This window comes from Marmota monax, unplaced genomic scaffold, assembly GCF_021218885.2.
Source record: "Marmota monax isolate L192 unplaced genomic scaffold, Marmota_monax_Labrador192_F-V1.1 WCK01_AAM20220418_F8-fsc00025, whole genome shotgun sequence".
In the NCBI taxonomy this organism is placed as follows: domain Eukaryota; kingdom Metazoa; phylum Chordata; class Mammalia; order Rodentia; family Sciuridae; genus Marmota; species Marmota monax.
This window is the reverse complement of record NW_026691950.1, coordinates 13,822,770-13,894,858: the sequence shown is the minus strand read 5'-3', so window position 1 is coordinate 13,894,858 and position 72,089 is coordinate 13,822,770. Positions and strand designations below refer to the sequence as shown.

Sequence of the window (72,089 nt, the reverse complement as noted above, 5' to 3'; positions counted from 1 at the left end):
GAGAGAGAGAGAGAGAATTTTTTAATATTTATTTTTTAGTTTTTGGTGGACACAACATCTTTTATTTTTTATTTTTATATGGCGCTGAGGATTGAACCCAGCGCCCCGCGCATGCCAGGCAAGCATGTTATTGCTTGAGCCACATCCCCAACCCTGAGTTCTATTTTTAATATCAATTTTTGATGAAACTACTTGTGATCCTCTTGCTGCCTCAGTCTCCTGAGATTGCAGGCTTGAGTCACCGGTATTCAACTTCTTCAAAGAACCAGTGTTAGAGCTGAGCATGGTGATGCTGCACACCTGTAATGCCAGCAGTTTGAGAGGCTGAAGCAGGAGGGTCATGAGTTCAAAGCCAGCCTCAGCAACTTAGCAACACCCTAATCAAGACCCTCTCTCCAAACAAAATAAAAAGGGCTGGGGATATGGCTCAGTGGTTGAGAGCCCCTGGGTCCAATCCCCAGTACCAAAACAAACCAAAACAACAGTATTGTCACCTCATATTGCTTGGGTGCTACTTCCAGCATTGTTTCTAGAATTTTGGCCTAAAAGTGGAATGCTTTGATGATGGAGAAATACAGAATGATTAACTAATTGTGAGGAAAATTGGGATTTACATATGTGTACCTTTCCCAAATTGGGCTTCCTCAGAAAAGACTGCTCACCAGGAATCCATGCCCATGTTCTCTCTGAGTTCCATAGGAGAGGCACAAAGGTCCTTTAGTGCTCAAGACTGTAAGATCCTTGAAGCTCAGGCTATGTCCTATTTATTCCTGAAGCTGCCACACAGCACTCAACAAACACAATTGTACATTTAGTAGAAAAGTTGCCACTCACATTTTCTGGAATGATTTCTTCCTCATGCCCTTTCCTTTCCTGGTAAATCCATGAACTCTAGGCTCACCCCTGCAAAACCAAACCAAACCAAACCAAACCAGCATCCCTGGAAGCCATCCCCCTCCCTACTCACTTCCTCCCCCTTGACCTTGCCATCAACCTTTGAAATTCCCGACTATTCTTTTTCTTTCCGGAATAAAAATGAAAGTGATTAGGTCCACTTTCATATTCATTCCCTCCTTCCCTGCTTCCAGCTTCCATAGTTATTATTATTTGGTACTGGGGATTGAATGCACCCCCCAGTACCAAATAATAATAACTATGGAGAGATAAGCACCTGAACAGAGAATGTTGGTAAGTTGCTGGAGTCTGTTGCAGTGCTGGGGGGCATAGCTCATCACTGAGAGCTACAGCATAGCTGTGTTAGTGAGAAGAATCAGGCTCTGCTGGCTGTGACCCTCAGAGGTGACCATGGTAGGCATTTCCCTGATGTGATTAGCTGCTAACACTAAAACAGGCTTTTTTGGGGGGTCAGCGGCGGAGGGGGGCTGCAGAGGTCTGTAACTTATGCAAACCCCACCTGCCCACCAGGAATGGAGAATCTGGTTTCCTCTCAAACTCTGGTTTCACTGGTTCTCCAAGGATGTTTTCAGGCCACTTTCCCTCCCTCCCTTAAGTTCCTTCAGAGTCTCGTCTTATTCCCTTCCCCACAATAAGCACAGGCATTGCCAAGGGTCCTGTCCCCCCATCCACCCCTATAGGGGATTGATTGAACCCAGGAGTGCTCTACTACTGACCTGTATCCCTAGCCCTTTTTATGTATTTATTTGTGAGACAGGGTCTCCTTAAGTGGCTGAGGCTGGCCTTAAATTTGTGATTCTTTTGCCACACCCTCCTGAGTCACTGGGATTATAGGCATGAGCCACCCCACCCAGCTAGGGTCATGTTAACCTAAATTTGTCCAGAGTGTTCCATACCTTGACTGTCTACATAATGAACTGCAACCTAACTTGTATATAAACTAATGGAAAGCCTAATTTAGGACTGAACTTTCATAACAAATATATGGGTCTTAGCCAATCACAGCAGCAAAGTTTCAGTCCACCTCAGACCATGTCCAAAAAAGACAAATGCTGAGTTGTAACCAATAAGCCCTTTCTGTAACTCACGTCCACTTCCTGTCTGTAAATGCTCCCTGGTTGGGCTTTTGCGGAGTGAATCTCTCTGAAACTGGCTCTGACAGCTGCCTGATTGGTGAATCATTCTTTGCTCAATTAAACTCTTGTTACATTTAATTGTCTAGAGCTTTGTTTGTTTGTAGTGCTGGGGATGGAACCCAGAGTCTCACAGATGCTAAGCAAGTACTCTACCACTTCCTACTGCCCAGACCCCAGCTCTCTTGAAAAATAGTTCTAAAGTTGATCCCCCCACCCCCATTCGAAAACCTTCCTTCTCAAAGTGTGGTCTACTTTGGTTTGAGCACTGTCATCACTGAAAGCTTGTCAGAAATGCTGAATTTTTGGCACTATCCAGGTTTTCTGCATCAGAACTCACATTTTTAAAAAATCAGGATCCAGTACTGACTCATTTGCAAGTCAAAGTTTTTTTTTTTTTTTTTTTTTTTTATGATACTGGGATTGAACCCAGAAGTGCTCTACCACTGATCTACATGCCCAGCCCTTTTTAGTTTTATTTTTTAGGTACTAGGAATTTAATTCAGGGGCAATTTACCCTTGATCTACATCCCTAGCCCCTTTTATTTTTTATTTCGAGACATAGTCTCACTAATTGCTTAGGGCCTCACTAAGTTGCTGAGTCTGGCCTTGAACTTGAAATGAGGCTGGCCCTGGGTTCAATCCCAGTTCCCACCCCCACACCCCTGCACCCCACACCCCCACCTCTGCAAAAAAAAAATAGAATTATGGTTTGGAGTAAGCATATCAAATATGAATTTGTGGCCATGTTTGAGAGATGAAATTTTTAATAATTTTTCTTCTTTCTGCCTTTCTGAATATGCATCTTCTTCTTTTTTTTTTTTTTTTGTACCAGAGATTAAACCCAGGGATACTTTACCACTGGGCACATTGCCAGCCCTTTCCATTTTTCATTTTGAGACAGGGTCTCACTAAGTTGCTTAGGGCCTTGCTGAGGATGGCTTTGAACTCCTGAATCTCTTGCCTCAGCCTTTCTAGCCACTGGGATTTACAGGCTTGTGCCACCACACCCAACCTGCATTCACTTTCTGTTAAGGACAAGCAAGCCAGACATGGTGGCATAGGCCTATAATCCCAGCGACTTGTAAGGCTGAGACAGGAGGATCACAAGTTCAAGACCCACTTGAGCAATTTACTGACGCCCTCAGCAACTTACTGAGACACTGTCTCAGAATAAAAAAAAATTTCAAAAAGGGCTGGGGGGTGTGGCTCAGTGGTTAAACATACCTGGGTTCAATTCCTAGTACCCAAAACAAAAAAAGGACAACCAAATTAACTCCCCTTCCAGGACCTTGTTCATGCTAAGCACGTGCTCTACCACTGGGCTATATTTCCAGCCTTCAAACTAACTTTAGAAAATTGCTTACTGGTTGGGCATGTGGACTCTGGGATAAAAGATTGAAGTTCCAAATCTGGCTATGCTTTTCATTAGTTGGTGACCTTGGGTAACTTGCTTAACTCCTATGTACCTTGGTTTCCTCATCTATAAAATAGGGATCATAATTATACTTCATAAAGATTTTGTGAGGATTAAATTGATACCTGCACAGTAAAATGCTTAGAAAAATGTCAGACTCAGGTTAAGTGTGGTGTCGAAGATATTTCAGCGACACATACCTCATCCTAGCCCTGAGTTTGAATCCTGATGCTCCCACTTACTAGCTGTTGAAGTTTGGGCATGTTTCTTTAGTTCTCTAGTTTTCTTTTCCATAAGTGGGAATAATAACATAGGTAATACTAGTTGATTTGGGGAATAAATTAAATCATTCACATTTAGCACCTGGTTCATAGTAAGTACTCAACAATATTAAAGTTTTTCTTCTTAATTAAAATGAACTGGAATAACAATGTCTACTTCATAGGTTACTATGGAGATAAAACAAGAGTGCTTTGAAAGCTAGCTGGGTACATATGCCTGTATTCCTAGTGACTTGGAAGGCTAAGGCAGGAGGATCACAAGTTCAAAGCCAGCATCAGCAACTTAGCTAGACCCTATCTCAAATTAAAAGATAAAAAGGACTAGGGATGTGGCTCAGTGGTTAATGGCTTCTTGGTTCAATCGCTGCTACCAAAACAAAAACATAAAAAACAAGCAGTAATATTAGAGAAAAGATAGCCTCTTCAACAAATGGTGCTGGGAAAACTGGAACTCCATATGCAACAAAATAAAATTAAACCCCTCTCTCTCACCATGCACAAAACTCAACTCAAAGTGGATCTAAGACCTAGGAATTAGACCAGAGACCTTGCACCTAATAGAAGAAAAAGTAGGCCCTTAATCTTCATCATGCCGGGTCAGGCCCATATTTCCCTAGCAAGACTCCCAAAACACAAGAAATAAAATCAAGAATCAATAAATAGGATGGTTTCGGACTGAAAAGTTTCTTTTTAGCAAAAGAAACAACCAGTAAGATGAATAGAGAGCCTATAGAATGGGAGAAAATTTTTACCACACGCACATCAGACAGAGCACTAATCTCCAGGATATAAAGAATTCAAAAAACTTAACACTAAAAAAACAAATAATCCAATTAATAAATGGGCTAAGGAACTGAACAGACACTTCTCAGGAGATGATGTTCAATCGATAAACAAATATATGAAAAAATGTTCAACATCTCTAGCAATTAAAGAAATGCAAAACAAAACTACTCTTAAGATTTCATCTCACTCCAGTCAGAATGGCAGTTATTAAGAATGCAAGCAATAATAAGTTTGGCGAGGATGTGGGAAAAAAGGTACACTCATACACTGATGGTGGGACTGCAAATTGGTGCAGCCAATCTGGAAAGCAGTATGGAGATTCCTTGGAAAAGTTGGGATGGAACCACATTTGACCCAGCTATCCCTCTCCTCAGTTTATACCCAAAGCACTTAAAAACAGCATACTATAGGGACACAGCCATATCAATGTTTACAGAAGCACAATTCACAATAGCTAAATTGTGGAACCAACCCAGATGCCCTTCAGTAGATGAATGGATAGGAAAACTTTGGTATATATATACACAATGTAACATTACTCAGCTTTAAAAGAGAATAAAATCATGACATTTGCAGGTAAATGGATGGAGTTGGAGAATATAATGCTAAGTGAAGTAAGCCAATCCCCAAAACACAAAGGCCAAATGTTTTCTTTGGTATGAGGGTGCTGACTCATAATGGTAATGGGGAGGGGAGCCTGGGAGGAATGGAGGAACTTTAGATAGGGCAAAGGGGAGGGAGGGGAAGGGAGGGGGCAAGCAGGTAGGAATGATGGTGGAATGAGTTAGACATCATTACCCTAAGTACACATAAGAAGACACAAATGGTGTGAAAAATAGTTTGTGTACAATCAGTGACTTGAAAAATTGTGCTCTATATGTGTAATATGAAATGAACTGCATTTTGCCATCGTCTATAAGAATTAGAATAAATAAATAAATAATTTAATAATAAAAAGCATACTACTGTGATGTAGCCATATCAATGTTTATAGAAGCACAATTTACAATAGGTAATTTGTGGAAGCAATCTAGATGCCCTTCAATAGATGAATAAATAAAAAAACTGTGGTATATATACACAATGGAATATTACTCAGCATTAAAACAGAATAAAATCCATGGCAGGGGCTGGGGATGTGGCTCAAGCGGTAGCGTGCTCGCCTGGCATGCGTGCTGCCCGGGTTCGATCCTCAGCACCACGTACAAACAAAGATGTTGTGTCTGCCGAGAACTAAAAAATAAATATTGAAAAATTCTCTCTCTCTCTCCCACTCTCTCTTAAAAAAAAAAAAAAACAAAATCCATGGCATTTGCAGGTAAATGGTTAGAGTTGGAGAATATCATACTAAATGAAGTAAGCCAATCCCCAAAATCCAAAGGCCAGACGTTTTCTCTGATAAGTGTATGCTGATCCACAATGGGTGGGGGCATTGGAGGAATGGAGAAACTTTGGGTAGGGCAAACGGGAGGAAGGGGGAATGATGGGGGTAGGAAAGATGGTGGAATGAGATGGACATCATTACCCTAGGTACATGTATGATGACTTGAATGGTGTGACTCTACTTTGTGTTCAACCAGAAACATGAAAAATTGTGCTCCATTTGTGTACGATGAACTGAAATGCATTCTGCTGGCATGTATAACAAATTAGACCTAATTAATTAATTAATTAATTAATTAATTAAAAGAAACCAAAAACCCCAAGCACTATTGTATATAAATGAGCACTAGCTATATCAATCTATTTCCACTAGAGGGCAGTAGACATCATCAAATAAGGCTTTGCTCAACTGATATTGGAGAAGTTTTCAAGAAGGGATTCACTAGTCTTCTGTGATTATACTGGTTGGAATTCATATATTATTTCACACGAGTTCAAGCTTGTTTGATGTGGACTGTGAAAAAAAAAAGATCATTCTTATTATAAAGCCTGTTGCACTTCCACCCTCCTCTCCCCAGTTTCCATTTTTGTCTCTAGACAATGGCACAGGCACCTATGCTCTAGCCTCACCTCTTGTTACTCAAAGCCTGGTCCACAGAACAGCAGTATCCCCTTCACCTGGGAGCTCATTGTCATGCAGAATCTTGGGTCTCACCCAAGAGCCACAGAGTAATAAAATGATAATCTTTGGAGTTATCTTTTCTGTATGACAAACCAGTTGCAGTTTATCTTCTGTAAGTTAACATCTAATCTTACAGACTCCAGGCCCTATCAATAGTAAATAAATGAAATAACATCCTTTAGGATTATGTGACCTCCATGCTGACTTCCTAGACAATATTCTAATATGACTAGAATACTAGAAATATTTTGTCTGATATCATTTTTTTCTTTCTTTTTTTTGGGGGGGTGGGGTGGGGATGGGTGAGTACTGGGTATTTAAGCTAGGAGTGCTTAACCACTGAGCCATGAAGCAGATCCCCAACCCTGAGCTGAATGGAAAACCTCATTACACTAGTTTTTTTTTTTTTTTTAACAGTGCTGGCTGGGCATTGAGCCCAAGGCCTTGTGCTAGGTAAGCACTCTACAGTTACATCTCAGTCCTTTTTTTCTGGCAAATTTTATTTTGAGACAGGGTCTCACTAAATTACCCAGGCTGGGTGCCAACTTGAGATCCTCTTTACCTTTTCAACTTTTCCTCTCTGTAACTTCCAAATTATAACCCTGTATTGTACCAATGTTATTTCAAAGGAGCTTTAAGAATGCTTTTGTAGGGCTGGGGTTGTGGCCTAGTGGTAGAGCGCTTGCCTAGCATGTGTGAGGCACTGGGCTCGGTTCTCAACACCGCATATGAATAAATGAATAAAATAAAGGTCAATCAACAATTTAAAAAAATTGTTTTAAAAAGAATGCTTTTGTAGCTAGATGTGATGGCACATATCTGTAATTCCAGTGGCTTGGGAGGCTGAGATAGGAGGATCATGAGTTCAAAGCCAACCTCAGCAACAGTGAGGCGGTAAGCAACTCAGTGAGACCCTGTCTCTAAATAAAATATAAAATAGGGCTGGGTGTGTGACTCAGTGGTCGAGTGCCCCTGAGTTCAATCCCTAGTACAGAAAAACAAACAAAAAAGAATACTTTTGTAAATTGGGTATGGTGCCTATAATCACAGTGACTTGGGAGGCTGAGGCAGTGGGATTGCTAGTAAAGAGGCCAGCCTGGATAGCTTAGTGAGACCCTGCCTCAAAGTAAAATTTAAAAATGGCTGGGGATGCAGCTTAGTGATGGAGTGCCTGCCTAACATTTAGGTTCAATCCTGTTACACACACACACACACAGTCTTTGAACCATAGGTAATAAGCTAGCAAAACTATTTTTGATAAATTGTTTGGCCACTGTATTTCACTAGCTTTTTTTTTTCAGCTTATTGGAAGTACATAGAAATCCCAAACACCCAGAACCCATTGTAATTTTACAATATTCTGTAAAGTAGGGCAACAGAGTTAGGTTATATTAAACATGGCTCTTCAGGTGTTGTGGTGCAGCACTAGGAAGGCTGAGGCAGGAGGATAGCCTGAGCCCAGGAGCTGGAGACCTGCCTGGGTCACATTGTAAGACCCCTCCCCAACAAAAACACAAAACCCATTATTCTAAGTCATACAGTCATTTTATGATGATCATATTTTGTAATCAAGATATCTACTTTGATAAAAGATTATCTTATTTTTTTTCATATGAATTTGTGAATATTTTGGTTGAAAGCCTTACAAAAGCCTAAACATTAGATTATATTACTTCATGTTTAAATTACCCTTTCTTATAGATAGTAATACAATTACATATCCTCAACACACAAATTTAAGGGCATTACAATTTGCTAGATCAATATTAATTATTCAGGTTCATTTAGCCTAGGGATAATGTTAATTAAAGTAAAGAGAATATATATGCTCAGAATATTTAGAATTATCTTCCTTAACACTTCTGGTTCCTCAAGTAATTTCTAGGCCTTTACTTTATAATGTTTTTAGTTTATAATTTATTAATTTTTTAAATAGTTTTTAAAATTAATTTTTAGTTGTAGATGGACACAATACCTTTATTTTATTTATTTATGTGGTGCAGAGGAGCGAACCTAGTGCCCCATGTATTCAAGGCAAGCACTCTACCACTGAACTACAACCCCAGCCCAGACATTTACTTTAAAAAAAAAAACACTTTAGATTTTGAGATAATATAGATTTTTGCATTTGCAAAAAACACAGTCATGTATCACTTAAGGTTGGGGATACATTCTAAGAAATGTGGTGCTAGGTTTTTTCATCATTTTACAAATATCATAGAGTGTATTTATATAGAGACGGCCAGGACATTACTAGGTGATGTGATCCTATGGGACTACTTCATAGATGCTGTCCATCATTGACCAAAACACTGTTATGTGGTGCTTGATTAATACAGAAAAATCCCATATACTTTCCCACCAATTTCCCCCAGTGGAAACATCTGCCACACTATAGTGCAATATCAAAAACATAAACAGAAAACTGACATTAATACAACACATCAACATTATTCAGATTTCACCCATGTTACCTATTCTCATTTGAGTGTGCTTGTGTATTTAATTGTATATGATCATATCAAATCTGTAGATTCCTGTGTCCATCAATCCAGGCAGGATACAGAACAGCAGCCAGGCTTGGTGGTGCACACCTGAAATCACAGCCACTCTGAAGGTTGATGCAGGAGAATCACAAGTTCAAGGTAAGACTGTGAGACTTATTGGGGATTGAACCCAGGGCACTTTACCACTGAGCTTTTTTTTTTTTTTTAATTTTGAGACAGGGTCTTGCAAATTTGCTGAGGGTCTTGCAAAGTTGTTGAGGCTGGCCTCAAACTTGTGGTTTTCTTCCTTGGCATCCTGAATTTCTGGGATTTTAGGCATGCACCATCGTGCTCAGCTATTTTTATTATTATTTCACAGTGCTGGGGATTGAACCTGGAGCCTCGCACATGTTAAGCAAGTACTGTACCTCTGAGCTACATCCCAGTTCAAGAAAATCTTTATATATGTAAACATATAATATTTATATATATAATCACAACATATATACATATATATATATATGTATATATGTGTGTGTGTGTGTATATATATATATATATATATATATATATATATATATATATAAAATCAATCTTTGATAAAAATCTTGAGCAAAATAGAGCATCTCCATTTTATGACCTTTGTTCAAAGAACTTAACATTATATGACTCAGGTAAATATTAACCTTCGTTCCAAACATGTCCCTGGTCTCAAAAAAACCTGCTAGCTAGAACTTAGTCTTGCATGATGCTTGATAGAGCTTGAAACTGCACATTGTCTTCTTGTTCCAGTACTTTATAGTTTCTAAGGTCAAGAGGTTGGGTATAGAACTATGCCAGTCATTAGGTTATTCCACCTGAGGACTAAAATGCTCCCACACTCTGCTTTGTGATATCTGGACTCTGCAGTTTTGCTTTGCCAGCTGGTTTCCTGAAGTTTCTGTTACAGGATGTGTGACAGGGTGTAGATAGCAGGCTGTTCCCTGCTCTGAGTTACTCCATGATATACAGAACAGTAGGCCTCAGGCTGTGCCTAGCACTGAGCTACTCCATTTTATAAAGCAGAATTTTGCCATGAGTTACTGAGGTGGAATGGCTCTATACCTTGTTTGAACAGGAAAACAACTACCATCTGAATAGCACATCCATAAGGCACAAACTGATAATCATGCTAATAAAAATGACCACCATGAACTTATCAAATTATTCAGAAGCACCCCCATATCAGAAAAACCAGGCCTATGAGTTTATCAAACATACAAGACCACTGAATGGAGCAACCTCCTCGTTTGAGACCCATAAAAGGAGGAGTACCCTAAGACTGAATATGGTGGCACCATGATCCTGTCACCTGGTCACTTGTGACGACCATACATGAGCACTTTCAGCAGTTACAATTCACCAAATATTCTTGAGTCACCTGAAGTCATAAGCCGGGGCAATCACAAATTCTTTTATTCTAGTCTTAACTGCTAATATCTAACACTCAAGTCATATATAACACCTTACACACACACACACACACACTTCTGTATATAAATTATATAGAAAGGCTAAGGAAGAATTAATACATCATAGGGGGCTGAGAAGGCTAAACTGAGAGCAAAGGCAGATACAATGCAGTCACTCTAGGTGGTAAGATTAAGAATCAGCCTTGGACTAGGGATATAGCTCAGTTGGTAGAGTGCTTGCCTCACATGCCCAAGATCCTGGGCTCAATCCTCAGCACCAAAGGAAAAAAAATCAGCCTCACCCTAAGCAACTTAGCAAGACCCTATCTCAAAATAAAAAATAGATCTGGGCGCAGTGGTGCGTGCCTATAATCCCAGTGGCTTGGGAGTCTGAGGCAGGAGGATCACCAGTTCAAAGCCAGCCTCAGTAATTTAGCAAAGCCCTAAGCAACTTAGAGAGACCCTATCTCCATATAAAATATAAAAAAAGGGTTGGGTGTGTGGCTCAGTTGTTAAGTGCCCTGGGTGCAATCTCCAGTACTGAGGAGGAGGAGAAGAAAGGAGAAGAATAAGAATCAGCCTGAGCTGAAGAACTTGTTGAGGGCACAGAGCTGTCAAAGCACAGAAGCTTACTTTTTTTGGTTCTGGGGATTGAACCCAGCCCTTTTTATTCTTTATTTTGAAACAGGGTCTTGCTAAGTTGCTTAGGGCCCCACTAAATTGCTGAGGCTGGTTTTGGATTTCTGATCCTTTTTCCTCAGCCTTCCAAGTCACTGGGACTACAGGTATACATCACCACACCTGATGCACAGGAACTTATTTTAGACCAGGCAGCTTCAGAGCGTCATCTTGGAGAGTCACCTTTAGATGTCAGCTTGGAGTGGGCTGTGTGCGGTTGTCACGGGCAGGTGAAATCGTGCTCTACTGAAGACCGTGGACAGAGTCTTGGAGGTTTTTCCCTATAGTGATTTTCCTGGACAAGACTCGTGACGAGTGTCTAGATGATGGGGTCCGGGTGTCACCATGTCCAGTCTTCTTTTTTGTGTCTCAGATGAGAGAGTTGCTTCTTTGGGTGGTCTGATGTGTTTGATAAGCTTATGGGCCTCATATTTCTGATATGAGTTTAATATGCTTGTATATTCATGTGCTTCTGATTAATTTGATAAATTCATAGATTATATATGTTGGTACTAGGGATTGAACTCAGGAGCACTAAACCACTGAACTACATTCCCAGCCCTTTTTTGTATTTTATTTAGAGACAGGGTCTCACTGAGTTGTGAAGCGCCTTGCTTTTTGCTGAGGCTGGCTTAGAACTCATGATCCTCCTGCCTCAGCCTCCTGAGCCACTGGACTTACAGGTGTGCACCACCGCACCCAGCTTGGTGATCATTTTTATTGGCATAATTATTTATCAGCTTGTACCTTGTGGTGGTGCTAGTAAGATGGTGTCTGTTTATTTGTAGAAACAAGGTATAGGGTTATTCTACCTCAGTACTTGTTCTCAAAATGGAGTAACTCATGGCAAACTTCTGCTTTATAAAATGGAGTAGCCCAGGGCTAGGCACGGCCTGAAGACTTCTGTCTACACCTCGCGGAGTAACTCAGAGCAGGCAGAGCTTTCTGCAGAGGCACATTGGAAGGCAGGAAGAAGAAGGGGCGTGTTGCTACATGCCTGCTGTTTCTTTCAGTGCATGCAGGAGCCCTAGTAATGGCCCATCACCCTGGCAGAAGGAACTGGCTCCAGTCTCCAACTTTTCATACACTCCCAGAACCATCAGCACCAGCCATGCAGCTGCACCTTCTCAGAGGTCCCAGTTTTCCAGGGCCTCACCTCCAAGTTTTTAGATTCTGTAATCCCAATCTATTCCCTGTGTTTCCTCAGACTTTGGGTGATACCAGTCTCCTGGAGCTACTATCTCTGTAAGCTGCTTTGTTCTCCCTTTCTGCTTTTTCCAGTTCTCCAACACTGGGATAGCCAATTCCTTTTATTAAATTCTCTCTGGTGAAATACCTAGTGAACCTTGTATTTTCCAGACTAGATTCTGACTGAGAAGGGAGTAGGTCATGGGATCAATATTTGATATATAGATTTAGGAATCACAAAATAAATGGTTCTGTTGGTGCATGAACTGGCTCAAAATTTTCCTCTCCTCTAAATGTCTCACAAAATGATCAGTAAATATGCCAAAGGAAACATCTCAAGGAAGAAGAAAGTGCAAATATTATTCTCAAATACCATATGAATTACTTTTGGAGGGCTTTGATATATGTGTTCCTCTCAGAATAAGCTTTCTTTCTTCATTAAATTTTTTAAAGTTTATTTTTTTCCACACTGGGGATTGAACCCAGGAGCTCTTTACCACTGAGCTATACACCACAGCCCCCAGCTTTTTAAATTTAGAGGCAGGATTTTGCCTTGAATTTGTGAACCTCCTGCCTCTCCTTCTTGAGTCACTGAGACTGTAGGTGTGTATCACTGTGCCTGGCCAGACTGAGTGGTTTAAACAACAGAAACTTATTTTCTAACAGTTCTGGAGGTTGGAAATCCAAAGTCAAGGTACTTGCAGGGTTGGTTTCTCTTGAGGCTTCTGTTCTTGGCTTATAGATGGTCATTTTTTTTTCTGTGTCTTCACATGGTCTTCTCTCTGCGCCTGCCCATGTCCTAATCTCCTGTTATTATTAGGACATCAGTCATGTTGGATTAGGCTTCATGCAACACTCCCATTTTAACTTACTTTTTAAAAAATTTCTTTAGTTGTAGATGACACAACACTTTTATTTTTTTATGTGGTGCTGAGGATCGAACCCAGTGCCCCACACATGCTAGGCGAGCGCTCTACCACTGAGCCACAACCCCAGCCCCTTAACTTACTTTTTTAAAGACCCTATCTCTCTGGGTGTGGTGGCACACACCTGTAATCCCAGTGAACCCAGAGGCTGAGGCAGGAGGATCACAAGTTCAAAGCCAGCCACAGCAAATTAGTGAGGCCCTAGCAATTTAGTGAGACCCTGTCTCAGAATAAAAAATAAAAAAGGCTGGGGACCCTGTCTCTAAATACAGTCACATTCTGAGGTGCCAGAGTGTAGTACTTCAGATAAGATTTTGTTTTGGGAGAGGACACAATTCAGCCTCTAACACCTGCCCTCAGTCGGCTGTTTGAACAGCAGCAGTCAGGGTCTCCTAAGCTCAACCTGCCTCATTTTCCAATTAAAAAAAAATTTTTTTTGAATTCTTATTTGGGTATTTACCTTCACATCTCTAAATGATATAAATGCCTCTTCTTGATTTTTTTTCTGGTTTATTTTTCAATTCTTGGTTAAGCTGGGAGAGATGGCACATGCCTGTAATCCCAGAGACTTCAGGAGAATTACACATTCCAGACCAACCTCAGCAATGTAGAGAGACCTGGTCTCAAAATAAAATAAAAAGAACTGGGGATGCAACTCAGTGATAGAGGGCCTCTGGGTTCCATATTTAATTCCACAAAATAAATTAGTTAATTAAAAAATAAAAGTAAAAAGAGCAAGAGGTAGCTTGTGGTAGAGTGGTAGAGTGCCCTGGGTCATCAATCCCCGGACAGAGGGAGGGGGTGGAGGAGGCAAGGACCACATTCCCTTGCTTATAAACTTCCACAAATTCCTAACAAATTCCACCTCCCTTACCGCGGCCTCCAGCACCATACCTGATCTTGGCCTTCTGACTCTGTCTCCCTCCCGTGCCCACTGCACCCATGAGGCTTCACCATGGTCCAGCCACAGTGGACCTCTTCCAGTCCCCTGAGCACCCTGAACTGGCTCCTGCCTTGTTGGCACTTGCTTTTCCTTGAACCTAGAATTCTTTTCCCAACGTTTTCACCCGGCTTCCTTTTTCTCATCTCTCAGCGCTCAGCTCAAAAATGATCTCTGAGTTGCCTTTCCTGACCTCCCTGAGGGAAGCCTTGGGGGCCCTCCCAGTTTTAAAAATTATGTTATGGATTCCTCTGTTTTGGAATTTCCCGGGCCCAACACGTGCACACTGCCTGGGACACAGGGGAAGCTTAACAAAGAGAAGCAGGTTGATAAGAGCCCACTCGGGCTCCAGAGGACTCCCCGGGATCCGACCAGGTTCTTGTTTGCTGGAGGTGGGTCTCCTCCCTCCTTACTTCCATCCTGGCGGGAGAGAAGGGAGAGAAGTTCTTTCTAGCCCACCCACTCCTCCCTCTTTCTCCTTCCCTTCGCTAAGTCGTTTTCCCCATATCCTTCCTCTCTCTGGCCCCTGCCACCGCGCCCTCTCTACCTCTGCGTGTCCAGCTGGCCGCCCACTCCTCTCCCCTCCCGGCTCCGCCCCTCCCCTCCCGCCGTGTCGCGCGCCCGCCCCCGATGTCCCCTAGCCAGCAGCGCCCTCGGAGCTGGCGCAGGAGCAGATCAGGAGAACAGCTGCGCAGGGAGGATGGCTTTCGTGGCGCTGCGCTTGGTACTGTTGCTCCTTGCGGGGGACTTCGCAGGTAATGAGGACCATCGAAAAAGCGATGGAGAGAGAATCCGCCGGTGGCTGCTCCCTTCCCAGGTCTAGGTGGCGTTAGCGGTGTCCCCAGCACCCGTTACTGACGGTTCCCGCAGGGGTCGAGGAACGCCAACTGGGGCTTGTGGGGTGGCTTTGTAGAGCCATCGACCCTCTGTTCGTTGTTGTTTGGGCTTCGCTCCCAGCTGCTCTTTCTCTCTTTAAGTAGATCTATTGCTGTCCAAGATCAGGCTTTGGTGTTTATGTGCCCGGGGATCCTGCTGAGCCGTCGCTGGAGATGAGCGGGCCCTGGGAACGCCTTGAGAAAGGGACTTTCACCTGCCCAGACGTGGCACATGGAGTTAAAGTGCTAATCTCTAACATTAAATTTTGTGTTTATTACCCCAACCCACAGAGGAAAGACTATCACCTACTGTTCTGACTTTTGTAACTTCAAAGAACTTTTCCAACCAAACCTAATAGGAACAGAACAAAATGTTCGTTCTGTGTGCCCGTTATAAGTGCCAAGGGCTGAAAATTGTCTTTCTTCTTTAGAGGGTACGGAGCAGGGTGGTTCCAAGATGCTTTAGACATCAGAGGCAATGGAAGAAAGTGTGAATAAGTCACAAGATGGGTTAAAAAAAAACCTTTATGAACTTTAATCATACATGGTAAATTATGTTTTCTTCTTGCAGCCTCTTCGGATGCTGAGCCTTCAGAGTATAAAACAGTAAGTACACATTGTTTCCACGTGTACAGGGAAACCCTCAAAGCCATTTTCAGAAACTGTTGGAAAAAAAACAAACTTTTTTTTTTTGTGGTGCTGGGGATTGAACCCAGGGTCTTGTCCATTTGAGGCAAGCACTCTACCAACTGAGCTATATCCCCCACTCCCCTTCCCCTTCCCCTCTCCTCCTCCTCCTCTTCTTCTATAATGGTGATCTACCCCCTTTTTTTGGTAATGGGGTGCTTTACCATTGAGCTACATCCTGAGCCCTTTTTTATTTTTTATTTTGGGAGGAGGCCTCACTTGCCCAGTCTAGGCTTGAATTTGGAATTTTCCTGCTCCAGCCTCCTAAGTTGCTGGGATTGCAGTCGTGCACCACTGTGCCCAGCTACATTTTGTGTACTTTATCAAATTAAATTCTGTGAATGTAAATGATGACCAAATGAGAACAAGCCAAGGCTGTCCAGAGCTTGCTATAATAGTTGGCCTAGAGAAGCTTTGGTGTGGAGCAACAGGGAGCAGGGCATCCTATGGGATTGGCTAGGGGTGCACATTATGTTTTCCGTTGTTGGTCCTGAGTTGGAATTGAGGGAAACTGTCAGTTATTAATCAAGTCCTGGCTATTTGGGGCTGATTGTTAAAGGGCTTATTGTTTGGTTCCTGGATTGTCACTAGAGGTAGCAGTCTGATTTATTACCTGAGTTAAGCAGGCTGGCCTCCTACGGATAGTTTGTTAACAGCAAAACTCACACAACCACCTCATACTTAAGCTATTTACAAACAAATGCCTTTCTCCTTTCTCTCTAACCAATTCCTACAGCATATTGATCACTTACTGGTTGTAGACTATTCTGATGCCTGCCAGCAGACACTCCTTTTTTTTTTTTTTGGTACTAAGGATTGAACCCAAGGGTTCTTAACTGAGTCATATGCTCAGCCCTTTTTATTTTGAGACAAAATCTTGCTAAGTTGTTTGTGACTTTGCTAAATTGCTGAGGCTGGCTTTGGTCTTGCTATCCTCTTGCCTCAGCCTCCCAAATCTCTGGGATTATAGGCATGTGCCACTCTGCTCAGTTCTGCCAGTAGACATTCAACTCTGTAGTTGGCAGAGTTATTTATTTATTTATTTTTTTGATAGTGCTGGGAATTAAACCCAGCACAGGCTAGACAAGTGCTCTACCACTGAGCTATATCCCAGCAGAGTTGTATTTTATTTACTGGAGATTGAACCCAAGGCTACTTTATCACTGGTGTGGTGGTGCCTTCCCGTAATCCCAGATATTCAGGAAGCTGGGATAGAAGGATCAAAAGTTTGAGGCCTGCCTAGGCAATTTAACAAGACCCTATCTCAAAATAAAATTTTAAAAAAGGCCTGAGGATGTAGGATATATATATATATATATATATATATATATATATATATATATATCTCCTAGTTTTCCTTCTCTCTCTCTCTCTCTTTCTCTCTCTAAGTAAATGGTGATCTCTTATTTTGCTTTGGAGTAAAAGAAGTTACTCTGCCTTTGCATTGAATAAATGGAATATAACTTTCTATTGACATTATCTGGATTTCTAAAGATCTAAGCAGGGCTGGCCATTGGCCAGGCTCTGAAGTAAAGCTTCATTCTCTGCTTAGCACTTCACTTATTGGCCCACTGCATTCCTACTGCCCTGGCATATATATAAAACTGGTCCTATAGTTAACCTTTTGTTAAAGTAAGAATGTTCACCATAGTCTGATCACTGTGACCAGTTCTAGTCCTGACCTAGCTCATGACTAGTAGCTATGAGTAAGACAAATGACCTCTCTTGTTTCAATTCCATCACATAAGAAGGATGAGTTCCAGTACCCCATATTAGGGCTCTTTAACAAAGTGTCACAAACTAGGTGGCTTACCAGAAATTGTCTCATTGTTTTGGTTGCTTAGAGTTTAAAACAGGTGCAGGCAGGGCTGGTTCCTTCTGAGGGCTGAGGGACAATCAAACTTGCAATCCCATGCCTCAGTTTCTCTAGTAGTTGTGTGTAGGATGTTTCTAAGAAATCTAGGGAGACTTGGGACATTGTCCCCCCTTAGCTATATTTGTAATAAGTGTGTCTCTAATCATTCTCTAATTTCTTTTTCTTTTTTTTAGCCAGACTGTGATCGATATAGGTTACCAGGATGTCCTAGGGACTTTAACCCTGTGTGTGGAAGTGACATGACCACTTATCCCAATGAATGTACTCTGTGCATGAAAATCAGGTAACATGATTTTAAAACTGTAGACTAGCCAAGTTTTCTTCATTTCTTTCTTTCTTTTTAATTTGGTGTGTGTGTGTGTGTGTGTGTGTTTGCAGTGCTGAGAATTGAACACAGGACTTTGCACATGATATGCAAGTACTCTACCACTGAGTTATATCCCCAGCCCTTTTTATTTCAATTTTTATTTTATATTTTTATCATTTTTATTTTAAGATAGGCTCTTGCTAAGTTGCTGAGGTTCTTGCTCAATTGTTGAGACTAGTCTTGAACTTTTGATCCTCCTGTGTTGGTCTCCTAAATCCCTGGGATTACAGGCATGTGCCACCATGCCCTGCCTATTTCTTTTCTTTAATTTTGATTCCTTGAAGGTAGTGACTCTTTCCTTGGATGTAAGAGTCAAATGTGACATAAGTAATCCTCAGTCTTCAGAGTGACATTTAAGAAGATGTAAAATCATCAGTGCATTTTCTAGGTCAAAGTTAGAGAATGAGGTTCATGATTAATCAACTGAACATCAGATATTCAAGTTATCATGGATGCACAATTTTCCCAAATTAAGAATATATTTAAGAGCCAGGCGCTGTGGTGCATGCCTGTAATCTCAGCAGTTTGGGTGCATGCCTGTAATCTCCTGAGGCCGGAGGATCACAAGTGCAAGGCCAGCCTTGGCAATTTATCAAGGCCCTAAGCAACATAGTGAGTCTCTATCTGTGGAGAAAAAAAAAATGGAGCGGGGAGGCTGGGAATTTGGCTCAACGAATTAGTGCCCCTGGGTTCAATCCCTGGTGCGCAGGCACACACACAGGCGTGCGCGCATGTACACACACACACACACACAAAGAATATATTTGGGGGGCTGTAGCTCAGTGGTAAAGCACTTGCCTAGCATTCTCGAGGCTCTGGGCTTGATCCCCAGCACTGCATACACACATAAACAAAAATATATAATAGTTGGAATATTATATTTTCTTTTAAATTTAGAGGAGAGGCACAGGTGACCTGCACATCTGTACTACTAGTTGGGAAGTAGGATTTACTAACTACTTGGTAGAATGTTAAGAATATGATACTTGTGGCTGGAGTTGTGGCTCAGCGGTAGAGTGCTTGCCTAGCATGCATGAGGCACTGGGTTCGATCCTCAGCACCACATAAAAATAAAATAAAGATATTATGTCCACCTAAAACTAAAAAATTAATATGAAAAAAAAAACATGATACTTGATGTCCTCCATGTAACACATCTGACCACCCACCTCTACCCCTCCTTTTGGTATGCTTGTTTGTATAGCAAAGGTACATTTTGTGATCTCAGGCTTCACCAAGTAATCTCCGTCTTCTCAGAGTGTTCCTAGGGGCTAGTGCTCTGTGCTCTAGGGTTAGGGGGGAAATGGCAAAGTGTAGATGGTAGAGACTTTCACCTTCTGTTTCCTAGATTTATCTTAAAACTATAAATATAGCAAATATAGCTCTGGAAAGAACATAATATATGATGATATGGGTCTTTTTAGCACAAAGAATTTAGCATGATAGGTAATGATATTGTTCAATTTGCAGGGAGGATGGTCATGATATCAAGATCATCCGAAGTGAGGCGTGCTGATGGGGCGGTCTTCAGAAGAGAGGATGCATGAGACCGCCTTCCTCCACGAATAAATCCCATCCCCCCCTTTTCTCTTTTCCTATGCTTCATTACCTCACCTTTTCTGAGAGGAGGTGTGGAAGAAGAGCTATGTGTATTGATGGCTAATTGTAAGAATGTCTTGTTCTTGGCTTTTGCCCTTCAGCTCAGCCGACTGCCCAGGTGACTTGTGCATTGCTTCCTTTAATTGGAATAAATCAGCATTGAATTCAACGACTGCTGTTTTGCATTTGTGTTCATCAGCTTTGTGTCGCTGCGACCAAAATACTTGATGAGAACAATATTGAAGATGAAAAGTTGAGGTGGGGGTTGTGGCTCAGTGGTGGAGCACTTGCCTAGCATGTGTGAGGCACTGGGGTTCAATCCACAGCACCACATAAAAATAAATAAATAAAATTAAGATATTGTGTCCATTTACAACTAAAAAACAAGCAAACAAAAAAAGAAGAAAAGTTTATTTTAGCTTATGGTTTCAGAGATGTTAGTCCATCTCAGCCAATTCCATGCTTTGGGCTTGAGGTGAGGCCCAGCATCACGGAGGAAAGTTGCTGAGCTCAGCAGGGTCAAGAAGCCGAGAAGAGAGTGTTCAGGGGCTGCAGGTACACCCTCTGAGAGCACACTCCCAGTGACCCATCTCCTCCAGCCAGGCTCCTGCCTACAGTCACCACCCAACCAATCCATTCAAACTAGGATGGACTGATCAGGTTACAGATCTCAAAATTCAGTCATTTCACCTCTGAATATTCCTGCATTAACAGAGCAGGTTTGGGGGGACACCTCACATCCAAACCATAACACTATTAAAAATGCTTCCCCAGTGTAGGGGAGGCAAAATTTTATCTCCACTCTATTAGGGTTTTTCCATTGGGCCTGAGAATTAAACATAAGACCAATCAATAGGAGAAAAACATATTTAATATGATTTTTTTGTGTGGCATGAGAACCTTTATATGGAAATGACCCAAAGATGTGGTACTGAACACTTACATACTAAAGTAGACAAAGAGTAATGAATTATGAGACTAGGACAAGGTTAAGGGGACCTGGGCTGGGATAGTTAGTTAATTGAGTGGCAAAATACCTAGGAAGATAAGGATTAGTCTAACAAGGTTTGTTTGTATAGATTTCCCCTGGCCTCAAATTCTTGTCCTTGATAAGAACATTACTTTCCTTTTGGAACAGATCATGTTTCATATGGGAATTTCATCTACTTTTGAGAGACAGAAGGAAGGTCTGACCGACCCTCTGGCACCTGCTGTCTCTAAAGTGTCTTTAATTCAGAACAGCTAATATGCCAGAGCAGCACCTTTGGGGTGGCATGTCCTCACCTCTATCACTCAGCCACCTCACGGTGGTCTTTTCATCCCAGGCAAACGTGAATTTCACTACATGACAAGTAGGGTCATTGCTGAGAGGACAAGATTGATCCCCTTGTTCCTTTCCCTGATTCCTGGATAACTAGTTTGTGTGTAACTGGTCTAGTGTTCCGCACGTGGCAAGAAACCATGAGACACTTGGAGCTGACGTTAGCTTAAGCTGGTAAAGTAAAAAATCATTAAAGTGAAAATTTTTATTAGTTTTAAAATCTCCCCTTAATTCAATTTTCTTCTAGGATGATATAAGAATTTGGCCTTTTCCTCTTTTTGGAGCATTGGATCTCAATCCAGGGTAATTTTTCATCCAGAGAACATTTGTGGTGTTACATTTGAGGTATGGGTGCCAACATCTCCTGGGTAGAGGACAGGGTGCTTCTACACATCTTACAATGCACAGCACTGCCCCCACTAACAACTAAATGTTAGCAGTGCTGAGGCTGAGACACCTGTTTTAGAGTTTGGCACTGATAAACAATGAACTTTTTCTTTTTAATATTTAATTGTAGTTGGACACAATACTTTTATTTTATTTTTATGTGGTGCTGAAGATTGAATCCAGGAACTTGCAGGTGCTAAGTGAGCACTCTATTGCTGAGCCACAACCCTATCCCACAATAAATGTTTTATAACAACAATAAAAGTGGCCAGGGGTTAATTTAGAATGATAGTGTTTTTTGGGTAGTGCATTATAACACCAGGAATGGTGAGACATGAAGCAAGAGGTAGCTGGGAGGGCAACATAGCACAACATCAAGACTTTTGGGGAAGTGGTCAGCTAACTTCAAAATCATTCTGATTCCAATACCCTAGCTTCAGTTTTCTTATCTGGAAAATGGGGATGATGCTTAGCTCATGGAATTGTTGTGAGGAAACTGCATAGTGCTTGGCACATGGAAGCCACAGAAATGGGAGCTTCTGCTGTTTTAAGAATCCATCTTAGAGCCTAGCATCGTGGCCCATGCTTATAAACCCAGCTGCTCTGGGGGTTGAGGCAGGAGGGTCACAAATTCAAAGCCAGCCTCAGCAACTTGGTAAGGCCCTAAGCAACTCAGCAAGAACCCTTGTCTCTAAAAAATATAAAATCTGGCTGGGGATGTGGCTCAGTGGTTAAGTGCCTCTGGGTTCAATCCCTGGTACCAATGAACAAACAAATAAATAAATCCCTCTTAGAGAAGAAGAAACCGGTACACAATGGCAAAGAAATTTGACCAAGAATGAACATAATGAAAACAGTCTGGATTAGAAACCTAGTTCTTCAGATTTCCAATCCTCTGTTTTCATATACACCAGAGACAATGAAGTGGGAAATTATACAGCATAAAAGTGCCAAAAGTAATGGCCTTTAATTTCTGGCTTACAAGCTTTCTGGAAACCTTAAAAATTTACAGAATTCAAAATTATTAAAATTAAAAATGAAAGAGTAACATAAAATGAAGTGAATAGTAGTTTAAAAACTAAAAATGAGAAAGTTGTTAATCTCTCCCAGTGTATGTGTATAAAAAAATCACACACATGCACAAAAACTTGTCCTGTAAACTTGCTTTTCCCCTTAAATATTGGGTTTATTTTCTTATCAACATATGTCATTGCTTTTTTGTTTTTATTTATTTATTGGTTCTGGGGATTTGAGGATTGAGTTGAGTTGCTTGCTGAGTTGCTTAGGGCCTTACCAAGTTGCTGAGGCTGGCTTTGAATTTGTGACCCTCCTGCCTCAGCCCCCAGAGCAGCTGGGTTTATAGGCGTGGGCCACTATTCTAGGCTCTAAGAGGGATTCTTAAAATAGCAGAAGCTTCCATTTCTGTGGCTTCCATGTGGCCTTGCATATGCTGAGTATTCACTCTATCACTGAGCCATACCTCAACCTAGTTTCTTCTTTTTGTCAGCTACCCATTATTTTATTATTGTGACATACTTTATCTAATATCTATTGATCTGTACATATTTAAGTGGTTCAATAAGATTCACTTGGTTGGAAGTGTGAAAATCCCAACTCAAATTAGGCTGAATTGAAGATGGAGTTAATTAGCCCCGATGAAGCAGAATAACTAAGGGCATGGACTTGAAGTCAGAGGTGTGCACTCACTGGCCAAGTTGCTTTTTGACCCAGTTTGCTCATCTGTAGAGTGAGGAAGACAATGGTGTTTACCTTGTAATGTTGTTGAATGTTAGAAATAAATCACCAGGTCAGTCTTGAAGCAAGACATGGAGCTTTTTTTCGCTGGCACATCAAGGGGCAGTGATCAAGTTGCCTCGGCACATCTTGACCCCTTGAAGAAGGTGGGGTATCTTTTTATAGCCCTAAACCAATAGCTACCAGCAAGTCAAAATCATAGCACATAGGAAGTGGGTCAGAATGACCCAGTTCAGGGTACAGTACACTGACCAAGAAAAATGGGAATTAAAATGAGAACATCTTACAAATGCATTTCTTAGGAATACATTGTATAAGAATAACAGGAACATTTTTCAACTGCCATGCATTGACAAATAGTGTGTGCTTAGCAGGAGGCGGCAGAGGCAGGGTTTTAACATGGGAGAAGCATTTCTTATATGAAATGGAGTCTCAGGGTAAAAGGAGTTTGTCTGGTCAAGGTACATATAGTTTGGCCCATAACAATAAGGTTGTTGTGAGGATTTAATATGACAACACATGTGACGTGCTTGAAACACTTACACTTGAAATGTTGGTTATATTACAGAAAACTGTCCTTTAAAAAATTTTTTTTTTCCTCAATCTTGGCAATTGAACCCAGGGCCTCATGCATGCAAAGCAACCACTCTACCACTGAGCTATACTCCCAGTTCTTAATTTTCTTTCTTTCTTTTTTTTTTCCTGTATCTTTTTATTTTTTATTTTGAGACAGGGTCTCATTAAGTTGCTTAGGGCCTTGCTAAATTGCGGAGGCTGACTTTGAACTTGAGATCTTCTTGCCTCAGCCACCCCAGTTGCTGGGATTACAGGCTTGCACTACTGTGCCTGGCCTTAATTTGCTTTTTGTCAACAATGCTTTATGGAAATTTTTTCAAGTCAGAACATATAGCTGTACTTTATTTAAAAAAAAACTCACATGCTATCTATAATATATAGACATATTATTACTTATTTATTTAATCCTGTACGGCATTTCTCATTTTCACCATCACAAATAATGTTGCAATAACAGCTTTGTACACATATCCTCCTTTATTTGTGCAAATATTCTGCAGGATAAATTCATAAGATTGGAATTAGTTAATTAGAACTTAGGTTTAAAACATTGGAGGACATTGCAAATGAGTGTCTGTTTCTTCTTTCCACTATTATTATTTAATAGAAGCAATACTACCTGTCACTTGCTTAGTCAGAGTTGTACTGTAAAACCCAGATTTGTATCCATCCTTTATTGAGGGATTTCTTTTTCCATTAAGAATGTTCACATTATAAAAGTGATATATGCTAATCATAGTTACCTAAAGTAAATCATGAGAAATATAGTTCAGCAGTCCATGGGGAGTTCTAGAATAGAAGTCCCCTGAAGACAAGAGATCTTGGCCAGGCAAGGTGGTGCATGCCTGTAATCCCAGTGGCTTGGGAGGCTGAGGCAAGAGGATCATGAATTGAAAGCCAACCTTAGCAATTTAGTGAGGCCCTAAACAGGTCAGCAAGACCTTGTCTCTAAATAAAATATTAAAAAAAAGTGGGGGGCTGGGGATCAGTGGCTAAGTTCTCCTTGGATCAATCTCTAGTACCAAAAACAAAACAAAACAAAACAAAGAAAAACAACAACAAAACCCCACAGAGATCCTGCCCATCTTGCTTATCATTATATCTTCAGTGCCCGATAAGCCTAGCATAGTGTGTATTTGTTGACTGAAGAAATGAAACAATAGCCTATGGGGCTCACAAAATATCAACAATAAAACACCAACCTCCACAGATTTCTTTCCTTTCCCAAGAACAAGCAAGTTAATTTCAAACCAGGAACCAACACACCACAAGGGAAACTAGGTTTTGACTCTTGCCTGGTGGTGAATTTCATATACCCACTGTTATTCTTAAAAGAAGAACAGCACTGAATACCCAGACGATCACCAATGGTTCTAAGAGCATACCTTGAACTTGGTTTGAAGTTTTTCTTCCTTCTTTCTTTTCTTTTTTTTTTTTTTTTTTTTGGTACTGGAGGTTGACCCCAGGGGCACTTAACCACTGAGCCACATCCCTAGCCCTTTTTATTTTTTATTTTAAGACAGGGTCTCACTAAGTTGCTTAGGGCCTTGCTAAGTTGTTGAGGCTGGCTTTGAACTTGCCATCCTCCTGCCTCAGCCTCCTGAGCCTCTGGAATTACAAGCATGTGCCACTGCACCTGGGGAGAAATATATGTTTTTAAGAAAGAACTTAGTTTTGTCTTACTTGTTTTTTTTTTAATATAAAGTTATTTTGACACATTGAAATATTTTTTTTGATAACCAAACATTTTTTTTTCTCTCTTGAGAGCCCCAAGCATAGATCAAAAGACTGTTTGAACTAGGACAGACTTAGATATAAATGATTCAACTTCCTCATTTTACAAATGAGAAAACCAAGGAGCAGATGAGTTAAGAGATTTGCCCAAAACAACATTGTCCATCTGGGTAGTAGAGACCAAGATGATGTTTGCAGTTTGTGACTGGCTTGGCATTAGTTTTCAGCTTTGTGATTGCCCCTTCTTCCTTTAGAAGTGGTCAAAGGTGGCAGAGAACTAGAGAAGAGATGGGACTATCACTGCCCGAGTTCCTTGGGGTGTGAGACATTTTTTTCCAACAGCCTATCAGAGTGAAGGTCCTCAACTGAGATGGAAAGAGAACCTGATAAGGGTTAGGGTTAAATAAATAAAATAAAGTTATTCTTTCCAACTTCAACTATGAATGAATGAATGAATAAATAAATAAATAAATAATAGTTGTGACTGTGTGTCAGTGGTTAAATTAGGTTCAATCCCTAGTATAAAAAAAAGACATATGTAAAATGCAAATTCCACTAAAATATATGAGATATTGCATTGGTCTGAATGTTTGTGTCCTTTAACATTTTTATGTTGAAACCTCATCCTCAACCTCAAGAGGTAGGGCCCTTTGGTAAGTGACCCTCATGAATGGCATTAGTGCCCCTGTAAGAGTCCTGAGGGAGCTCATTTGCTTCTGTCATCATGTGAGGGTATGGCTAGAAGCTGCTGTCTATGAACTAAAAAGTGGTCCTGCACCCAGACAGAATCCAATCCTTTGTCTTGGATTTCTCAGTTTCTAGAACTATACATTTCCATAGTTTATAAATTACCCAGCCAAAGGTATTATGCTATGGCAACCCAAATGGACTAGGACAGATACATATTTTTCACCATGACATAGACTTGAAGCTACTATTTCAAAGAATAAAAATGGATTTAAAAAATAGAGCCTAAGAAAGAGGCTAAGGTGCTAAGGTTTGAAAGTTTGAGTCCCTCCAAAGTTCACATTGAATCTTAATGCCCAGGATTAAGAGGTGAGGTCTTCAGGAAAGGAGAACTTCTTCAGAGGGTCCCTTCAAGGGCACTGCCCAGTGGACGCCAGGGGTCATGGCAGAGAGCCCCCATTAGGGTAGGCCTGAGGGGAATCATGCCGGCTCTGAGAACTCGGGCTGGAAGAGCCATCAGCATGCAGTCCCAGCCCTGGGGAGTCACAGGCACCTGACACCAAATGTGAGAGCCGCTGTGCGGATTGTACCCAGCAAAGCCACGGAGACTAGGCTGCCCAGAGTCTGAAGGGCCCAAACCAGAAATTAATAACCATCATGTTATCTATCAGTGTGTCCAGAGGCTGTGGAGTCCCAGCAGTTTGTCCTGGAGCTTTAAGATTTAACATTTGATGTGCTGGATTTTGGAATTGGTCAGGACCTATCATTCCTTTCTTCTCTCCCATTCCTCCCACCCGCTCTGATGGAATGTCTATCCTACCCCAATCCCATCGTTGTGTTTTGGAAGCACATAACTTGTTTGATTTTGTAGGCTCACAGCCGGAGGGAAATTTCCCTGGGGATGAATCATGCCTTGAATCTCATTCATCTCTGATGCAGATAAAACTTTGGACTTCAAGTTGCTGCTGGAATGACTTAAAACTTTGGGGGCTATGGGAATAAAATGAATGTATTTGCGCATGAGGAACTTCAAGGGGCAGAATGCCATGGTTTGAATATCCATGTTGTTAAGGTCTGTAAACAAGTCAGGATGGCGCCTGGCATTTTGCCAGAGGGAGTGGTTTGTGAAGTAACGCCAGCGAGCCATTAAGTGTGGAGATTCCTTATTGGTTGACTGCTGTATCTAGTTTATGTTAATTAAGATAAGCTGTGTGGAATGTATAAATACCGCTCCTGTCCTACAATAAACGGCTCCTACTCTTGCTGTATCAGTCTACAGAAGTTGCTCGTCCCCCCCCTCGGTCATTTTGCTGCAGCGGACTCCGGCACATGTATCATATGTTACAGTGAAATAACAATGCTCAGATAACTAGACTTGTATTAATAGTAGAATGCTCAGTAAATCTGGGGGCAAAGTTGTTTAAGCTTACACAACATTATTTTGAACATATGATAATGGTATGTATAATACTGACTCTTTGCAATCACCAATAGCTGGGTCATTTAAATTGCCATATTACCTACTTCCTATAAGCAGTCTTGGTTTTTGCCTCCAAAACCAGTTTTTAGAAAAGGAAGTTTCATTTTCCTGTGTTGAAAATGGGAAAATGTCCCTATATGGCTTTTTAAAGTGATAAGCAGAAATAGGTGGCCCATGAACTTTCTTCCTATAGAATTTAAATTATCTCAGGATCAAAAAGATTGAGAATCTATTTCTTTCACACGCTCTCCAAACACACAGTTAGTATCAATTCTTGGCCAGTAGTCAAGTATTCTCTTAGTCACAGATTCTTCAAAGAAAATAAATAATTATATAAATTATCAAACTATCAAAATCTATGTTAACCTTCCTTTAGTTCTTTCTTTATTATTGTCCTTTTTTTTTTTCTGTGCTGGGAAATGAATCCAGGGGCACTTTACCACTGAGTTTCAACCCTAGTCCTTTATTTATTTTTTACTTTTTGAGTCAGGGTCTTGATAAGTAATCAAGGCTGGTCTTGAACTTGGGGCCCTCCTGCCTCAGACTCCCTGAGTCACTGAGATTAGAGGTGTGTGCCACTGTGCCTAACTAAGCTTCCTCCAGTTCTCATCCATAGTTGCTCTCTGACTTGGTACAGCCGTGTTTAAACTTATTGCATACACATCTAGATGACCCACACAATGAATGAGACTGAAGAAAAGGAACTTGGGAAAGAAACGACCTGTCCTCAGTTCCTCTTATTATACCCAGATCTAAGTCTCTGTTTTCACATTCTCCTTGGTGTGGGGAAGCAATGTACCTACATGATATTTAGACATATGATTAATTGCATTTGAAAGCAGTTAACAATAAATGGATGTATTAGAAAAATTACATAATTCTCATGTATCATGTTTAGATCACAGTTTTCTTTTTCTATGTTAAAAGTGAGATAAGATTCAACGTGATATGTCTAATAGTCACATTCACTATAGTATACTAAACTGTAGCATTGAAGTCGCAGGCAAATTTTATGGGATCCTATGATTTAAAGAACTGCTTTTTAAAAAAACTCTCTTTCTTAGTATTCTGGCAGATACAAATAGTTGATTTTCTTATTGTGAAGAGGATCGTGTTGATATGACATTTATGATAAAATTAGATAATTAGGTTTCCATAGTTCTTGTGGCTTTTTTGTTGTTGTTGTTGTTTGTTTCCAAGTAAAATTAGATTTCCTTATATATAGAAAGAATATTTGGGGAGGAAACACATCAGAACATTAACAAAATTGAATAAATGTACACAAAATTTCTTCAAGGAGTATATGCTGCTTTGCTAATTATAATAAAATATGCCTTTCTAAAAATCGGGATGGAGGGGAGAGTAAGAAGAAAGATCATGAGTTTTAAAGCCACAGATGGAGGAAATCTTATTTGAACCACCAAACTCAAAAGCCAGAAATTGTCCACTAATAATTTTTTGCGGAAAGAACCAAATATGGTTCCTTTGTGGAATCCTTCCCGGCCAGCACTGGGACACAAGAGGGCAGTGGCTCCCTGAGAACCAGCTCTCACTGTCTCAGGCAGCCGGCAGTTAGGTGAGGCTTCTAGTTGGGAGTTACATTTTACATTTCACTTGTAAACTCTTCCTTCCTTCCTTCCTTCCTTCCTTCCTTCCTTCCTTCCTTCCTTCCTTCCTTCCTTCTTCTTCTTTTCCTTCTTCTTCTCCTCCTCCTCTTCCTCCTCTTTCTCCTCCTCCTCCTTTTTTTTTTGGCAGTACTGGGGATTGAACCCAGGGTCTCACTAAAGTGCTGAGTCTAGCCTCAAACTTGTGATCCTCTTGTCTCAGCCTCCCATGTAGCTGTAATTACAGGGCTGCACCACTGTAGAAGCCTGTAAACAGTTTCTTAAGGCTCTTATGCTTTGGTTCTTTGAAGATACCATTTCTGTGAATAAAGCTGAATAATGGTTCATTGAGGTAAACATGGGGGTTAGGGACCTGGGTAAAAAGATGGGGGAAAAAAAGACAAATTGAAGCAATTTTGCCCTCTTGGGTAGGATTAAGGAAAGGTCTCAGATGGTGGCTGGAAAAGCTGGGATTTGAAAAGCTGCCAGGGGAGGGTTCAAGGTCAGTTGACCAGAGTGAAGATAACTCTGATGCTTCTGTGCATAATATGAGTTTATGAAGGTTTGCAGCCTTTGTTCTCTTGCACTTCTGCTTACAGTCCCCCTCTGGTTCACGGACTCTCATCCTGATGGGTACTTCTGCCCATGTATTACTTTAGACAATGCATAATGAGATCTAGTATTTGTTTAGTTGTACCGTTTACTAAAGCTCTTATATTTTATAAAGCACTTTCATCTATGTTTTTTTTTGTTCATGATTTAAAATGGGTTGAATTTTTACTCTGCTTTAATGATATTTATTATGAGCAATAAAAGCTCCACTATTAGTCACTAAAGCTAATATTAAAAACAAAAAACAACAACAACAACAACAAAAAACCCTGACTGACTGGGATCAGGTGCTAATGACTTCACATTGGCCTGGTGACCCAGACCAGGCCCTGGCACAAGGTCCTGGTGGGGCAGAGTGGGAGGGTTAGAATCTCGTTTATAGAGTTTGGCAACAAATTCCTTTTGAAAAGGAAAAACAAAGAGGCAGCATACAAGCATCCCCCACTCAAGGCCTTCAGAGGCATCCATGCCCATCAAATCAGCAACAAAAAGCTGTGGACATTAGGAAAACAGCACACGGTGCATTATACAGGCCCCTTCTCAGTCTTCTTGGCTTATAGCACAGACAAAAGAGAATAAATAAACAACTGACCAAGGGGTGTGTGTGAGGCATGCAGAGTTGCTGTTAAGTAGAAATCATATCATCAGAAAATGGAATCACAGCACCTTGATGTTTTATTTTTGTTTTGGGCACTGGGGATTGAACTCAGGGGCACGCGACCACTGAGCCACATCCCCAGCCCCATTTTGTATTTTATTTAGAGATGAGGTCTCACTGAGAGGTCTCACGAGGCTGGGATTACAGGTGTGCTACCAGGCCTGGCTTCATCAGTCTTTTGTGTGTGTGTGTGTGTGTGTATGTGCAGGTGCGCTAGAAGATTGAGCCCAGGGCCTAGTACATGCTAGGCAAGTGCTCTACCACTAAGGTACACCCCAGCACCCCACTTCCCATCAGTCTTTAAATAAACTATTGTTTCTACATGTTCTTCGTTTATCATGTGGATATTTCATAGAAAGGTAATGTAATAAGACAGAGATGGTAAATTCTAGGTAAGTTCCCACGAAGACTCCCAATCTAAGGGGATTGTTACTAATTTATCATGATACATCTTCCAAGAGCCTGGAGTGGCCTTAGGATTCTCAACACAGCATGGCTGGCAGTCTACACAGGTTCATGGTATCGGGACGCGAGTGGAGGCCTACTGGGCTTCCCTACCTCAGCAGCATAACTCAGATGAGTTGACAATATGGCATTCCCTCAGCTGGGGTTTCAGAAGCCAGAAAGCTATGCATGACAAAGGCACAAGGAGAGGAGCTAATAAGGCCCAGTTAGCTCTACATCACAATTTCACCCTAGGCTTTTTGCCTCGTATCATTTTAATCACAGAAGTAAGAAATCATAATGGCTGAACTATGAACTAATAACTCTAGGAGCATTTATCTAAAATAGAGGAATACTGTCAGGCCTTCATTCACAGATAGTCTCCTATCCCCAGGCCAAGCAAAGCCTACACAGTGGACATGGAAGTGTTAGATGGAAAAACATTGAGAGGCCACTTCCAAGAGGACTTTGATATGCCATTCAGAAAATAACTATTAAATCAATGTTTCCTAAACATTAAGGGAGACTTTCTAGGTACTTTGATATTGCTTGGAGAATTACCTATAATTTGATCTCTTCCTACATGAAAGTCAGCATAACCTCCCTGATAGAAAAGAACAGGAATCATGCAGAATGAAAGTCCTTTAAAAAGAATGGCAGCTACTGTGAAGATGGCATTGATTCTATTCGCACTCCCCCCCCCCCCATAGGAGATTTTATTGATGCTGATGAGGGTGGGTTAGGAAAGGCCCCAGAACAGGGAGACTGGGTCAATCAGTGCACATGGGGAGCAGATTCACTATTTTTTTCCCAGGATTCTGTGACTCCTTCCTTGGGAAATGGAAAGATCCCAAGAACAGTGAGGCAGAGGTTAGAGGTGGCTGAGAGTCCCCCCACATGAGAGGAGGCACCACAGTGGGCAGCAACATCCTTGTGGAAAGCTAGATGAACTTGCCAGTAGTGGGAAACTGGGAGGGAGGCACTGGTCTTGTGTCTTGGGGTGGGGTCCAACCTTGTCCTTGATGAACTCAAGAGAATACCTGGTCTTTCCAAGAAGAGCAGGGTCCTTTCCCTGCAAGCCTGCTTAAGGAGTATCAATCAATCAGAGAGTTTTCCCAAAGAATAATGATATTTATTTGGGAATTGCCTAGCATTGCAAGTTTTTGGTTTTGCTTTTTTACAGTACTCGGGGTTAAACCCAGGGACACTTTACCACTGAGCTATATCCACAGTCCTTTTTTCTATTTTATTTTGAGATAAAGTCTTGCTAAATCACCAAGGCTGGCCTCAAACTTAGGATCCTCCTGTCTCAAGCTCTGGAGTTGCTGAGATTATAGGCATGCACCACTGCACCCAGCAAGAGGAAGTTTTTAATGAGGAAAATGAGGAGAATTACATCAGATATTTGGAAACAATAATCCTTGGCCACAGTGATTAATCACAAGAATGGCATCAGTCCAAGGTTGAATTGACAGTTGCTGGGCAGATGTCCTTGTAATAGTGCTATTTGTACAAGGTTGATGTGGCCTCTCTGCAAGCTTGTGGTTCTGGCAGAGTCTTTTGTGATAGTATCAGGCAATCATCCATGAGAACCATTCCTTCATAACCTCTCCATTTTATTTATTTTTTTATGCATGTTAAGGTTGACACAAGTGACTCCATTTTGATTCTGACAACTTTCACTTTTTTTTCCTCCCATAGGAGAAACAGGTATTCAGAGAAGGCCTTCAGAGATACCCCTGGCAAGGGAGTGGCAGAACTAGTCCATAAGGCACAGTTGGTGACCTACAAGGTGCCAAGGACAACTAGGTGGGGGCAGGGACACACTCCAATATGAGCTCCAGGATCACAGGAAGACCTAGGACCACCCATGCTTCACTGGGGATGGGGCATTGAGGATAGCCAGGACAGCCTCAGCTGACATTTCCTGGACGTCTTCCCCCGTGGGTCAGCGGTCTAGGTAGAGCAGGGTGTATGTGCTTGGCCAGTGCTTATTCTGCCACAATGTGATGGGAACTTGGCCAACCTCTCAAAATGTCAGACTAGGGTTTCAGGTCCTTCTTGGTATCTACAGGAGGATGGGTGCATCGGAACTGTGGTGATGCATTCTGGATGCTACTTGTACTACACATTCTCATTGAAGTGTGTAATAGCATTGGAGAAAGGGATGATGAAGATGTAGGTCTGGGGGTAGAAGAGTGTGTGGAGGTGGCCAAGCCCGCAGGTTCAGGTGCACTGTGCTCCTTTAGTTGTACTCTGGGTGCCATGATTATTGGACACCGTAGGGATGTACTCCTTGGGGAAGATGTTGGTTGTGTGGTAGAGGATGGGCATGTCTGTCTCACAACCCCTCACCCACTATCACAAGCCTAATGCACTGCATGATGGGTGTATTAGTCAGGTTTTCATTGCTGGAACAGAAATTCCCCACCTTTAAGAACAACTTAAAGGAGGGAAAGTTTATTTTGGCTCATGATTTCAGAGATTCAATCCATGGTTGGTTGACTCCATTGCTCTGGGCCTAAAACATCAGGGCAGAAAAGCACTGCAGAGGACAGCTGTCAGCTCATGGTTGCTGAGAAGCAGAGAGGGCCCCAGGGAAGATGTGGTACACCCCCAGTGACCACCTTCTCCAGCCACACCCCACCTGCCTACAGTTACCCCCCAGTCAGTCTATTCAACCCAGGATTGCTGAGGGCTCGTGATTTTGTGCCCAGCCAGACTGCGGCATTTGGTGGCCCGTACGGGGAACTTCTAAAGCTTGGAGGTAAGTGAAATTGCTCGCCCCTGAGGGAAGGCGAGAGAATGGGTGACCATTTCAAAAAACAATGTGTTCTTGTTTTGATTTATTTTGTTTTTGTTTCAAGCTGCCTATCCCTAGAAATTTCTCAGGCAAACTGGGAAAAATGGTTGGCTCAAAGTTTGAAGTTGTTCACCCCGAGGAAGAGAAATTGTTAGAGGAAAGAGGCACCCCAGTAATACCAAGAACAGTTAGGACATATGTTGATACAATACAAAAATGTAGCCCATGGCTTTTTAAAGACGAGTTATTAAGTATATTAATGGGACCATTATGGTATCCTGTAGAAGGATTTTTCTTCAACAAGAAAGAGATGGCTAATTCTGTTTACTACATTTGTCTAAGATCTTGGTTTTTACAGACATCTGATTAATTTACAAAGCTAAAGTGTTAAAATATCAATCACTAAATATAAAATCAAGTACTCTTTACTTATTAAGTTACATAAGGTAATATATTTAAAACTTATGTGTGTTTTCATAAATTGGTGAATGGAAAAAAGGTTTAATATTGCTTTGGTCTGTGTCTTTGCTGAAACAAGGTTACTAAGTGTTAAGATTCTATCATGTGTAATTTATATACAAAGAGTATAAGAAGTTTCAGTTGGGTTTCAATTATATTATTATAGTACCATAAAAAACATGAAAGTATTTCATCTTATTAAAGTGGAGTAATTTGTCTAAATTCAAAAATTTTATAAGAGTTGTTTCAGAATGTGAATTTATAAAAAGGGTAAACGGCTACAAAAGAGATATAAAAAGATTCAAGATGTGGAAATATATTTTAATATAAAGGTTAAAAGAAAAAGAGAAAGAAATGTTTCTAGATGAGATAATCTCTGTGTGGTAAAGTAAAAAGTTGTAAAATGCCATTTTAAAAGATTTTGAGGAAACTAGACTTACTTTAAAAGCTTGAGAAAGGAAGAAAGAAGAAAAAGATATTTGTACATGGCAGATTGAGACAAAGCTTTTTAATGGAGTTAAAAAAAAAAGCCTTTGGTTGAAGGGCAGCCATGTAAACTAACATTGAAGCAATTTAAACAAAATCTAAGCCTCGTTTAAAAGAGTGAAGCTGTAGGTGGTGAAAAAGTACATTTAAAAGTACAGTATAGATGATAATTGGAAGGCTTTAAAAGGTTAAATTAAAGGTGGTTAAGATGCCTTCATGGAGGAGGAAAGATTGCATCATTCGAAGCCTAGTTAATCTTAAAAACATTACTTAAAAAAAAATAAAACCCATGAAAATGGGAAGATAATAGGATAAAAGATATTTAGATAAAGAAGAATTAAAAATTTGAAGTGAAAAACTTTAAAGACAGAAGTATAGAAAGTTAAAAACAAAAATAGATAAAAAAAAGATATAGGAAGATAGAGAGTATGTAGGAAGACAAGAATTTTAAACCCACAAAATAGGAAGAAAAAAAAAACTAGGAGGAAAATAAGCAACTAAGGGTAAATATACAAACCTTAGGAAAAAAAAAACTAGAAGATAGAAATAAGATAGAAAATGGTTGAAAATGTCAAGTAAAGGTATTTCAGATAGAAAATACAAAAAGCTAAGACAACTATTAGATACAAACATTCAAGATAGAAAAAGGTAGAAGAGAGAAGTTTAAAGTCAAATATTGTATAAAATAGAAGAACAAGGAGATTATTAGTAATTTTTTCAAAAAGCCCATCAACTTTAATTTCTGGTGGTGCAGAAATTAGAAGTCTCAGATGAGGGTGTTAAAATTTATAGACAAGAGCCAATTTAGAAAACGTTAAACTAGAAGGAAATTGGTTTAAAACCACATCAAAAAATTAAAAGGACTAAAATAATTCTAAAAACTAAGGCAGAATGCTTTTGAAAGACTTAAATTTAAAAGGATCTTTAAGGGGTATATATCCCCCAAAGATAAACTTAAAATAACCCTTTTTACTCTAAACTTTTTAAATTTGGATTCATCAGGACTTAGTGCTGCGGAAAGACATATGTATCCAAAAAATGTACATAAGCCTAAGGTACTTTGGAAAGATATTCTAACAGGACAATGGAAAGGTCCTGACCCAGTGATTGTCTGGAGTCAGGGTTCTGTTTGTGTGTTTCCACAGGGAGAACAGCAGCCAATTTGGATTCCAGAGAGATTAACTAAAACAATGTCTACAGACCAAAAAGAAGATGCTTTGACTCAAATCCATAACAGGGCTCCAGCTTGGCTATTCTTACATCTGCGACAGTGATTAACCAGGGTGCTTTTTTTCAATATCTATTTTATTATTGCTTTTTCCCACATCATAAAGTTCTATTTTATTTTTTGAGCTCATACAAACCTAGGTTAATGTTTTTCTGATCAGTTTTATTTTTTGACTGTGGAGTTTTTAAACATTGCAATGGAGATTTCACCTAGGTAAAGCTACAAGGCCTTTACTATTGTCTTATGTGTTGTACGTTTGTGTGCACATTTGTGTTTTGTGTTGTATGTCTGTGTGTGCGTATGTCCATAGATCTTATATGAGGAGCGCTCATGAAAAAATGGATCCGAATTATTTATTTATTTTTATTCACGTGATTTAAATGGTTTAATTTAAATTAGGTAAACAGCTGTTAAGGATTGTTTTTAAAGGTGGTTAACAGATCTGTTTGTTTACTAATTTAAATTAGGTAAACAACTGTTAAGGATTGTTTTTAAAGGAGGTTAACAGATCTGTTTGTTTACTTTCACCTTTCCTTTTCATCATATTTAATAATTCTGTTCAGGATAATGTCTCTTTAGCATCATTGCCAGAATTCCTATCTCCATCCCAGTGCCGGTGAAGACAAAGATAAAACCAGACTACAGCTTCTATGATAGCTATCACAATAAACTGTATAAACTGATGCATCAATAAATATAACTCAACAAGTAATGCTCAATCAAGGAGTCGACTTACTTTGGGAGGAAATGGACATATTGATAGATTCCTCCGCTTTGAACTGCTTGCAGAACTTGCCTGGACTATGTAACTATCGTTTGGTGCAGCGAATTGTGGTAGTGCTGGCATATCTTTGCTGATGGTGTCACCAGTGATGCAATTTTTCCTAAGGAGCCGTCAATTGGCTTGGTGTCGTGGCATTTCTGTATCCTCCTTCCTTCTGCTAGTGATGGTCTAAAATTTGGGGGCCAACAGAGGTGAGGCAAAGAACCTCACCCCCCCACTGGCACCAAGGCCAAAATTGGGGGCCAACAGAGGTGAGGCAAGAACCTCACCCCCCCACTGGTGCATAGGCCTATCCACAAGTATGGCTGTATGGTGGACCGGTAGTCAGTGACGGGTATGATCCAATTGCAGTGGTATCAACCTAAGACAGGAGGCTGACACCTAGAGGTCAGTTTTTCCCATGACGGGTAAGAACCATATGTTGAATTGGACAACCTACCAGGCACGGTCCTTAAGCCACATTGCTTGTTGTTTAATTAATCAGAAGGGGGGAGATGCTGAGGGCCATTGTTAAGTAAGAATGACGCATGGCATGACCCAGGTCATTTGCAGTGACATTGCATGTAAGGTGACCTTGCTCAAGGACCAGGGCGGATCCGGGTTTAGAGCGGATTGGGGGTTTAGGGCATTCCCAGTTTAGGACAATCCGGGTTTAGGGCGGTTCCAGGTTTAAGGTGTACCCTGCTGGGAATAGGGTGTATCCTGCTGCCTTAGGCGTGCCTGCTCCTTGAGGTCCCGTTGAGTTCTCGCGGGATTGAGAGAGTATTTGGGATTTTGCCCAGAACGTGGATCCCCCCAGAACGTGTGTAGAGTGCCGGTATGAGTTTGGGAATAAAGAATTGCTGTTTGAATCTACAAGGCTGTGAGTGGCTCGTGATTTTGTGCCCAGCCAGACTGCGGCACAGGATGGACTGATTAGGTTACCGCTTTCATAATGCAATCCCTTCACCTCTGCATATTGCTACATTAACACAGGAGCTTTGGGGGAACACCTCACACCAAAACCATAAAAAAAGAGGCAATGCCTCTTTCTCTTCTGATCCCCTCTGGATGCAGTGACTTGGTACCCTCCTGCAGAGGGAGAGTTGGGAGGTACCAGCAGCACCTCTAGACTGGAGTGAGTCGGTTCTATTCTTGGTCTAGTATTTAACCTATTATAGCAAGACAACACTTTCAGAGCAGAGTATACATTTTGAATTATTCTTTCCCCAAAAGACTGATGTAGACATGAAAGAGCATTATAAAAAATGCATACTAGGTTGACAGAAAGAGGAGTGGGTCCATATTGGGCCAAGGCAGAAATATTTACATTAGCTTCATGTCTTTAAAGTTTTTCCTATTCCTTAATGAGGATGGAATGGGGTACTATTCAGAATTTATGGTATTTTTGGTTTTGTAATACTCAGACACATTTATACATTATTATTATTATTATTATTATTATTATTATTATTCTGGGAGTTGAGCCCAGGAGCACTTTATCACTGAACTACTTTTTGGAGACAGGGGCTCACTAAATTGCTGAGGCTGGCCTTGAATTTGTGGTCCTCTTGCCTCAGCCTCCCAAGTAGCTGAGATTACAGGAATGGGCTACCACACCTGTCTTGATAATGTATATTTTTAATAAATTCCTTGGACAGGTTGATGCTGCTGATCAAAGGACACACTGTGGGAGCCACTGCTGTAGAAAGTTGTCCTTGGAGTCCAAGGTTGAAAAGTTGGGAGACCAGATTACAGCACAAGGTAAGCAGTCCCTCCATGAAACAGCTTCCTAACAAGAAGCCTTCCTGAATAGGGCCCTGTGTGGGTTCACTACGGCTGCCATAACAAAGGAGACCACAGACTGAGGGGCTTAATCAACAGAAATGTGCTTTCTCACAGTGCTAGCATCCAGACATCTGTCCATAGGGCCGGTGTCTTCTGAGGCCTCTCTTGGCCTGTGGATGGTCAGTGCCCCCCTGTGTCGTCACATGGTCTCTCCTCTGTTCCTTTCTGTACCAGATTTCTTCTTCTTGTGAGAATGCCAGTCATGTTCAATTAGGACCCATCCTAACGACTTCATTTTAATTTCATTAAAAGCTCTTTAAAGACTCTATCTCCAAATATAGTAAGTCACATTGTGAGGAACCGAGAATAAAGACTTTAACCAAAGAATGGGGGGGGGTTGGCACGATAAAGCCCATTAGAGGCCCCCCACATACAACTCTTCAAAGTTTTTCCAAGGTCTTTCACCTTTAATAAAAACATATTTAAGAAGATTTCGGTCTGGGGTTGTGGCTCAGCGGTAGAGCGCTCGCCTGGCATGTGTGAGGCCTTGGGTTGGATCCTCAACACCACATAAAAATAAATTAGTAAAATAAAGGTATTGTTTCCAACTACAAGTAAAAAAATAAATATTAAAAAAAGAAGATTCCACCCTAAGCCCCCACTTAAATCTTTTGATTGACTTAAACTTTGCAAATATATATTTTTAAGACTATTCCAGCTTCAAACTTGATTGTATCACATAATATCTAAAAGCTCTGTGATATCTCTGTGCTTGGCATTTGGCACTGTCTAGGGCATCCCATTATTTCTATTAAGATCTATTGGATGAAAAATTTTTCATTTGATGGTGGCTGCTTGTCTTAGCTTATTTTCAGAACTAAAACATCTGACAGTGGGTAACTTACAGATTTACTTATAGAAAAACTTATATAGATTTTTCCTCCTCACTGTTCTAGAGGCTGGAAAATTCAATAGCATGGCTCTGGCATCCCATGAGGCTTCCTGCTGCATTATTACATGTGGACGGCATCCCGTGGCATAACAGAGTGAGTACAGCAGAGAGCTCAACTTTACAACAAAGCCATTCTCTAGACAACCCATTAATCCAATAACCCATGAATGGATTAATCCATTCATGTGGGTAGAGCCCTTATGACCAAATCATCTTCCAAAGATCCTACCTGCAAATGCAATTAATATGTGAATTCGGGGATTAGGTTTCCAGCACATGAAATTTGTGAGACACATGCAAGCCACAGCACTTGTTGAACATAGATTATATGGAGCTAATAATCTCATGGGAACATTGCCACAGTTTCTGACCCCCAAATCCAGGTGCATCTGCCTGCCTTCCTTCTTTCTTTCCTTCCTTTCTTTCTTCCTTCCTTCCTCTCTCTCTTTCTCTATCTTATCTCCCTCTATCCCTCTGTCTTTCTTTCTTCAGTACTGGGGATTGAATCCAAGGCCACACACATGCTAAGCAAGCACTCCACCACTGAGCTACACCCCCAGCCCTTTCTGTTTTATTTTGAGACAGAGTATCCCTTGGTTGCCCAGGTTGACCTCAAATTTTCAATCTTCCTGCCTTAGCTTCCTTAGTAGAAGGGATCATAGGCACTGCACTGCATCTAGTGGGATACATCATCTCATGTGAACTACTTTTTGGAGACAGGGGCTCACTAAGTTGCTGAAGCTGGCCTTGAACTTGTGATCCTCTTGCCTCAGCCTCCCAAGTAGCTGGGATTACAGATATGGGCTACCACACCTGTCTTGATAATGTATATTTTTAACAAATTCCTTGGACAGGTTGATGATCATGGGACACATTGTGGGAGCCACTGATGCATGTTTTAAAAATGTAAAGAATGTTTTAAATTTGAACTCCCCATGAATGTTCTGGAATATGAGTGTTGTACAATGGTGATCATTCATTTATTTATGCAGCATCCATTTCATGGGGATGGGGCTAGGTGCTGTGAATATGATAAATAAAGACCAGACAGGATTATGTAGTGATTAAGACACATTCTGGAGTCAGAGTGTCTGGCTTCAAATTCCAACTCTGCCATTTATTAATTTAGCAAGTTGCTTAATTACCTTGTGCCTCAGTTTCCTCACCTCTAAAAGGGGAGTAATAATTGCAGCTATCTGATAAAGGACACATAAGGATTAACCTTGGTGAGAAAGCAGAGAACACAGTCTGACACATCGTAAATGTTTTATTTATGTTGTCATCTAAATATGCCAGCCCTTGTCTTGCAGAAGCTTACAGTACTGGGAGGTAGACAGACACATAAAGAAGTAAATTTCAAAGTGATATAGAGTAGGGAATGTTCTAATGACGGCATGAGTGAAATGCTGGACTTCCTTGCTGCAGGGGAAACACAGTAGCCTCCCTGGGGGTTGGACAGCTTGTGTTTGCCATGTACAGTTTCCCTCTAGAACCACGCTGGAAAAAATCCAGCAAGTTTCTATCCTTCCTTTTTATAACTGCTCCTAGGAAAACAAACTCCATTATGGTAACATATAATTACCGCAAATGGTTTTCAAAAACCTTTCTACCAAGTTTAAATGATAGTGAAACTTGTTTAGGGGCCACCTGTTTGAACTTTATAGGGTACAGGAAGCAATTTATGTGAAGATAGGATTGGGCAACTGTCCCACTGTTGGAAACCCTGGGTGGGGCACCATGTGAATCACAAACGGCAGTGCCCGCATATGCAGGTGGCAGACTCCCATTGGCATGAGGCTTTCTCACTTTTAAAACTGGAGGCCTACATTCTGAGAGCACTCCTCAGTCTCAGGCAATAGTTTAAACTTGTTACAACCGTTTTGATAAGAAATGGAAGCTTAAAAAGAAAACATAGCTATTAATTAGGCTGCTTCATTTCAAGAGCACAAGCAGAGTTAAGATCAATGGATGTTTTCTGCCTTTCGATTAAGTGGGCCCTCATGTTCATGTCCTTGATAAGCTATGATCTGATTGGGGGAACAAGTAAATGGAGGAAAAAACTGGTACACACTTATATCACATATTAGTTCAAGGCAATAAGAGAAACACTGTTCCAAAGTGACCACTGGCCAAACCAATTTTCCACTCTGGAAATGCTATGGGAATGGAGTTCAGAGGAAAGGAAGTGCTCTCACTGGGACTGGGGTATTCATGGAAAACTTAACGAAATGGCTACACCTTCCAACTGTCCAGAAAAACTGAGGGGTTTTGACGGATGGATGAAGGGAGGTGAGCATTCTAGGTGGATTCTGCAGGCTGGGCAGACCCACAGGAGGGAGGAGAAGCCGAGGGCAAACACAGGGACAGGACAGGGCTCTGCAGCAGGAGGTGGTGGAGGGAGAACAGAAATGCAGTAGATGAAGTGCATGTTCATCTGGTGCTCTGCAGGACCATACATTCTTTTTTTGGGGGCGGGTACTGGGGATTGAACTCAGGGGCCCTCGACCACTGAGCCACATCTCCAGCCATATTTTTTGTATTTTATTTAGCGATGGGGTCTCACTGAGTTGCTTAGCACCTCACTTTTGCTGACGCTGGCTTTGAACTCGTGATCCTTCTGCCTCAGCCTCCTGAGCCGCTGGGATTACAGGCATGTGCCATTATGCCCAGCAACGCATTCTTTAAAGTATGGGTTGACAGACATCTAACAACTACTCTGTCTTGTGTGAAGAAACACATTTCCCTCTATTTACTAATCCAAATCTAACTCTGTTTTGGTTTTTTATTTGTATAATAAACCATCATAAAACTCAATGTGGCTTTCTTTTATTTATTTTTATTTTTTCAGGGCTGCAAGGATGCCAAGCAAGTGCTCAACCACTGAGCCACAGCCCCAGCCCTTACTGTGGGCTTTCTTGCAGCAGGGTGACCTCAGGGTAGTCACTGTCCCGTATAGCCACTAATTCCCTCCACAGTGCCAAAGCAAAGCTTCCAGGCCTTCTGAAGTCCTAGTGCCTGACTGGCACAGTATCCCCCATTCTGCCTCATTCAACTAATTAAAGCAGGATACAGGGCCATGGAGATTCAAAGGGAGGAGACTACATAGTGCAGTGTGGCTTTTCAGGAGTCACTAAAGTGACAGCCTATCATATTGCTTCTTTAGGCTTTGATTGCCAGTTTCTTCAGTCAAAAGCTTCTTTCAGAACACAGAGATTTTAGGCAACATTTAACTTTATACACCTCTGCTTAGAAGGAGAGGGCAGCCAGCAATCTCCCCCGTTGGAAAACAGAACCTGAACAGGAAGTTAGGTCTACTGAGTCCTAAAAGGGACATCTGTGTACACACAGATCAAGGCCCTGAAACCGAGTGGGGCCCCAAGCTAGCACAGAGTTATTTGGAAAGGGAATGTGGTATTTGGATTTGGATATAAGAGCGGCTGTGACTGTCCTGCAGGACAGCCCGGGGCTGTTGCTCACATCTTCCTGGAGAGCACTGGAAACAGAGAACTGGCCTCTTCATCATCCACGGTGCTGGCTGCTGCACCACTGGACATTTGAGAACTCCCAGGAGTGAAGTCAGACCCAGCAGATTGGGAAGATTTGAGGTTTGGAGCGTCATCATGGTTTCCTGAGTTAGCTGATGCCAGATGAATTTTTACCACGTGTGATACTAAGAGTTTCATGTGACTATTGGCAACAACTTTGCATGATTCTTTGTCTCTCCCTTGCTGCCCTTTTCTTCATGACATAAAGTGCAGAGAATTGATTTAAACACAATACGAATTTCAGAATCCGGTATCAACCCTCTGTGCAGGGTCCTCCTCTCTTTAAAAATTTACTTTTCTATGGTAAATAGCTATCAGACTGATAGTGCAGTTTTGAGCACACAGGGTTATAACAGTCAAATCTTTAAACTGCAGTGAACTCCTGAGAATGAATAAAACACTCCAAAATTTGAAAAAAAAAATTACTTTTCCCTGTCCATACCAGGCACCCACTCCCACTGCCTGCCTCCTGCAGACATCCTAATCTTTGGTTGTGGATATGTGTTCTTTAATAGTCATGTGCCACATAATGACTATTGGGTCAATGACAGACCACATATGTAATGGAGGTCCCATAAGATTCTATCACTTAATGATATCATAGTCATCTTAGCTTGTGTAAGTACCATCCATGGTATTTGCACAATGACACATTTCTCAGAATGTATTCCTATCATGAAGTGAGGGATGACTGACTGGGCACATATTCCTCTAATATATAGAGTGATGCTGTGTGTGCTTCACATACTAAGGGAGAAATGGGAAAGGGACAGTACTATGGGGACTGCCAGGTCATTTCCCCCTTTTAGAGAGCTTTAGAGATGTTCTGTTCAACAACTTCTGCTTCCATCTTGTCAGCCAAAAGTTTGCTACTTGCCTACTCGTATCCACCTAAGAGGCTGGGAAAAGTCATGTTTTAGAGCAGAACACACTGATATTTACAGTAAAGTAAGGGTTTTATTAGTAAGAAAGAAGAGAAGTCTTTGTCAATTCAGGCTGCTATACTAAATTAGCATTCACTAGGTGGCTGAGAATTCCAAGATCAAGGCCAGGGCAGAGCTGGTGTCTGGTGAGGGCCCGCTTCCTGGTTTGCTACCTTCTTGGGTACTCACAGGGCAAAGAACAGAGAAAACAAGCCCATGACTTGTCAATGGAGCCCATGAAGAAAAGTAGATTCTCTTCCTCCTGCTTGAGAAGACTTGACTAAACAAGGAGATGAAGGGCTACTTGGGAGTCCATCTTTCTGGAAAATTCTAGGACACATTTTCAGATTCTGCCTCTCTCAGCTTTGCAGAACCATGAGTTGCTTTGCCTTGGAGAGTGAGAGCTGTTTCCCCCAGTGACTGGATTTAGTTCAGCCGTGTCTTTTTTGGGAGGTACCAGGGATTGAACCCAGGGGTGCTTAACCAATGAGCCACATTCCCAGCCCTTTTTATATTTTATTTTGAGACAGGAATTTTGCTAAATTTCACAGGGCCTCACTAAATTGCTGAGAATGGCTTTGAACTTGAGATCTTCCTGCCTCAGTCTCCTGAGCCGCTGAAATTACAGGCATGTGCCACTGTGCCCAGTTCAGTGGAGTTTTCTCAACAGAAAATCCAAGTCTCCAAGTTGCTTGCCTCCACACATTCCATTCTAAGGACTCTGCCTTATCCCATTGCTCCTGGCAATTAGGTTTATGTACCTTATTGCTTATATGCATGATGGTCCCACAATTATAGTTTCTCCGCATCACATGCCCAGGAAACAAGTTGGTGAGCTGGTGCATGCCCCAGGATTTACTTCTGCTGCTGTTCATCTCAACTTTCTTCTTCCTTCAAAAAAGCTTCACATCTTCCAAGACAGAAAATTCTGGGACACATTTTCTGGCTGCTGCTAAGCAGGCCAGGACAATTCCCACGACACCAGTGACTAATGTGAGGGAGGGATGGGGGAGGGATGTTCTCTTTTCCAAATTCCTCCCACGTCCTGTTCCACATCCTGTTCTTGAACAGATACAGTGGGCCCTGGGCAGAACTGCAAAGTCCCCAAAGAATCTGCTCTCCATTCTATCTCTTTTACCAACTTAAGGAATCCCCTTTCCCAACCTCTAGGTACCTGTTGCTATTGACTTCTCCTTTAAACAACTACTTATTTAAAAAAAAAAAATTCCTCTTTTGGTCACTACAAGGGGAGTAGGCTAATAGCAACACAAAGCATTTCTTTACCTAAATATGCTTCTATTTTAGCAAGGAATAAAATCATAAGTTAAAGGAATAGAAGATGGGTTGACTGTGGAATATCAGATATCTCCAGCAACAGCGGATGGGTAAGATTTGCAGGGAGCTGCTTGGGTCTCTAAAATCACACCATAGAGGCAGAGGAAAAATCCAACTGCATTCAAATTAGTCCTGTCTGCAGGCTTGAGGAAAACAATGTCTGATTTGATTTTGGTTTAAATTCTGCACTGATTCTTCAGCACTGGGAGGAGTTATTTGTGATCTTCTAACTTTATAATTTTCAGTGATGATTAAACAAAAATGTTGTTATGGCTCGAATCTATAATGTCCCCCAAAGTTCATGGCTAAAGCTTGGTCTCCAGGCTATGGCACTATAGGGAGGTGGTGGAAAGTGTAGGAGGCGGGGCTTAGTTGGAAAAGGTGGGTCACTGGGGGCATAATTTTGAAAGGTATATTTTTGTTCCTGGACCCTCCCCCAGTGCCCACCCCTCTTCTCCATGCTTTCTGGCCCCAATGAGATGAGCAACTTTGTTCCACCACATCCTCTTGCTTCCTGCCATAATGTTCTTCTTTATCACAGGTCTCAAATCAATACACCGAAACTTCTGAAATCGTGAGTCAAAATAGATCTTTTTTCCAAGTTGATTTTCTCAGGCTTTTTGTCACAGCAATGCAAAGTGGACTAACACAGGTATCCACTGGAATTTTCCACAGGCTACCTCCCTACAAAACACACTATCTCCTCTTCTCTGTCTAAAACATATATGAAGCCCTGACTAAAAAGATTGTGCCCATATATCAGCTTGCTTCACCCAGGTTGCTTGTCAATGTTGGATTTATTCTGCTTGAATAGACATTAAACGGATGAATCGTATATTGTGGCCCTCTGTATTTCAGGCCTTATGATAGGTGCTGAGGTGTGTGAATGAAAAGACTCGGTCCCTACCATGAAGAGTGTATAGTCTAGTGGTAGATAGTCAGGTGCCTAGGTAACAACTATTGTAGCCCAACAAATTTTAATATACATACTTGGTAAGAAACAAAGTTTTTATATTTTATGCTGTTAAGGAAACTTATTTATTTATTTATTTATTTATTTTGAGATGGTCATTGACCCTAGGGCCTTGCACATGCTAAGCACACACTCTACCATTGAACTTCACCCCCAGGCCCGTAAGCTTGATTTCTTTTCACTTGGGCCCCCATCCCACCTGGGTGGCAGACATGTAATCTTAGCCAACAGGGCTTTCTCAGCCAGTCAAACTCTTGTCTCTCCTCTCCACCCTAGGGTTGCCTCTCAATTCAGAGAGCTGTCAGTCCATTCTGAGGAGAGGACAGAGTAGTTGGTGTTCAGGGCTCAATGGCCACAGTCTATCTGAACCTTGGTTTTTCTTTGTCTTTCCCACTGGAATCACTCAAGGCGTTCATTTGCTAGAGGATCCACGTGATTATCTGCTGCCTAGTGATCTTCCTTCCTAATCATAAGTCTTCCTCAAGCTCACCTGCTCTCTCAGGTACTTCCACTCTCCAGGGCGTGGGAACTATTTGGCTCCGTGTTTACTGACCCTAAGACTGCAGAAGAGGCAGTGGGACTGTCACGGGTGCTTGTGGCTTCAACTCACCTTCAACTGCTACTCGTTGCCCATTCCATGACAGATACGGGAGACTGGTGTTTAGGATCAGACTTTCTGCACTCTAAGCGACCTCAGCCAACATGCAGTTACTGTTATATTCCCCTCACTCCACCTCCAGACTTGGTCTGGGGCAGAGTACCTATCAGAATTGTTCTTTTCTTTTTTTTTTTTTGCTACCCAGATTGAACCCAGAGGTGCTTAACCACTGAGCCACATCCCCAGCCCTTTTATATATTTTATTTTGGGGGGGTGTATCAGGAATTGAACTCAGGGGCACTCAACCACTGAGCCACACCCCCAGTCCTATTTTGCATTTTATTTAGAGACAGGATCTCATTGAATTGCTTAGTGCCTCACTTTTGCTGAGGCTGGCTTTGAACTTGAGATCCTCCTGCCTCAGCCTCCCGAGCTACTGGGATTACAGGAGTGCGCCACTGTGCCCTGCTCAGAATTGTTTTTGTTTCTCACTCCTGTCTGGGGAAGTTTTACTTCCTTTAGAGTAGGGAAAACTCACTCCTATATAAGCATGCATTGTTCTAAATTCACTGATGATGGAAATATCTTCATGACCTGTTTTGTGTGTGTGATTTTAGCTTCTGCTACTCAAAAACCAGATTCTGATACTAAAAGGAAAGGGCATTGAGCAGGGCAGAGAGGATAGCACATGCAAATGTAGGGAGGCCTAACATATTTGGGGAAGTTACAAAAAATTCGGTATTTCTGGAGCATACATTTTTTTTGCAGCAAGGAGGGATTTATAGGCATCTGAGACTGGTATAAGAAAAGAACATTTAGGTGGAGTGGGAATATATGTTGCCCTGAACAGGAAGTTACTGAAATGAGCAGAGGATTGTCTGAGAGAAGTGTTTTGGAGCTCTGCAGTGGATGGGTGGCCATGGGCTGGGAGTGAAATGAGGGAGACCAGTAGAGGAGGCTGATGTTTGCCACGAGAGAAGAGATTCAAACTCTGAAAAAAGAAGACCACAATGGTAGGGAAGAAAAGGCAAAGGCAGATCTGAGAAGTGTTTTCAGGGCTGATGGAGAGGAATTGATTATTGGAATATGGGGTCTGAGGAATTTTGGATGATTCTCAATTTTCTGGTCTCAACATTTGAGTAGATGGATATGATGTTCATTGAGACAGGGGAAGGGTGAATAAAACTGGTTCTTCAAGGGAGGATGAGGAGCTCAGATTTGGACATAGCAATTCAAGGTACTTCCAGAACATCTGTTTAGAAACATCCAATAGGCAGTTGGCGACATGGGCTTGGAGTTCAAGAGAAAGGCTGGCATTAGAGATTAAGAGTTCATCCGCGTATGGTTAGTAGATGAAGACACAAGAAAGAAAAATTTACCCAGGGGAAATAAATAGCATCAAAAGCAAAAAGTGCCAAGGTGGTGGTGGTGGGGGGACAATAACTGCTCAATGTAGGAGGTATCTAGTAGAAGAGAAGCTTGCATGAAGAGAGATGAGGTGACACCTGCCTGTAATCCCAGCAACTAGGGAGGCCAAGTCAGGAGGATTCCAAGTTTGAGGCCAACAACTTAGCAAGACCTGTCTCAAAATATCAAAATAAAAAATACAAAGGGCCGGTGATGCAGCTCAGTGGTTGAGTATCCTGGGTTCAATCCCCAGTTACCCCTCCCCTGCCCCCCACCCAAAAAGAATGACGCATGACTGCAGAAAAAGACACATTCCCCTTATCTAGGAGCTCTCAAGCCACCAAACTAATTATTGACCAGGAGAAAATGTATCTCAGATTCCAAGGAAGGTATCATCTGAGCCAAAGAGTTAAAAGAACTAAGAGTTCTTTCTGGTTTTTCCACTTTTGCATAACTCTTTTCCCAAGGCCTGAATTCCCTTTCCATAAAACAGGTAACTAAGAAATTAGTTTATTATATATAATAATGTAATTATATATAAATATGTATAATGTAATTAGCAGGATTGTTTCCTTAGATAAATGAAGTTATGTCAGTAGGATTCTTTGAAGTCACAGAGAAATCGGGCATTTTTGTTTTCTTTCTCAACATTTTCCCATCATCTCTAAAATTCATAGCTTTCAACATGGGTTAATTTTACTCTGGACTGAAAAACAAAACTAGATCTCAAGTTTCTTGACCTTTAGATGTAGCTTCTAAGGAAAAAGTTTCAATGCCCACTATCACGTAGCCACCCCTATCAAGTACATTCCCATTATTCTGCACATAGGAAAAGAGATGGTTATATTTTAGCAAATACAATGCTAATGCCCATATTATAAATGTAAGAAATTTACACTACCCTTTGAATGTTTTCTGTTTTTTTTTTTTTTTTTGCCCTGCAGCTTCTAGAATTCATTTATTTTTAGAAAATATTGCCATGGATTCAAAATGCTTTTCTCAGTACTACTAAAATATTTAATATTATTATTTGCCTGGGCCTATTTAATAATTTAGCAGGTCAACCTAAGGAAATTTTCACAAGGTCCTAAAGCTTGGAGCTTACACTGTCTGACTATCTTGTGAGAAAAATTCTGAGAAGTGCTCAAAAACTAGAGGACACATGTGCATGTAACCCCTCCACCCCATTTTCCATTCACGATTAATGTTGTGTAAATAGGCATTTATAAACCTCTTGTTATTGTTACACTCTGGTTGGTTATTTGTATATGCCAGCTTTCATTTGTTACTATTAGTGAGAGAGGCACTTAGTGTTCAAGTATGTTGTATTATTTATAAATAGTGTTTCTGCAATGGCATCATCACCTACATTCACAACCACTTATTGATAAGAAACTTCTTCTCTCTCTTTGCTGAGATGCCACTATCATTTTTTATGTTTGGAATAATTCCAAACTGTGGCAATCGTTAAATGGTACTAAAGTTATGAAAACAAATCCTACCAATCTAGAAATGTCTGGGTGGAAAGAGTCTTATCTTCTTGGAGAATTTCAGATTTTTCGTGACCCATGAACACACTAGAGGAGGTTATCTGAGGGAGCATCCTTTGTAGGATACAAAATGCTCTGAACTTGTTGCAGCCATGACAGGGCAGCTTGAACTTTTGAGTGTTCTGAAGAGATCTATCCCAGGGCTGGGGTTGTGGCTCAGTGGTAGAATGCCTGCCTCACACATGTGGTGCACTGGGCTCGATCGTCAGCACCACATAAAAATAATAAATAAATAAATAAATGAAATAAAGGTATTGTGTCCATCTACAACTAAAAAAAATATTTTTAAAAAGAATATCTATCCTATGGTAGGTGCTTACTGAATGTTTATTTAATGAATAGATGAATAAATGAGTAGATGTAAGTTATCTGTCTATAGATCTTATGAATTGTGGTCCAAAAGTGAAGGTCATTATGAAGACCAAGATCATGGGGTCTGGGCATGGTGGGAAGGAGCTTTTGGTAGAGGACACTTTGTCAGCTTTATGACATACACTTGCTATGGCTTTTGGGTAATTAAGAGTTGTCTGTCCAGTGTTCATTTGGGTGAGTGAAGATAAAATACCTTGCTCTGTGTTGCAAGAATCAATTTCAGATGACACCACCACATAACGTCGTAACGTTGCCTCAGCAATTGCTTTCCTCAGGCATTGGTCAAGATGGGCTCCCCTCATACTGAATGCCTGTTACAAGGTCAGGTTAGGACAAAAATTGAAGTTTAAATCTAAGTGCACAGTATACTCCATCTCACTACATTTACATATTATTCCATACCTTTATCTTTGGCTTAATATACTCAAATTTCATATCTGTGAATATACTCAAAATTCATTTCTTTCTTATTTATACTTGAAAAATTTTAAGTCAATATGTTATATGAAGGTTTATTTAATTTAACTAACTTGTTTTCCATAATGGAGAAAGATCATGACCACTGCACTTAGAAACGGAAGGAAGAAAGGACTCTTATTGTCTTAATTTCAAAACTAACCTCTCCTATAAAGGCTTTGAACTTTAATGAGATTGCTAAAGGGATTAGAAATGATAATACTTTGACTTGAACCTTAATTATAAAGAAAATGTGGCATATATACACAATGGATATTACTCAGCCATAAAGAAGAATAAAATCATAGCATTTTCTGGTAAACCAACAGATCTAGAGACTATCATGCTATGTGAAATAAGCCAATCCCAAAAAACCAAAGGTGGAATGTTCTGATATGTGGATGCTAATACACAAGGGGTTGAGGCAGGGGGAGAATAGAAGGTCATTGGATTAGGCAAAAGGGAGTGAAGGAAAGGAAGGGAGGGAGAATGGGAATAGGAAAGAGTAGAATGAATTAGACATCACTCCTATGTTCGTATATGAACAAACAACCAGTATAACTTCACATCATGTACAACTGAAAATATGGGAAGTTATACGACATATATGTATAATATGTCAAAATACATTCTACTGTCATGTAGAACTAAAAAGAACAAATAAAAAAAAATAGCTCCTTTGACTGGGTGTGCTAGTACATACCTGTAATCCCAGAAGCTCGGGAGGCAGAGGCAGGCAGATCACAAGTTCAAAGCTAGCCTCAGCAAATTAGCAAGACCCTAAGAAACTTAGCAAGACCTTGTTTCAAAATAAAAAAGGAAAAGGAGCTGAGGATGTGGCTCAATGGTAAAACACCCATAGGTTCAATCCCTAATACCAAAAAAAAAAAAAAAAAGAAGAAAGAAAGAAATCCTTGGTATGACTCAAAGACAGGGAGCAGATTTCATAGACAGTGAACATAAAGAACACCGTGTTCCACCACCCTCTGCTCAAGGTCACAAGGCACATTCCTCCATGGTGGGGTCACACTGGGTGCTGTCATGGAGGAACACGATGTGCATCATCACAGAGACAGAGACTGTGCTGACGCATGTGCAAGAGAGGGCCCCTCCCACACAGCCAGGTAACCATCTCAAGGAATGATGAAGGATTTGGCACCATCCTCCCACAGGGAGAAACCGAGGAGTCTAAAAGTTCCTTCTGGGATAACAAAGGGAGCTGAGAATCAGAAACACTGTCATTTCTTTTTTCTTCTGGTGGCATCACACCTACCGCTTGCTCTGGGTGCTTTCACATACAAACTCACTGAGGCTACAACCTTTGAGGAGATGACTCCCTCTTACAAATGAGGAGAGAATTCTTTTCCCCAAGAATGAGGCAAGTGCTTCCCTCCCTGGTAACGAGCACCCAGCCAAGGAGACCTGTTTAAAGAGGAGTGTTTCCTTTCCAGTATGGCTGCGAGGTTATTGGTTTAATTGAATATATTCACTGGAAAAGGGACCAGTGTGTCTGCAGGGCAAACTGGTGGAATACTGCAAGAGAAATTTCTACAAGAAGAACATGGATCCCACTGACTCTGGGACACAGAGGCCCCAGCTCCCTACCCCTTGATGCCCTTGCTGTTCAGCAATAGGATGGAGGAGGCTCACTGACCACCTGCTAACATGGGCGTGCATATAGGGGAAGGCTACGTCATACACTGGGTACCCCGGGATGCTGCCTCAGAGAGTGGCATGCCTGTGTTTTATGAGAGAGCCCCCTTGGGACCAACTCTTGTGGACAGGAAGAAAAGGGAGCAAAACTAGACAAAGGGGTAGGTTGAGTTGTGACACAGACCCAAGGGAAGGCTTCAGCCAATCCCACAGGGAGATCTGGAACAGAAATGCTCCTGCAGGGCTGCCCCATGTTGTAGTGAGGGCCCGGGGCCATCATACCCTGTGTTTCTTGGTTATTAAATTGGGCTACATGTGGAAAGAGGTCCAACTTTGGATGAGGCAGGTTTTGTGATCAGAGGCAAACCTCAAAGGGGGCTGACAGCTGGGAGTGACTTCTGGCCACACTTTCAGCAGTTGAGAAATTAAGTCCTTCATTCCAGGAGGGACCTGGTGGCATACTGCCGTGTCCATTCACAAGGTATATGTTTACACTGGAAGTTTTAGGCATTGCATGTAGACAGTGAAACAGTCACTCACTTGTCTCTGTAGATAAAACCTAAGATTTCCTAAGGAAGAATGGAATTTTTGGAGTTTTGGGGTCAGGTTTTGAAGAAGGCACATCCTGGCCAATACTTGTTTCTGTCTATCTTTGAAATAGGGGTCATCTTAATAGATATTTGATTGTCATTTTGATTGTATTTCCTTTAATGACTAATGGTGTTGAGCATCTTTTAATGTGTTTTGTGCATATTCTTGGGAAAAGTAACTATTCAAATCCTTTAACCATTTTTAAATTCGGCAATTGTCTTTTGTTGTAAGAATATTTTATATTTTCTAGGCACATGTCTCTTATCACATAAATGTTTGTCAGATGTTGCATCCCATTCTGCAGGTGTTCCTTTCACTTTTTTGTAGTGTTTTTTAACTTAACAATATTTTTAATTTTGATGAAGTCCAATTTATCTATGTTTTTCTTTTGTCATTTTGGTATCACGGCTGAGAAACCATTGCCAAAACCAAACTCATGAAGGTTGTTTTTTTTTATATTTACTTTTTAGTTTTAGGTGGACACAATATCTTTATTTTATTTTTATGTGGTGCTGAGGATCGAACCCAGTGCCTCACACATGATAGGCGAGCGCTCTACCTCTGAGCCACAACCCCAGCCCCACAAAGTCATGAAGGTTTATATCTGCTTTCTTTTAAAATTTTTATAGTTTTAGCTCTTCCATTTAGGTCTTACATCAATTTTGAGTTAATACTTTTATACAGTGTGATGTTGGGATCCAACCTATCCTTTTGCATGTGGATGTCCATTGGTCCCAGAACCATCTACTGAAAAAGTTATTTGTTCCCTATTGAATTTTCTTGGCCTTCTTTCTTTGTGTGTGTGTGTGTGTATGTGTGTGTCACTGGCAAATTGAACCCAGGGGTGCTCTACTACAGAGATACATCCTCAGCCTTTTAAAAAAAAATTTAATTCTGAGACAGTTGCCCTAAGTTGCCCAGGCTAGCCTCAAACTTGTGATCCTCCTATTTCAGCCTCCATGGTCACCTGAATTAGAGGCATGTGCCACTGTTCTGGCTTACAATTGATATTTATTTATTTATTTATTTATTTATTTTTGTGGTACTGGGGATGAAACTTAGGGCTTCACACATGCTAGGCAAACATTCTACCTCTTAGCTACACCTCTTTCCCTTTGATTTTATTTTTGTGTGTGTGTGTGTGTGTGTGTGTGATTAAACACAGGATTGCTTAACCACTGAACCACACCGCAACCCTTTTTATTTTTTATTTTGAAACAGGCTTCATGAAGAAGGGCTAGGGCTTCACTAAATTGCTGAGGCTGGCATTGAACTTGTGATTCTCCTGCTTCAGCCTCCCAAATTGCTGGGATTACAGGCATGTGCCACAGCATCCTGCTACAATTGATTTTTTAAATATTGATCTTGTATCTTCCAATCTTATTTAACTTTTTTTATTAGTGTGTGTGTATCTATTTGGACTTTCTATATGCAAGAGATCATGTAATCTTTGAAAGAGAGAAATTTTTTCTTTCTGATCAGGATACCCTCTGTTCTTGTCACCTAATTGCCTGGGCCAGTCCCTCTCGCAGGATGTTGGTTAGAAGCAGTAGGAGCAGCAGTTCCTTCTTGTTCCTGACTTAGGGAGAGCAATCAGTCTTCCACCATTAAGTGTGAAGTTAGCAGTAGTTTTTGGTAGATAGCTTTTAGTTATCTTGCTTCTGACTGAGAGCAACATAAAAGCCTAACTAAACACAATTTAAACACACTAACGCCATAAGAGATTTCACCATCTCCCTGTGGGGTGAGTCCAGAGTTAGGACAGTTACTGCAGATCTGCTTCTCAGTGACGTCATCAAGAGCTCAGCCCCCATCCGAGATTCTCAGCTGTCTTTGGTTTCATCCTACGGTTGGTTTTCCTTGCGGTTGTATTTCAGTGTTGAGGTTTATGTGGAGAAACAGAGGGGTGTGAGAGAGTAGAGAAGGAGAGAAAATACTCCCCAGCCCCCGACTCTTCATCTCTGCTGGTGAGTGGGCTGACTGCCCAGTCAGGTTTCAGGCTGCCTCTGGGTTTGTGACTGTCATCAGGGAGGCAGGGTCCCTCCTGTTCTCCTAATCATCACTCCACCCAGTATAATAAAGAACAGGAAATAAACTAGGGGAGCCCTCTTCCTTTTTTTGGGAGAGGATGACACATACTACTTTTTTTTTTCCTGTTAAAATTCTATCAAATGCTGTGCTGATGGAACAGCTCCATATCTTGATTTTGGTGGTGGTTATATGAATCGATACATGTCACAGCATAGACACACACACACACACGCACACACATGCACACACATACACTACTGCATGTATAAAGGATGAAATCCAATAAACTCCATGGCTTACATCCATGTCTATTTCATGGTTTCGATATTGTGCTACAGTTACGCAAGATGCTGACACTGAGGAAGGGGAGGGGTGCATAAGATTTCCCTGAATGTTTTTTTTTTTAACTTCCTGTGACTCTATAATTATTTTTTTAAAATTCTACTAAGTGGATTACAAATTGGAGTTCCAACCTGTGATTAGCATTTTGAAAGGGAGATTCAAGGCACAGCCAGGAGGAGAAGGAAAGACTATTCACAGTATCACTAACAGATACTTTGTCTATTATGACCCATTTTTTTTTCAAAAGAAATATAGTATGGGACGCCAGGTGAGGTGGTGCATGCCAGTAATCCCAGTGGCTCAGGAGGCTGAGGCAAGAGGATCACTAGTTCAAAGCCAGCTTCAGCAAGTTAGTGAGGTCCTAAGCAACTCAGTGAGACATCTCTCTCTCTCTCTCTCTCTCTCTCTCTCTCTCTCTATATATATATATATATATATATATATATAGAGAGAGAGAGAGAGAGAGAGAGAGATGTGGAGCCATGGTAGAGCACCCCTGAGTTCAATCCCTAATACCAAAAAAAACCCCGAAATCTACTGTTTAATTTGGTTAATTTACACACACTCTCCCCTTTCCCACACTATTTTCTCTCACCTAAAGGATTCCCTTATTCTGACTATATTGTATATATTACTCATGTTGAATGGCTTACCATATTTAGGAATGTTCATTTGCAACTCCAGTAATAGCCTGGAAAAGAAGTCTATTGATATTGTTGCTTTGTGAGAACTCTGGTTAAGAAAAAAAGAAATATGAAGGAAGGAAAAGAGGAAGGCAGGAGGGAGCCTGGGGCCCCTGCTTCCTGCTTCAGAGCGCCTGCCTTCCATCAGGTGGCGCTCTTGCGGATGAAGCGCCCCAGACCCTGGCACTGCAGTCCCGACTCCCACATGCAGTATCTGATTCCACTGCTTACCAGTGCTACCCTGTGCCCACCATTCCTGTGCCACATTTAGCTTATCACTCCACTTTTCCCCCCCTTGGTATATTAGTATTAAAAAATCCCCCAACCAGTAGAAAAGGGTCAGGTGTTCTTGGGAGCCATTACAGAATAAGACATCGAGTGACAGTGCAGACAGATGCAGGTGGACCCTCAGCAACCACAGCAATGACCCATGGTCTTCTGGCTTCACCTGTCACTCTCAGCTGCAGAGGTACAGAGCATTGGTCTGGGACCCAACATCCCTGCTCTTGTGGACCGTGGCAGAAAGCGTCACGGTAACACAATCTTCCGCTCTGTGTTTATGCTGACTAGGGGCTTTCCACTCTCAACAGCAAGCTGATTGGATGCTCTTGGAAACGAGATCAAGCTTCTCATTACTGAATAAATATTTGAAATCCAAAGCAGCGGAGATGATGCGAATGGGAATTATCTGTTTAAACTTCCTGCAGCTCATGCACAGGTGCACTTGACTGTGCACAGGCTCTAAACTCAGGAAAAGGCGGGGGGGGGGGGCAGGTGTGCTTCATTCTCTGAAGAGAAGACAACTGCCAGAGACAAGGGTCATGAGGCCTGGCCTTTGCCCGACTTTTGCCTAGTGATGGACATTAGAAATCATAGCCATCAGAGCCCTGGCAAGAGACACACGCCACACCCAAAGAGAGCAACGGAGAAGGGTTTCATAAAAGAAATGGAAAAGGGCTTTATTTACAAAGGTGTGGGTGGGTTTGAGGGAAGCCAATAAGAGATACTGAAGCATTCGGAGCCAGAATATCACTCCCAAGGCCTAGAGAGATGAGGGAGGGGAGTGGTTACAGAGCTCAGATATAGCAGCTGAGAAGGACAGGTCAGCAGAGATACACAGCCAGCCCCCAGCCCAGCCGCAAGGAAACGAGGGGACCAAATACTGACTTCCTCTCCTCCCACTGTGATCTCCTGCCATTACCCACCTTTTTCCTAACCCACCTGGAAGACGGAGCTGCAGGGATGCTTGCTGCTGGTGTTCATAAAGACCAGCCCACTAAAGCTCAGAGCCTGGAGGAAAGTGGGTCTGCTGGGACAAAGCAGAACAATTCCCAGCACAGCACCCTTTTGCTCACATTGCATAGGTGGTCCTCCAGGGGAGCAGCCAGTGAGGGTGACTTCCTTCCCACTGGGCACAAGGACACAAAGAAGAAAGTAAATATGTTATCTACTTCTTGAGTCCGTCAGTCCAATGCCACAACGAACTACCCTTCCATTTCTTCCTTCTGCTTCTGAACCCCCTGGGCCTCCCACTGCCTCACCATACAGTGGCTCTGTGATCAGGTTTGATGAAAACAAGTCCACTCTGTTTCTGGTGGCCATGGAGGATAACCTCTGATCATCATCCAGCCAGCAGCCTGTAAGCCTATTTGTGAGGACCACTATAAAGTTGCTTTGAAACCCTATCTCATGGAGGCTTTCGAATTAAGCCAGGTGAAACTGACAGCGATATTAAGAACATGCCATGAAAACCAGCACACAGTCACTGAGCATAGACCAGTCATTGAAGTATTTCCCGGTGCAGGGAAATGGATGAGGTCATGTTTAGCAAGGCAGCGACCGAGCAGGCCTTCTGGGAGTTGTTACCTGCCAATTTCTCTGTCTCTCAGAAAAATGGTCTTACCCCTACCAAATGCAATTGCAGGTCTTTGAAACTGCCACAAAGAATGGGCAGGGGGGATTCTGTCTTTATTTAAAAATTTGTTAATTTGTTCATGATGGATTTTTTTCATTGATTTTTGATTTGTTGAAATATTGCATTAAACTACTATTCATCCTACAAATTAAGTGATTTTGTTTGTTTGTTTTTGTAGTGCATGGGATTGAACCCTGGGACTCAGGCATGCTAGGCAGGCACTCTATCACTGAGCTACACTGCCACTCTAACTGAGTATGTTGACATTCTCTTACTCCACCCAGCCTGGTCCTAGCCCTGTAGGGCCCTTGATTTATAAAATTTTCTTTGTTGATCTTACCTATTTCATTTTGAATAGGAGTCAGTTAAAATTTTTTGATATCACCTTTTCGGGGACATAATTGGTATGCACAAAAGTTAACAGTGTGCCTGTACTTTTTTTTTTCCCTTCGTGTTTTAAAGCCCACAGGTGCAATTAAATGCCTCCATTGCCATAAGGTAAGGTGGTAAAGTCCGGGACCACAGCTCCTCCAGTTTTAAAACCTTCTCTCATCCAACAGCATTCTTTATTCTGAATAGGACTTGAACTAAAGTCCTGAGTATGAACTAAAATTCAAGTTATGTAAAAGCACTTTTTAAAAAAGTGCCTCTATTTTTTTTAAATCCCTGTTCTCTAGCATTTATTCCAAGTGCATTTTTAACAAACTGGTCTGACAGAAACTGCAACTGCAGGAAGCTAGAGCCCAAGACAAATAACCATGTTTAAAAAAAAAAAAAAAAAAAAACAGAGTACTTAGGCGCAGACCTCAAAGGGCTGAAAGGGCTCACAGAAAGTACAACCCAGGTCTTTGCAGTTAATTGCTCACCTCCCTGTCTACCCCTGTCCCCAGCCCCAGAGTTTCCATCCCTAGCCCCTCCTCCTCAAGTCAAAACCACAGCTTCCCTCTGCCTCCTCTCTCTAGTTGGCATGAGCAGGCAGTCACACTACCAGAACGTTTGGGGTGGCAGGCGATGCCCAGCTGCTTGATAAGTGTTTCCGGGAGGTACAAATGGATTCTGTCCAGCAGTAGATTAGTGAGGCAGATCAGAAAGGGAAAAGGCAATAAAACAATTTGTACTTTCTTTTCTTTAATACTGGAGACTGAACCTAGGGATGCTTTACCACTGACCCATATATCCAGTTATTTTATTTTTTAATTTTTATATAGGATCTCATTAAGTAGCTGAGGGCAAGCCTCTGACTCACAATCTCTTGCCTCCTCCTCTCTGGTCACTGGGATCATGGGTGTGCACCACTGTACCAGGCTTGTACTTTCTTTCAAAAACCCCGCATAAAGCAAAAAAGCAAAGCTCAAATTCTGCTTAGAGACCCTGACATCTACCTACAGATATTCAACTGTCCACTGATGTCCAAGCCCCATTCAGCCCTGCCTGCACCCTCCCCTGCCCACAGCAGGTGCTGCCTTCGAGGCTCTCATATAGGACTGCTGGACTGCACCTCAAGGTGCACTCACTTCACATGCCCCCCGAGTAGCCAGCATTCTGGCTGTGGCTGATGTAAGTCTTAGGCCTTTGGCTATTTCCATCCTGTGTCATCCAGAACCCAAGTTGGTTGAGATACCCCAGGGGTGACCTTTGAAACTGGTGCCAGGCAGCTGATGGAACATACTCTGGGGATCCAGAACCAGCCTGAGGGATCAAGCTCAAAATTCCATCTTCCAAACACAATTACAATTCACATTTGACATGCTTACTTTAAGTCATAATTTGAAACTGTTATTTTATATATAGCTATGATCATACCGAAAGAACCATTTTGTTGGGTGGGGTGGCACTGTTGAACCACGACACAAACAATCCAATTTTGAAACTCCAATTTTGAATCAAATTAAAGCAAGCTTGTATTTGTGTACGCTGGAGCTAGCCAGGATTGTCTCTCTCAAAATCCAGGGATAGAGATCAGTACCCCAGCCCTCCAGGAACATGGTTTTATAGCACAAAAAGTTGCAAATGGGGGTATCTTGAGAATTTACAGATAACAGGATTTTGACCAGCATAATACAAAGGCAGAGAGTAGGTTAATGATCTACATGGCATGATATTTCAAGGTAGGGAATAAATTCAGATCCCAACATCAGAATTTATGAGGTACTGCTGAGGTTTCAGAGAGGGTTGTTATCTGGACAGGGAAAACCAGGCATGGGTGAGTTCAAGGAATTCCAAACAAGTTTAGAAATCGCAATAATTTATAGTAAGACAGAAATTAACTTTTCATGACTTTGTGACGAGATGGCTCCCAATCTTAAAATGGAATTAGGCGGGGTTCATCATGCATATGTTTCTAATCCAAGCTACTTAGGAGGTTGAGGCAGGAGGATCACAAGTTCAAGCCCAGCCTAGGCAACTTAATGAAACCTGTCTCAAACTAAGAAATAAAACAGACTGGGATATAGTCAGTGGTAGAGTATCCCAGGGTTCAATTCCCAGTACAAAAACAGCAACAGGCCAAGCACAGTGACACATTCCTGTAATCCCAGTGGCTCAGGAGGTTGATGTAGGAGGATCTCAAGTTTGAGGCCAGCCTCAGCAACTTAGTGAGGCCCTGAGCAACTTGTTGAGACCCTACCTCAAAATAAAAAATAAAATGGGATAGGGATGTGGTTCAGTGATTAAGCATCTGTGGGTTCAATCTCTGGTACCCAAACAAAAACAAAAATGTATTGTTATTTTTTGTGTGTGTTAGTATTAATATCCCATTATATAGATGAAACATAAGTTTTTCTATTTTTAAAATTTTTTTTAGTTATAAATGGACACAATACCTTTATTTTATTTGTTTATTTATTGATTTTTTTATGTGGTGCTGAGGATTGAACCTAGCGCCTCACACATGCTAGGCAAGCGCTCTACCACTGAGCCACAACCACAGCCCCAAGTTTTTCTTTTTTAATATGTCCACTATGATGGATATTTAGCAACAACCTATATTTAAAACTAATTCTAGCTTCCAACAAAACAGGAACTAATTTCATGGTGCTCTAAGTATAATAGTAAAATATTTTCCAAAGAAATTTTTATTTTAAATTATATCTTATTTAAATATGTGTTTACTTATAGTTAATGTATTTAGTTTGCAAAGAAATCAGATTCGGTAAACCTCCAAATGCCCCCTAGGATGGGGACATGAGGTCAAGGAAGGAATGACAATGACCCACATGACCTGGGGAAGGAGTGGAAGGAGGGGTGCTGTGGAGCCTGAAAAACAAGTTACTACTTCTTGATCCTACAACTGAACCATTCTCTTGGACCAATTCCATGGCCACTTGCTTTGCCTGCTCAGCCTAATGGTTTTTAAGTCTGTGTCACTGAACAAGTAGGAACAGAGAAATTTATGCTACCTCCAGCTAAGGAAGAAAAGCTGAAGTTCTTCTTCCACAGTCGGGTCATAAGCATTTCAGCAAGAACAGGAAGTGTCGTTGTCCCAGGTAACATTGATAAAATATGCTAATCCTTTGATGCCAGTGTAGGAAACAGTTGAGTAACTTAATATCAAGCTTATATTTAAACAGAAAGAATTATTGTAGGATAAAAATGTTCACATATGAATTTTGTTGACAGTTTCCTCCAAAGCACTTTCTCTTCAGATTCATTAATAATCACATTCCAAGTTTTTTTTCTTGAGATCATGTATAAACATGATCATGTTTAAAATTTATTGAGATCATGATTGAAATTAACCAAGTGCTTCTCATCTACTTTCTTTTACACATAAAAATGAGTCATTCATTAAAATGCTCTTTGATTCTCTCTCCAGTTTGCAGAAAAAAATGTTCTATATCTGTTTGATTTTACCAAATAAAGAACGAATTTGAAAAAAACACTTTTCACCTTCCCCTTGATGGAATGTAGAAACCTAAGAGAAGAATTTCTCATTTCTGTCTCATCGATTACTAATCATAATGTCCCATATTTGTTTGCCATCTCAAAATATGATGTAACAAATGGCAAAGGCCCATGTTTCTGACTCCAAGAGAATTCCTGGATGTGGAAGAACCAATAAATATAATTCTTCAAATTGTGGGAATCAAATTTTCCTGACCCAATCAGGTTTGTAGCTGCTGTGCTACTATTATGAAAGACAAGCGATGATTTCTTTCCTTCCTTCGATAAACTCAATGTGTCTCCATAAGTCACAGAAATCCAATTCACTGCTCCATACTGAGGCTATGTCAAATGCTACGTGAAAGCAATAAATTCATACTATCATTTGGATTGTTACACTATCTCTAGTTCTAAAATAGTAAGTCTCCTCTTTGTTGTGATTGCCAACTCCTCCTAAGTGACAGTCACATCAAATGGTGCGTTGGCAACCATGTCAAATTGTGGATTTGAATTTTTGTTTGTAAACTCATCTTTAGTTGAAATTGTTTTTGCTGTGAATTTCTCATGAGCCCTGGTAGTAGAAGTGTCTCTACTGAGCAGTTTTCCATTTAGTTCTGCCAGACTCCAGGTTTCAATAGTCCTGATCAGTTTTTTGGGTTTTTTTTATTTTTAATTTGTAACTGTACATATGTAGAGCTCAGGCCTTGGGCTTTGATTTCTTATCAGATATGTAATTTTTAAAACCTAAAGTCTCAAACAGGAGGAAATCAGCAAAATCTACTTCCCCAGGCCACTGGGAATAGTTTTTCTAGGTCATGGTTTAAGAACAGAGCAGCCCTTTAATGTTCCAAGATTTATAAAGTCTAAATTCCAACTCTCCTGTTCCACATGGGCAAAACTATCAAGTGTTCTATTCCTACCTCAGTCTCTTAAGGTTCAAATCTAAGCCTAAAATCCATAAAAAATAATTTTGAATGAAAAATACATGATATGAAAGAGTGAAATCAAAAAGCAATTTTAGAAAAGCTTGTGCCTTGTGTGTAAACGTTAAATTTGAGGTGATAGTGAACTTGGATTTGTTGGAGAGGCCATTCTCACTCTCTCCCTATAAATGACACCACCTAGTTATCTGTTAAACATATCATTCAAATACCTAGTAAATATTCTTGTGGGCAAAAGCAGGGCCCATTTAGGGCAAAGTTGTGAAGTTCATAAGTTGAAGGGCCTTCCAACCCTTGTGGGGACAAGGGGCAGGGAGAGCGGCCCTGTGGTGAAGTAGAAAACATTGACCTTGGAGCCAGGCAAGTGTGGGTGCCAGTCCTGTGTATTACCATGTGACATTGGGAAAATTAGTCAACCTTTCTGAGCCTTAGTTACTTTTGTACAAAATGAGCCTAATAGTGATAACCCTCCAGTGTTGTTCAAAATATTAATTTAATGTTAAACTAAATTATGTCAAGTTCAGTGGGAGCTACACAGTTAACCTTGTGAGAATTCAACATCCCTTGCCATTTTTCCACTCTTTCCTCATTTATGTAATTAAACATTCTGAAATATTCTTTTTATATGTAATTGTTATTACATATGATAAAAGTATGTTTTAAATTCATATATGCATATTAGTATAAACAGTGCACGTGACTTTATTTCTTTATTTATATGCCGTGCTGAGAATTTAATCCAGTGCCTCACACAAGCTAGGCAAATGCTTTACCACTGAGCTACAACCTCAGTGCTATATGACTATTTTAACAATATTAATTTTTCCAATCCATGAGCACAGATTTTTTTCCTTCATCTGTCTTTTTTAATTTCCTTCATCAATGTTTTATAATTTTTTGTGCATAAGTCTCTCAACTCTTTGGTTAAGTTTATTCCTAAGTATTTTATTCTTTTCATTGCTATTATAAATGGGATTTTTTATCTTCTTTTCATACAGTTTGTTGTTTGTGTATAGAAACACAATCAAAATTTGTATATTGACTTTGTGTCCTCCAACTTTGTTGAATTCTTTTATCGATTCTAATCTTCTTTTTGTTGAACTCTTAGCGTTTTCTACATGATTATGTCATCTGCAGATAAAGATAATTCACTTCTTCCTTTTTATTTCTTTTTTTTCTTATCTAATTGCTTTGTCTAGTACTTCCATTACTACTTTGTTTGTTTGCTTTGTTTTGTGTGTGTTTGCTTTCTTTTGTTTTTTATTTTTGTGTTACTGGGGATTGAACCCAGGATTTCATACTTGGTAGGCAAGGAATCTACAACTGAGTTACAGCTCTAGCTTTCCCATTACTATTTTGAATGGAAGTGCTGAGAGCAAATATTCTGGCCTTTTCCCAGATCTTAGAAGGAAAGCTTCCACTTTTCCCCAATATGATATAGGCTTTTCATACATAGACTTTAGTGTGTTGCGTTGACTGCATTTTTGTCTTCTTCTTCTCCTCCTCCTCCTCCCCTCCTCCTCCTCCTCCTCCTCCTTCTTTTTTTGTAGAGCCTGTATTATTAAAAGCACAGGCTATGGCATCTAATTTCATATCTGAATTAAAACCACAACTCTGTTACTTTCTAGCCATGTGACCTTGAGTGATTTCTCTGTGCCTCAGATCCATCATTTGTAAAATGGGATGATAATATTTTCCTTTGGGGCTTTTGTATATTTTTTTTCTGAATTAATAGCTGTAAAGTACTTAGTAAAGTGCCTAAATATCTCAAGTTGAACTATATGAAATAAGAATTTTAAGAGTCAAACTGGGTGCTATGGTGCATGCCTATAATCCCTGATACTTAGGGAGGATATGGCAGGAGGATTACAAGTCTGAGGTCAGCGTGGGCAACTTAGTAAGACCCTCTCTCAAAATTAAAAAAATTTTGATGTAGCCCAGTGATAGAACACTTGTATAGCATGAATGTGGCCCTGGATTCAACCCCCAGTGCTAACAAAAAAAAAAAAAAAAGAAAGAAAGAAAGAAAGAAGAAGAAACAACAACAAAACCCCAGAATTTTAAGAGTCAAAATCAGTTTAAAAAATCAGCTATAGCATAGGATTTAATTTCAGTGCCAATAAATGTAAGCTTTTTTTTTTTTGCAAATCTGATGGGAGATAAATAATATGGTATTTTTAATTTAATATAGCAGCTATCTAACTAAAATAGGTTGGAAGTGGACTATGAGTAGACAGTCAAATCAATGACTCAGAAAAGGGGACCAGAAATCAACCTAAAGACTTCAAAAATATAAATGATAAAGGTGGCATTTCAAATCAGAGGACCAGGATTTGTTCATAAATGGTGTTGGGTCTCTAGTTAATTCTTTACACCAAACAAATCTCAAATATAGAAATAAAACAAATTGAAAGTATATAATATAAATAAAACAAATTGAAAATATACAAAGAAATATTGGAAAAATTATTTAAGGTCTCACAATGGAAAAGAACATGAAACCCTAAATTGATAAAAGAAAATATTAAATGATTAAAAATCTCTGCACAGACAAAATGCCTTTAGAAATGTAAAAGGACCAGAGCTGGGGATATATCCTTCATATTATATTTCCATTCATCCAATTTCTCCTCATTGAGTTCCCAGCTTAAGCTCAGTTAGTACAGTGCTTGCCTCGTATGCACAAGGCCCTGGGTTCAACCACCAGCAACACCAAAAAAAAAAAAAGTATAAAAAATGGATGAAGGATTTGAAAAAGCATTTCACATCAGAAAACACTTAAAAATTGCAAGAGATTCTCAACTTCATTCATCACTAAAGAAGTGCAAATAAAAGGAAGATGTCATTTTTCACCCATCCTAGCAGCTTAGAGTTGTACTGTTTAACTCTTTTTTTTAACCATATTATGTTTCTCTTTCAATAAAATAATAACCATTTAAGCAAATCTACAGGTTAAAAGTAATAACATATAAAAGCTGACTTTTGAAACCTGATGCCCAGTTTCAGTCCAAGATAAATTTTTTAGTTTATTCAAGGTTTTCCAAAATCTTTTTTTTTTTTTTTTTTTTTTTTAATTCCAACCTCTTTGAGAACTTTTGCTAAATGAATTGAGGTCAAATCACGAGGATGGTGCCCTGCAGGTTTTAGGAGAGGCAGAGCTTCCTAATCCCCTCCAGTTCTCTTCCTATCCTCCCCTCAAGAAGAAAACTCTGCATGAAGTGTTCAAGTCAGGGATTCTACTTGGGTCAAGGTTACTATATGCATTAAAATAACCTTCATCTGTGGATGGGCTGACTGAAACGCTTTCTGCATTTTCTGTTTTTTCCATGCTGCAGAATTGAAAGGTGTTAGGATCATTCCTAGTTCATGCCCTGTCTGTCTGTCTATTATTTCTATGATGAAAAATAATAAGTGGGCACAGGGCCTGCCTCTCCCAATGCAGTCCAAGGCAAGTCCAGCCAACCGGCTTCTCTTCTCCCTTTAGTTGTGGAAAGAACAGAGCCTGGTCTTTCCTGCTCTGGTTTTTCACAGGCACACAGGGCTCACTTCCCACAGCTCTCTGGGCCAGCTCAGGACCAGGCAGTGGAAGCAAGCATTCTCTCTCTTGCTGCTTTTCTGCTGCTTTCTCAATATGCCTCCTGCTCCATGTGTCAGGTTGCTTGTTGGACAGAAGTTTCTTAGTTCTTATTAGATTGATAAAGAAAGAGCCTGATCTATGTGGTTGAGTTCCATTCATAATTTCTTCTTATTGAGTTCCCAGCTCAAGCCCAGCCAGCAATGAATAGTCTACTTAATTTTGCTTAACTATTGTCCCTGGTGCATATGAATGTGTTGGGTGTGCTTCACTGTTGAATGTGTATCATGTCACGACATGGGAAAGTAAAAAATATCATGAGTCAAATCACCCTAAATCAAGGACCATCTGTATTCTCCATTGGGAGCTTTCCAGGAAGTCCAGCGCAGGATTCCAGTTTTCCTAGATCCTGACCATAATACCATTTGCATGCCATTTAGCAAAATTATTTCTTACTTTGAAAGTTTGGGTGCTGTAGTGATTTAGCGTTCTTTAAAAAAAAAACACATCAGGCATTTTTGTATGATAAAAGATTAGTGAGTCAGGAAAAAAAAATTCATTGATGTGTCTGCCCATGACAAAGCAAAGAATGTCGTAGAAACGATCAGCAGATAGGAGTGTGAGTGCTAGGCTTTGTGGTCCAGAATTTAGTGCTGGAATTGTCCAGAGACCAGTAGATGCCAGAAGGGACCCTGAGGCTTCACAACAAGGTAGGACTTGAACTGAACACCCATATCACCACAAGAAGCACAAAAGCACTTGCTTCTTCAGGTCATGTTGCTTGTCTGTGGCAATGTCGCGTGCCTTTTATCATCCATCAGACCTGTCAGTATAAGAGCATCCATGTGTTAATAATAGCTGATCTGATCTGAATGGATATATCAAACACAGCTGTGCCTGCCATTGGTGATACTGCTGTGGGCTGGTACCCTACAAATGAGGAATTGTGATCAACTCTATTTTGTGAGATTCCTATCAAAAAAAGAAATATATATATTCTTGTTACCATTATGATATTATAATTAAGTTAATTATATTTATATAATTATGGTATATACTATATACTATCAAGTGTATGTGTGTGTGTGTGTGTGTGTTTTGTAGTACCAGGGATTGGACCTAGCGGTGATTTACCACTAAGATATATCCCCAGCCTTTTATTTTTTATTTTAAGACAGCATTTTGCTAAGTTGTTGAGGCTTCCCTCAAACTTGTGATCCTCTTGACTTGGTCCCCCAAGTTGCTGGGATTATAAGCATGTACCACCATTCCCAGCTCAAGTATATTTTTGATAATAGCAAACTTCTATTTTAACTAGGTCTCAGTGAGACCTGATTCTTCCATTGACAAACAACTGATGACTGGAAGAATTTTCTGAAGACTAGTTTTAGCTCCATACATTGCAAACCTGATTTCTCTTACTCCCACGTATTTCTGGTGCTGGGTACTATGAAACTTATTCATATGACAATTTGGCCTTTGGTCCTGCACTTTCATGCTATGAAACCAGAAGAGTTGGCATTGTTGGGTTAGGAGAATCTTGGAAGCCATTCCTATACCAGGAGACCTAGCAATAACCTAAGTAAACATGGAAGTGACCACAAAAATCTGTACCACTCCATCCAAACTTAGCGTACCCCCAACTCAACTTCTTAGCCAGACACCAAAAATGTCTACCACCAACTCATTATGACTAATTTATGGGTAAAAAAGTCAGAGAGGAAAGAGGGTGATCTTCATCAACTACTATGAAAGATACCTTTATTTTCTGAATTTCATAAGATTGTGTGAATAAGACATATTGTGAGGGCTGTTGGAAGGGCCCAGAATGGGGCATGTACCAGTGCAGCATCCTCCTTCCCCTGGCTTCAGGTTGTGTCTGGGGTTAAACTCTAATCAGTGCCTAGGGAAGCTTTCAGTGAGATAAGAAGGACTCTTAAAAAAAAATGTGATAGCAAAGGAAATGGAGAGGGGGAGCTGGCCACTTTACTTATCTTCAGTCTGTAGGTGAGAATCAAAGCAGAGCGACCTTGGTTATAAAGTAAAGGAATGTGCTCATAAACATCTGAAGAAATCACCTGCTCAGTGGGCATGGAACCTATCCTATATGTTTCCCCTGCTTGTAGGCGTGGTGTGGCCCTCCATTATATATCCTGGCCTGCTGCTGCCAAGAAACATGTGAGTCATAAAATGTCTAAAACTTCTCCATTGAGTCCTCCAAATTCTTTCTTTGAGATCAGTATGCTTGGGGCCTCTGCAGGCCTGGGGTGGAAGAGTTCTGAGTGACCCAAGCAGGCCCATCTAAAAACCAATGCCTCAAAACAGCCATCATTTTGGAGTCCTTGACAGTTTTCAGAACTATGGTATTCATGATCGCATTTGATTCTCAGGGCAGCCCATAGGTGGCCAAAGCAGATATCAATGTTTGAGGAAGTGAAATATTTTGTACCAGGCCAAGGAAATTTCTTGGATTCAGAAAGGAGTGGCTCACAATTCATGCTGCTTCTACTATGCCACACTGGGAAAGAACCAAGCAAGAAAACTTCACATCACATGTGTTAACTGCTCAATAACTATTCATGGAACAAATGGAAGGAACCAGGAACCCTCTTGAGTGATCAAGAATAAACAATCCTTCAGTTAGAAAGAAAAAGGGCCAGTCGGGCATGGAGGGGCATGCCTGTAAATCCAGTGGCTCAGGAGGCTGAGACAGAAGGATCGAGAGTTCAAAGCCAGCCTCAGCAAAAGCAAGGTGCTAAGCAACTCCGTGAGACCCTGTTTCTAAATAAAATACAAAATAGGGATGGAGATGTGGCTCAGTTCAGTGGTTGAGTGCCCCTGAGTTCAAATCCTGGTAGAAAGAAAGAAAGAAAGGAAGGAAGGAAGGAAGGAAGGAAGGAAGGAAGGAAGGAAGAAAAGGGGCCATATCCCACCCTGCTTTCCCCACATCTCTTCCAGATGTCATCTTTTCCCAGTGGCCTGATCCAGTGCAAAAGACAGCAGAACCCAGGTGATTTCCTCCATAAAAAAGACTCTGGGTCCTTGTGCTCTCATGAAACTGTTTCTATTTTTCTAGGTAACAGTTGGGGAATGAGCTGGGTTCTCCTCTGTTGGTGTGGGTGGAGTCATGGGAGTGGATGGATGAGCCTTTCGTGGGGGTGGTTGTGGTGGTGGTGGTGGTTAATTGTGGCTTTGGTAAATGAGGAAAGCTTGCCTAGGTGGATTTCTGACCAGTGACCGTTCACAGATTGAAGGCCAATTATTTAACCTCAGTTGTTTGAGGGGAGGAGGCAGGACAGGAAGTCTGGATTCTGATTTAAAGATCCCCTGGCCTGATCTTTATTCCAGATGCAGTAGGGTGGGTGAAATGCTCTCAGATTTCCCTTCTGCTTTGTCAGGCCCCAGACAGGGGCAGGCTCTGAATGCTGAGTTCCAACACGCAGAAACAGATGAGATGAAAACTCATGAAATCTTGCAAAAGGTCTGTGGGATTTCTTTTTTATTTTTCTTTAATATTTTAATTTAATTTAATTTTTTAGTTTTTTTTTAATCGGACACAATATTTTTATTTTACATTTATGTGGTGCTGAGGATTGAACTCAGTGCCTCAAGTGTGCTAGGTGAGCACTCGACCATTGAGCTACAACCCCAACCCCCCGTCTGTGGAATTTCTGAGCCTATTTTCTACCCCATAGCAGGAGAGGACAGAAGGACTTATTTAAAACTGGGGCCCAGTAATTTGGCAAATTGAAATGGTCAGAGGATTGAGCAGGGAGGTCTCAGTCAAGGAGGTGAAGTTGGTTCAAAATAATTTCCATGAATGTGAAACCCTCAGTAAATAAAAGCCAAACTCCTTGTGATAGCCCACCAGGCCCCTTATGTCCTGGCTTCTTATATTTCTATCACTTCCTGTGCTGCAGCCACACTGGTGGCCCATGTAGTCCCCATGTGGTCCCCACGTATGTGTCTCTCTTTCTGTCTTATTATAGCCTATGCATATGTCATTCTATTGATCCTTCGCATATTTGCCTTCTTATGAGCTTTCAACTATTAGCTTAGGTTTCCTTTCTTGGCCTGGCTTCTCTTACACCTTATCTAAAGTAGCAGCCCACCTTCTCCCTGCCATCGTTACCTGCCGCCATCTCACTGTTTCATCCACAGGTCCTGCTTATAATGTTCTTGTCTGTTTAGTTGTTTCCTTACTTATTATCTGCTTCTGAACTCGCTAGATTATGAACAGCTCGTTACCCTCGGTCACTAGTCCAGATCCTTGCACAGTGTCTACCCTATGGCAGGTGCTCAATAAATATTGAAAAAAATTAAAGTTTCCTCGCAGGGCACCCCATCAAACTGTGGAGTGTTCATCTCAGCCGGCACAGTGGGTTTCAAATTCTCAACAATTTTCAAATTCTCCTTGCTTTCCTACTCAGGTTAAGCCTTCTGTGCATCAGGATGAGAAGACCAAATGAAGAAAAGCTTAGTGTGGTCTCTCCTCTAGCACACAGAGCATATGAAGGGTGCAGATATTTTTGCAGCTGGTGAAACAACCAAGGGTGTGCCCTGTCTTGGGTCAGACAGGACATGCCTTCCAAGCTTGCCAGGGCATGCTTCTCCAATAATGGAGGCACTGTTCAAGCTGGATGGGCTGAGGCTTGGGTGGACCACAGCCAAGAGCACCCATGGGAGACTACCAGCAAGTGCAGATGAGATGCACGTGGAAAAACAACACTCTCCTATAAGAGCCAACCTAGTGCTAGCAATTCTACTTTGAATGAAATCCCAACAATAAGAGCTAAGAGAGCTGGAAAAAAAACAGAAAAATTCCCAGACGCACAGACATTTTCCACTGGAGTCCATTTCACCTGTGTCTGTTTTTCAGGGCCTGACCTTGGGGACTTTGCCTGCTTTGACCATCAAGAGCATTCTGTTCAGGGAGAAAAGAAGGCGGGGAGTGAAATGGAGATAGCAGAGTCACAAACAAGGAGGGCCGCTGTGGATGCTAGAGGCTCAGCCTCTGGGCCCCTCACCCCAGGAAGGAGGGACTATCTTTTAATGAGAAAAGTCACAGCCTGATGGCTAGGAGTCCTCAGGTCTTGTCCCAACTGTGCTCCTCACTTCACCAAGTGATCTTCGACAGCCCAGTTTGCCTTGAACCTCAGATTTCTCTTCCGTACAGTATGAAATTTAGATGTGTCTTAATGTGGTAAATGTTTATAATTTGCCATTCTAGCCATTTTAAGTACACAGTTTGGTGGCAGTTTATTCAAACTTGTGTGACCATCACCATCATCCACATCTAGAACTTCGATCATCTTTCCAAGTTGAAATCCCATTTCATTAAATACTAACTCCTAGTTCCTCCCTCCTGCCAGGGACCACCGTTCCATTTTCTGTCTCTATGAACTGACTTGTCTAGGAAGCTCATATAAGTGGACTCTACAACATCGTCCTTTTGTGACTGGCTTATTTCACGTAGCATAATAGATCCATCCATATTGTAGCATATGCCAGAATTTCCTTCTTCTTCTCCTCCTCCTCCTCCTCCTCCTCCTTCTTCTTCTTTTCTTTCCAGTACTGGGGATTGAATCCAGGGTCTTGCCTATGTTAGGCAAGTGCTCTACCACTGAGTTACATTCCCAGCCTCTTTTATTTGATTTTGCTGAGGCTGGCCTTGAATTTGCCATCCTCCTTCCTCAGCTTCCCAAGTATCTGGGTTTATTGGCATGCACCACCACACACAGCCAGAATTCCTTCTTTTGAAAACTGAGCAAAATTCCACTGCGCATATATATATAGACACACACACGTACACCCTTGTATTGTTTGTCAGTTTTTCTGTTGCTGGACACCTAGGTTACTTCCGCCTTTTGGCTATTATGAGTAATGCTGCTATGAATGTCCATGTGCAAGT

The 72,089-nt window shown here is 41.1% G+C and overlaps 1 protein-coding gene across 1 annotated transcript; it reads left to right on the top strand.

Annotated features, from left to right (window-relative positions):
• Positions 1–14,893: 14,893 nt before the first annotated feature.
• Spink2 (serine peptidase inhibitor Kazal type 2) lies at positions 14,894–19,839 on the top strand. The gene is made up of 4 exons (XM_046444237.2): positions 14,894–15,021; positions 15,713–15,747; positions 17,878–17,987; positions 19,542–19,839. The coding sequence occupies exons 1-4, from the start codon at positions 14,967–14,969 to the stop codon at positions 19,585–19,587; spliced, it is 246 nt and encodes an 81-aa protein (XP_046300193.1). The 5' UTR covers positions 14,894–14,966; the 3' UTR covers positions 19,588–19,839.
• Positions 19,840–72,089: the final 52,250 nt, after the last annotated feature.

Excerpts from the sequence above, each read along its gene's own strand:
- Spink2 (XM_046444237.2), top strand. The coding sequence starts at position 14,967 with ATGGCTTTCGTGGCGCTGCGCTTGGTACTGTTGCTCCTTGCGGGGGAC. Across the intron at positions 15,022-15,712 it reads CCTTGCGGGGGACTTCGCAG|CCTCTTCGGATGCTGAGCCT; the intron begins GTAATGAGGACC and ends TTCTTCTTGCAG. Across the intron at positions 17,988-19,541 it reads ACTCTGTGCATGAAAATCAG|GGAGGATGGTCATGATATCA; the intron begins GTAACATGATTT and ends TTCAATTTGCAG.